Raw genomic sequence first — 72,089 nt, 5'->3', positions numbered from 1 at the left:
ATAAAGATAAAAATAATGAAAAGTATTAAAATTGAAGCACAAATTTTAGGGCCATGTTAGATGAACCTAGATATGAGTAATTATTCATCTTATAACTTGAAGCTTGTTTCTCAGTTCTCTATTTAATAAATGCATAGTTTACAAAGTAATTGCTGAAGAGAGCAATAATCATAGTATCTATTCCTAGTACCTACACTCAGTGAAAAATGTATTTTCTGGCCTATCGGCCTATTGACAGAGTAGTATTTTAAGTAGATTTCCTCAGACCTTCTAGATAATTTTAAAAAGCTACATTTAAAATGTTCACTAAAAAAATTTAACTGTAAAGTAGTATTTCCTACTTCAAGGTTTTATTTCTGAGTACTGTTTGGTTTGGGGGCCTGTACTGGAGCTTAAACTCAGAGCCTGGATGTAGTCTCATAGCATTTTTAGCCAAGACTATTGCTCTACTATTCAAGCCACAGCTCCACTTTCAGTTTTTTGTTGCTTAGTTGGAAATAAAAGTCTCATGGACTTTCCTGTCCAGGTTGGCTTTGAACTGAAATACTGAGATCCCGGGTTCCTGAGTATTTAGGATTACAGACATGAGGAGGTATTAGTCAGCTGAGTAAGACCTAATTGGCTTAAGAACACGAATTCATTCAAGATATCTTGACTGGAATTTAAATATACCTCAAGAATCTAATGTATCCTAATTACATTTCTACTCAGCTCTGTATTCAAACTTTCTTCTTATGAGTATTGCACAGTGAACATACCAACTGAAGTTCATTTTCATTTGCTTTAAGTTATGCATAAAAGAGTGGGTAGTTTTATTTACAAAAGTTAAACAAGAATCTCCTTGATCTTAGAGAGCCTTATTTATTTATTTATTTATTTTTATCTTTTCTTTTCTTTTCTCTTTCTTGGTGCTGGGGTTTGAATTCAGGACATTGCATTTGCCAGGCAAATGTTTTGCCATTGAGCTATGTCCCAGCTGAGAGGGATTTATTTATTCATTTACTTATTTATTTATATTTCCACTCAGGACCTCATGTTCCATTTCAGCTTTCTTGCTCAAGATTTGCATTTTAACAATTGAATCAGATTTACAGACTGATTTTTGATTTTTGCCAGTCCTGGGCCTTGAACTCAGGGCCTGGGCACTGTCCTTGGGCTTTCTCAAGGCTAGAGCTCTACCACTTAAGCAACAGAACCACTTCTAGCTTTTTTCTATGTATGTGGTACTGAGGAATCGAACCCTGGTCTTTGTGCATGCTAGACAAGCATTCTACCACTAGGCTAAAATCCCAGCCTCAACAGACTAATTTTTTGCTGATTAATTGGAAATGGACTCTTGGTCCTTCCTGCAATAGGTGGCTTTCAATCACGATTCCCTTATTGAGGGGTTCTGGGGTAACTAAGATGACAAAAATGGAATCCAGGGACACATGGAAGATAAGTACTTTACCACAGAACTGTGCCTGCACCCCCAAAATACATTCTGTAACAATTTTGATGGCTAGATGAAGCATTAATGGGTTTAGGTCAACAAAGGTCCAATTCTGGAATTGTGATTTTGGTCAATTATAGTATATTGAGTCAATATGGAAGTAATTAGAAATGTGAATACAGACTCACAGACTGAAATAACATATATTTATAAAAGTTGTATCTTTAAACATTCTTATAAACTCCAGTTTAATTAGATATCTTTCAATCCATCACACACTTTTGGTTGGATTTCTCCATTACAAAAAGACTATTTACACTCTAACAAGGTAGAATACCTTAATCCTATAAGGCTGTCCTAAAAAGAGGCTTTGATTGAACATATTAACCATAAGAAATTAGTTGTTAAATCTGAAGCTTGCAAGTTGAATGTCAGCATGCTTGATATTCACTGAGGCCTCTCTCCTAGGGCTGCAAGTGGCTATCTGCTGTTGGGGCCTAGCCTCCATCTCTGAGGCCTGATTCTGGCTCAGCTGCAATTAAAGGGCTTTGTCCAGGCATTTGGTCTTTTGCATACCTCTCTTAAGGCTGTGTACGTGACTCGATTGAACCCCCCGCAGTTTCGCGGGTCTCGCAGCAGCTCAAGTCTCGCGCGCTTTCCTGCACCTGTCCTGCCCACTACCTGAAAGCCCCACCCAGACCCTTAGTGGTAGCACAGAGGCCCTCTTCCTATTGGCTAGCTTCCCAGTGTCCACCTTCTCCTACCCCAACAGTATATAACTAATTGTCTGACGCAATAAAGGGGAAGAGCATCAGAGAGAACGAGAGATCAGCAGAGATCAGCAGAGAGATCTGATGCGCTTTCATGGTTAACACTGCTTCTGACTCAGCGTGGTTTTTTCTTCCCCGGTGATTGGGGGAGGGCTGGGTCTTCGACACTTACCATCTCGCTGGGCTCCCGGGGGACTACAGGCTGGCCCTGTGTGTCCCTCCCCGTTCCCATGTTGCTGCCCCGAGAGGAGCAACAATCTGCTATCTCTGCTCACATTGCCTGTTGCTATCCTCTGTGGACTGAGATGAGAGGGCTAGGATGATTTAGTGTTTGTTTATTTTTTGAGACTGGTATATATATACTCTATGCACCTATGCTTCTCAAACTTTTCAGTGATCCCTTACTTTTCAGTTTCTACCTCCACCTCCTCAGTGCTGGTATTACAGGCCTGAGTCATTATACCATTCACCTTGTATAATTTTTTCCCCAATCCTGTGGTTTGAATTCAGGGCCTGGGCACTGTCTTTGGGCTTCCTCAGGGCCAGAGCTCTTTCACTGGAGCCACAGAACCAATCTGTGTATGTGGTATGAAGGAATCCAATCCAGGGCTTCATGCATGCTGGGTGAACACTCTACCACTAGGACCCTAGAATGTGTTTTAACATTATGTTTAGATAGTTGTACAAAAATGTTGCCACCTAACAAAGCAGTTAATGGATATGTCTTGATCAATGTCATTCTGTTAAGGACATGAATCTCACAGAACCGGGAGCCTACTCATGTGAGCTCATTTAATTTTAAGTATCAAGTCCCCGTATAGATCTCCACTAAGGGTTGGGTGGGAGTACATGTCTTTCCAATATGAAATTAGGGAGAAGTGGAAAAAAATTGAGTCCATAATGTAGGAATTTCATTGTTTTATGTAATGCATTTTTGAATTTATTGTATGTTTTCAAATTAAATGTAGCATGGTGATTAAGACAAATTCAATACCAAAGATCTAACATAAACTACTTTTATGTCTTTATTTCACTCAATACCTCTATGAATGGTTCCAATAATTGTAAAATGTACTTATTAATACCATGTTGGAGTACAGAGGATTAAAAGCCACAAAATCACAAACTGTGACTGAAATATGGAAAATGTTTGTCAAACTCAAGGGACTCACTCTAGATTGGGTGCTCTTGAGTTTGTTCTATCCATGTGAGCATGGTTGGGTGGCCTTGCCTTTTTTTTTTTTGGTACTGGTCCTGGGGCTTGAACTCAGGGCTTGGGCATTGTCCCTGAGCATTTCTTGCTCAAGGTTAGCACACTATCACTTAAGCCACAAATCTATTTGTAGCTATTTTAGTACTTACCTGGAGATAAGAATCTCAGAGGCTTTCCTGTCTGAAGTGGCTTTGTTCTGTGATCCTCAGATCTGAGCCTCTTGAGTTAGCTAGGCTTACAGGCTTGAGCTACCAGTATTAGAATGATTTTTGGTATCTTTTTAGTTACAACTATTTGCAAAAGTTTGATAGGTTAGTAAAGGCAAATTATATTCTTTTATCAATAATAAGCAAAGATTAATATAAATAAGCTCAAGTTTACTATTATATTTTTAGATTATTCAATATAGAGTATATAAAAATATGTTAAATTATCTATAGTATATACACATATATAATCTAAGTTATATACATTCTATTATATGTTTTATAGCTTTTTTTGGCTAGTTCTGGGGCTTGAACTCAGGGTCTGAGCACTTGAGCTTTCTCAGGGCTAGCACTCTACCACCTGAGAAACAGCACTATTTCCTATTCTATATGTTATGTATATATTATATTTGGTTAGTCCTGGAGGTTGAACTTGACCTTTCATTTACTACGCAAACATTCTATTACTCAAGTCATGACCTTATTGTCATTATTATTATTTCATCTTCTACTTTCGCTTTTTTTTTTCTTGAACTCTGGGCCTGGGAGCTTTCCTTGAGCTCTTTGGCTCAAAGTTAGTGCCCAACACCTTGAACCACAGAGCCACTTCTGCCTTTTTCTGTAGTTAATGGAGAGAAGAGTCTCATGGCTGCCTTTGAACCAAGATCCTCAGATCTCAGCCTCCTGAATAGCTAGGATTACAGGTGTAAGCCACCTTGCCCGGCTACTTTTATTTCTATTCTTCCTTTTTTTCCTCCTCCTTTTCATCTTTTTTTTTTACTAAAGAATTTACTAACATTGATTTTTACATCATATTTCAAATGTCATGTTTAACAAACAAGTGTTCAAGAAAGGAATCTCTATATACAATCACTGGGACATAGATTTTAGAACATAATTAAAATTAAGCTGAGGTTTTGTTTGTCATAGATACAAATTAGCATAAGTAATAAAACATGTCTATAGAGTATAAAGTAGATCATGGATTTTTATGTCTATGTAGTTATATTTATATCTCCAAGACCATGCCCATAACCTTGGGTACCCAAATATTGAGTCGTAGCAGATGGACTGTTTGGCTCTCATATCTGTATATTGAGGATACCCTGTGCCTTTTGTTCCTTTGGTCTTGACTTATCTCACTCAACATGATTTGCTCTAATTTCATCCACTTCCCAGTGAATGCCATTATTTTATCTTATCTGTTGGCTATGTAGAATTCCATTTTGTGTGTATGTATATATATATATATATATATCATTTTTTGCACCCATTCATCTGCAGTAGGGCTTCTGGGTTGTTTCCATCTCTTGGCTATTGTGAATATTGCAGAGATGAACATGGCTGAGTAGGTTTCCTTACCATATACTGGGTTAAGATGCTCAGGATAGATGCCAGGGAAGTTCTACTTTCAGTTCTTTGAGAAACGTCCATAGTGCCTTTCAGAGTGGCTGAACTAGTTTACAATCCCACCAGCAGTGCAGTAGGGTTTCTTTTTTCTCCACAACCCTGCCAGTATTTGTCATTGTCCAAGTTCAGAATGTTGGCCATTCTAAATGGGGTAAGGTGGTATCTTAGGTTTTCATTTCCTTTATGACCATGGATGATGAGCATTTTCTCATTTTTTTCTTCTTTTTTAAAATATATTTTTATTGTAATTAATAGAAGGGTTACATTATATTCACCAGATAGAAGGTACATTACTTCACATACATTGATACCCTTTCTCATGTCTTGGTCCCCATTTGACTCCCCTCCCACTCCTCATCTTGTTTCCTCCCCTTCCCTATCCAATTTCAAATAACCAAATACGCACATATCCAATATATCAGATAACAAAGTGAAATACTGTAACAATATGAGATAACCAAGGGACAGCAAAAGAGATGAGAGATAACATAGTACATTAAGGACAACAATCACTCATTTTATGGCTTTTATTTCTATATCCTAGAGTTCCTTTCATTTTCTGGTCATAAAAGAAATGCAAATCAAAACAACTCTAAGATTCCACCTCACTCCAGTTAGAATGGCCAGGATCAAAAAAACTAATAACAACAGATGCTGGAGGGGATGTGGCCAGGAGGCATCACTACTGCACTGTTGGTGGGAGTGCAAACTTGTTCAACTGCTATGGAAAGCAGCATGGCAGTTCCTCAAAAGACTAAACATAGAGCTCCACTATGACCCAGCAACTCCACTACTTGGCATTTACCCATCTAGAAACAAGGGCATAATAAATCCACTAGCACAATGATGTTTATTGCAGCACTATTTACCACAGCAAAGGTATGGAACCAACCCAGATGTCCCTCAGTTGAGTGGATCAACAAGATGTGGTCTTTATACACAATGGCATTCTATGCTGCTGTCAGAAAGAACGACATTGCTCCATTTGTAAGGAAATGGAAAGAGAAAAAAATCATATTAAGTGAGGTAAGCCAGACTCAATGGAACATAGGCTCAATGGTTTCCCTCATTTGTCATTATCAGTAGAAACCTTGGGCTCTCCTAGCATAGATTTGCAATAAAGCAAAACCTAGATACATAAGGCCATACAGTCTCATGTTTTTTCTGCCCTTTTTACCTCTTATTTTGCTAAGTCTCTCTTTAGTTCCCTTGCCCATTTAGTGATTGATTTGCTGAGTTTTGGGGGGATTAGTTTCTTGAGTTCCCTATAGATACTGTACTTTAAGCATTTGTCTGATGTACTATTGGTAAATTTCTTTTCCCAGTTGGTTGGCTTTCTTTCTACTTTAGTAGCTGTGCTTTCATCTGTGCAGAAACTTTTTTATTTTGAGGTAGTCCCATTTGTCAAGTCTCTCTCCAATCCATTGTGACCCTGGGACTCTGCATAGGAAGTTTTTGCCTGTGCCTATGAGTTCCAGTGTCTCTCCTACTCTATCGTGTAGCAGTTTCAGGTCTGATATTGAGAAGCCAGGTGTGGAAACGTGTGATTCAGCAGTACTAGTCTGAGGTCATCTTTGCCTGAGGATTGGTCTTGTATCTGGCAGGCAGTAAATAACTGGAGACCTCATCCCTACAACATGAGGAATTAAACTTGACTAGCAAACAAATGATTGAGAAAGAATTCTTCCCCTAAGCCACTAGTAAGGAAAATAAGTATCTATACTGATGTCATGATTTTAATCCTATAAACAGTGAGGCATTTGATCAATATAGAGCATGAGATAATAAGTTTAAGTTCTTAGTTTGCAAGAATTTCTTGAAGTAGTAGCAGCAAACTAAGATTACTGATTTGCATATTTCTTAATTTTCATGTACATACAGAATTATGGAATTATTGGAGACTCAGGCACATAGAATAGAATATAAAGTAGAAATGTTCACTAAGCAAAATTTTCTTCCCTCAGAAACTATGTCTCATTTAAAATTCTCAAGGAAAGCTCATGTCAAATATGACATTAGAATATCTGCTAAGAACTCTAATTGGGCACAATGTTTGACAGTGCCAGACTTCTCCAAAGGAAGAATAATTTATTATAGCACTTTTCATTATAAATTATTTCTATTGTCATATTACAGCATATTCCATAATTCAATTTTTATATTAATATTAAAAACTCAGGTTTAAAATTTTTTATAATTGTACAAAAGAGTTTTAATTGAACCTGTCAATTTAAGTACAACATATGTTGATCAATGTCAGCCCTTCCATCATGCTCCTGCCATATGTATCTAGTTTGTATGTGGTACCAAGGAATTGAGCCTGGGTCTTCGTGCATGCTAAGCAAACACTCTACCAACTAGGCCAAATTCCCAGCCCCCAACTTTTGGGCTTTTATCATTTTAACCAATATGTTTTCTGAAAATTTCTTTTTCTACAGAAAATAAGTTCAAGTGTATGTATTTCCAAGGTGCCATACATTTTTCATTACAAATGTCTTTCTACATAACAAAGTGAAATGATAGATAACAAAGTGAAGTGAGAGATAGAGTCTGAATTTACTTTGGTAGCAGTAAAATGTTTTTTTTGACTATAACTACAAGCTGAATCACCTTTTCCATTCTTGGTTTCTCTGATCATTTTAAGGGGAGAAATCATAAAATGTGAAAAATCTAGGGGGAATTATTATTTATAAATTCAATGCCCCAAACTTGTTCTGAATTACAGTTATCTATCTGTCTATCTATCTATCTACCTACATATATATAAATTTATAATAACAAAATTGTATAAACCTTTTGTAGGAGGGGGAATTATTTTCTCCTGTTGCATTTCAATGAAATAGCTTTCTCATTGTATAAAAGTTTGTAAGTGAATATATATATATAATATCACATGTATGATAATGATATCACATATGTACATATATGCTATATAGAATTATGCTATAAATCATGTATATGTCACATATATATCTATCTTTTATTGTTTTGATTTATTTTATGAATTCCAAATAAGGCACTATAGTTTAATAAATTGACATTTCAGGGAAAGTATTGTTAAAAAGTAAGCACTACAATGTCTTATCATTTCCTTCAATACTCATTTCAAATTTCTTAATAAATTTCAGGATCATTCTTAGTATTATAAGCTGATTTCAATCACATTCTTAGTCACTTGGCATTTTATATTTTAAAATCACATCATATCAAGATATGACCATTCTCTGTCATGTTGTTCCACACCAATCCTCCTTTAACTATGTTATTTTTTTCTGTTCCATTTTCTCTCTAGAGAGTGATGTCCTATAAACTTCCCCTTCTGATGAGGCAAATCTCCTTTCTGTCTCTTGCATTTGAATGGAATATCTTTCCCATCATATAAGAGCTTGTCAAAGATTGTGTCTAGTGAGTTCCTTCACAGTGATATATACATACATTCTAGAAAATTTTCTTTCTACTTCTTCTCTCCACTGCCTCTTCCTGCATAATAGAGTTAGACCAACTTCAGATAGTACCATTAAAACTCTTTGTTGTTTATAAAGCTACAAAACTGTATACTATCTAAATTTCTGGACAGTAACAAATCACATTATCATGGGTTTAAGGAGTCTAAGTCCATATGTGGCTGGATGATAAGAGTATTAGAACAAGCCAATTGAAATCTAAGTTCCAGTCTGAATTAATTGGTAATAGTGCATTATATATATGTATATATAGATATATAAATGTTGGTACCCATGCATACATACACGTACACACTGACACAACACTCATACAAGACAGGGCATATATGATAGGCCAAGCATTTGGAGGAGATGTCATGATTTACTGTGTTGATCTAATAATTTCAAATTCAGAGAACAACTGATAGTCAATGAGATTAAAATGAGAGACCTTGATTTTCATATGTTAGATTATTATATGAACTTTGATTATGTTTAAGTGAAGCTATTATGTGTAACATGCTTTTGACTCTTCAAAGACATAATCTCGTAGGCTCAGATGACATTCCCTTTATCTCACATGGTAAAGGAAAACTTGCATCCTTAAATGGTCCCTTAGGCAATCCTATGTGGTTCAGAGATCCTGGCAGATGTTGACCCGTGGAATTCACTACTTGCTCTCAATGGAATGACAGGATGTAGGATAAAGATTTAGCAAAATTGGACAGAGCACAATTTTCAGGTTGCTCTGAAAATTAATTTAAATTAATTGATATTTATTTAAATTTGTCCAATTCCCTCTGGTACTGTGCTCAGCCAGTCTTAGTTAACACTTAATAAGCTAAAGTGATGAACTTTATACTGTTAGTCCAATGGGACAGTGGCCTGTCGTCATTTTCCTTTGTTTAGAATATAGTCAGGGATTAGGTTAAACTAATGCTTGCATTAGTTGTCTGGCACACATAGTGAAAACTATTATGATGGGAGAGACTCAGTAAAAAGTACTGGTTTGTTCATGTCATTGCAAGACAGTAAAGAAACAGCACAATCTTGCAAATCGAATATATTATTGTATACTAACTGAAAAGATAAAGGATGCAAAACTGAAAAATCTGTCAATGTTTACATTCACCTCAACTGGAGAATAACTATATATTAATTAAGGTAAGATGGTAGCAATGTCAGATGCAATTATTGACTTGGATGTGTTTTTGTTACTGAAATTACCAGCTAACAAACCAACAAGCAAAAACTTCTAGCTGTAGCTGTTGACCCAGAAAACTCTTCCCTAGAGACCTTCAAATGAAGATAATCGTTATCTGTTTTATTTTACAAAAGAAATATTATTTCACATTACTTCTACTATATAAATTTTTATTTCCTGGCATAAGAAATTTCAAGGGTACCTCGCTTACCTAGCATCATGCTAGGGATGAACCTAAAAAAGAGTAATTGGTGAGGACCTTGATCAATTAGTAAGACAATGTTGTGTCTGGAAGGTAAAACTTAGAAACTTTAGGGGGCTGTCATATATAAATCTTTTAGGAGTCTGAGAGACTGGTACACTTTTGAATATTCATCTTGAAATAAGTCACATTAATGAGTCTGCTACGTCAAACTATGACACAGGAAGGATTTTTTTCCTACGGAAAAAGAAACATGCATCTATTGTTTTGTTTTGCTTCATTTTTGTTTTTTCCTGTGGACTACATTCGTGTTAAGCAGTGAGACTAACAAATTTGGGTGGGGCTTGGGAAAGAAGTAATATTGAATCTGATACATTATGAGATAATAAAGCTTTGTCCTTAGGACTTTACTGACAATCCTATAGCAGAGAAAAATACTGAACTGAAGTTTTGGCAAGCCAAAATTAGAGGACCATAAAACAGCCCAGCATGAGGAATGACTTTTATGTAAGAGCTACTTGGATATTTATACCATCATTCATGGCATATGAAAATTATTAATACAGGAAAATGATGCTGGCTTTTGGCAAAGAAGCATACTCGTCTCTTCAATCTTATACTAAATGATTTTGCAGGACTTATGAGCCCTCAGACCTGATCTTTCCTACTCTGAGCCCATGCCTTCTGTTGCTAGGAGTGGAATTTTATTTGAAAATCAAAGCTAATTCAAATCAAAACCGAATATTGAATATTCAATCAAAGGAAACAAGACAATTACTATGAGATTTAGATTCTATCTTTTCTATATAAGGCATTACAATAATGCTTTTATAATTATAGTATAGTACATTACAGAAGGTGATATAAACAGTGACATTCTGTTGGAAATTAGAAAATGTTATATAAAATTTGGAGTCTAGCATATCCAGGAAAGGACAAGTATAATGCTTGAGTAGATGGATCAGATTTTCATATGATTTCCTACAGCTTTTACTTGAATTATTGACTATATTTAAGTATTTGTTACAATTTCTGGTATTTTATAATCAATGAGATGCATGGGTCTTACAGTATTTCCTACTCAAGGGTGGCCCTGAAAGGCAATGATGGAAAGAAAGCTGTATTTTAAGACTTATTCTGGCATCTGCTTTTGTGAGGGATAGATGAATTAAAGTGTTGGCCTATACTAATGCACTAAAAACTTACCACTGGTTCACTAGGGTTAGTAAAAATGGAAATGGGATAATGCTGACAACAATTTCATGATGACTATACATTGATGACTATACAACTTCCACTATTTTCTGGGAAACAACCTATCTTGCCAACTGGACATGTAGGCCATAATGAGTTTCTGCTTTTGGTACTTATAGGCTACTTCACTAATCCATGTTGAGTTTTCTAACTGTATACCACTTCCTTTCTGCTGGATTCCTAATTGGTTCTTGTATCAATATGTTAAAAACAAAATGAGCACTCAATTAAAAAGCATGGAGATACTTCAAAATGATTTTTGTTCATGAAAATAGAATTCTTTCTTCAAATAAAATATGAGAGTAAAGTGGCAACAAGTTAAAGTTAAAATATCAATAACTTATTTGTGATTCTCTATTTTCAAATTAATTCAGAAGTGATTTCACCACCAATAAACCTGAGAAGGGAACACAGTTATATCTGAGTTTATGTCCATAATTTGATTTCATTTCTCACTGACTTTACACATATTTGTTGATAACCTTTGTAAAGAGGAACTCATTTAAATTATTACAGCTATTGGTTGCCGTTTTTCACATTATGAGACCTGAACTCTGGGCCAGGAAAAGGATATTTTTGTTAGAGTGATCCAAGAGAAGAATCAGCAGGTAATTTGTAGTCAACTTAGAACACTTTCTTCTTCAAGGAATAGTGCTACTAAGCTACAACACCCTGAATTTTATATTTTTTAGAGGATAGAAAGGAAATTATTAAGATTTTGTGCTCTGCTTTTCTCCTTCATCCTAGGAAAGTATTCATTATTATGTTAGTAAATCAAAAGCAGGAGAAGGTTCATTTTAACACTAAAGTGAATGTTATTTTAAGGTTTGTCACCATTAAGATAAAGAGGAGTATCTGGTTTGTTGAGAGGTTAAGAATATCTAATAGGAAGTATATGTTTCTGTGTTGGATTATTGCTACATATATAAGCAATGTAACCATAATGTGTTGATTTTATTATGTTATGAAATATAATTATAATAATTTTATTGTGGCATTTAAAGAAAATAAATTTATGATAAATGTCCTGATTCCATATATTTAATATATTAACCACCAATATTTTGAAGATATATTCCTTACAAATTCAGATAATTGTGGTGCCTTACAGTTAATGTTTCTAGTGGAGGTTGGGAAGCTATGTTTAACTTAATTTGGGATAGGTGGCCCAATAACAGCAACAGCTTCATTTTCTGCTGCTTTTAAAATTAGCTCACTTTATCATTTTTCAATAAGACTTTAAGCATTTTAACTATATTCTGATAGTTGTGAAAACTTGAGCTTATGGAGTTTGAGGCTTAAAGCATGTGGACTCTATGTGAGGCTGATGACAAAAAAAAGCATGAATAAAAATTCCTAAATGATGCAAAATACTCATGTGTGACCAGTCATTGAGTGACTTTGAGGTGCTATTTCAACTGAAAGTGTTTCATCTTTCACTTTTTACAACATTCTTCCCACACTAAGATACTTCCTTCTGTCTTACATGAGCCTATTTTGCATCACATGGACAATATCATTAAACATGCCATTATTCATCATTATTATATACCATCTACAGGATAACAGTACAATTTTAGTTTTATGCTATTTCCCCATATAAAATAGTAACAAGATGTAAATATCACTATGTATATATATATATGTATATATATATGTACATATTTCTTTTTTGTTGTTGTTTTTGCCCATCCTGGGCTTGGAAACAGGACCTGATCACTTTCTTGAGTTCTTTTTCTCAAGGCTAGAGCTCTAGCTCTTGAGCCTCAGCATCATTTCTGGATTTTTTCTATGTATGTGGTACTGAGGAATCAAACCCGGATCTTTGTGCATGCTAGGCAAGCACTAGGCCAAACTCCCAGCCCCAGCCATGTATGTTTTTTTTGAAGATAAAGCAAGCAGGAAAACAAATGTAAAGTGCCTTAGTAAATTTAATGAAATTTCTTTTCCGAAATCAGAATCACCAAAGCAATAAAGTGTGGTTTTAGTTCAAAGAAAACAATTACCTTATTTTTTTCAAAGAAATTAAGGAACTGCCGGGCATGGTGGCTCACATCTGAAACACTAGCTACTCAGGAGGCTGAGACCTGAGGATTGAGATTCAAAGCCAGCCCAGGCACCAAAGACTGTGAGGCTCTTATCTTCAACTAAGCAGTAGAAATCTAGAAGTGGTTTTGTGGCTCAAGGGTGGTAGCCTTGAGCTGAAGAGCTCAGGAACAGTGCTGAGGCCCAGAGTTCAAGCTCCACCACCGACAAAAAAATATTAAGGAGCTGATTCCACCAATCCCTGGAATAGTTGATGTCAATTCATTGTGATGCTGGGTACTCAGTATTTGTAATTTAGTAATATAAAAAAACTTTGCAAAATTGTTAACATTGTACTTGACAATTTTCACTAAGTGTATTTCCTCTATTTTCACTAAGTGTATCAATATGAGTATATGCTATATAACTAAATATATGAGTTTATTATTTGCATATATAATTAGACTAAGATAAGTTTAAACTTAACTATTCCTCATAACTATTCTGGGAGAAATCTTTTCCCATAGGCCTTCTTCATGCTATTTGTAGAGGAGAGCCAATTTCTGGTTAAATTTTTTATAGTTCATTTAACTAATTCTGAGCATATTGAAATTGCCTTAGGTGCTTCAGTTTGTTAGGTAAACAAAAGACACAAAGAAACAACTGGTATTTTAGTTTATACTAAAATGTACAAAAAGAAAGTTTCATTATGACATGTTGAGGCATTTATTCAACGTAAATTAACTATTTTCCTTTCCCCTTGGCCCTCTCTAACACTTCTCCTCTTTGACCTCTCTTATCTTCCTCAAAAGCTAGTTCTAAATAGTTCTACTTCCACGTAATTCTTCTAAATTCTACATATTTTAGGATTTGTTCTTTCAAGTAACTAATAAATACCTTAATGTATATGTGTTAGAGAGAAAGAAAAAGAAAGACATTTTTTTCTATATCCATTCATACACATGTTAATAACTACTCATTCAGTACCTTGGCTACTGTGAACAGTGCTGTGATTAACATGTGTATGTTGATGTCACTCTTGTGTACTGACTTTGATTCTATTAGCTCTATAATTTTAAGAAGACTGGCTGGGCAATATGATAGGAAGAAGCATTTTTATTAGCATATGTTAAATGTACTAAAGTGTTCTTTTGTGATTTTTTTTTTTGCCAATCCTGGGCTTGAGCTCAAGGCTTGAGCACTGTCCGGATTTTCTCAAGGCTAGAGCTCTATCACTTGAGCCTCAGCACAACTTCTGGCTTTTCTTTTTTCTGTGTATGTGGTGCTGAGGAATTGAACCCAGGCCTTCATGCATGTTATCCAAGCACTCTACCACAAGGCCAAACTTCCAGCCCTTCTTGTGATGTTTTATTTTTATTTTTAAATTTTTTAGTGTAATTAATAAAAGGGTTACATGATATTTGCCAGATAGCTGGTGCATTAATCCACATACATTGATACCCTTTCACATGTCTTGGTACCCATTTCCCTCCCCCCACCCCCCCATCCGTCTTGGTTTTCCCCACTTCCCTATCAAATTTCAAATAACCAAATAAAAATAAATTCAATATATCAGATAGCTAAATGAGATACTGTAACAATATGAGATACCCAAGGGACAGCAAAAGAGATCAGAGATAACAAAATACATTAAGGACAACAATCATTCGTTATATGGCTTTTGTTTCAATATCCTGGAGGCCCTGTCAATTAGCTTCATACTATATGGCCTTATGTATCAAGATTTTACTCTATTGCAGATCTCTGCTAGTAGAGCCCAAGGTTTCTACTGATTATGACAAATGAGGGAAATCATTGAGCCTAAGTTCCTTTGAGTCTGGCTTACTTCACTTAATATGATTTTTTCTAAGTCTTTCCATTTCCTAACAAATGGGGCAATGTCATTTTTTCTGACAGCAGCATAGAATTCCATTGTGTACAAATACCACAACTTGTTGATCCACTCATCAACTGAGGGACATCTAGGTTGGTTCCATATCTTTGCTATGGTGAATAGTGCTGCAATGAACATTGTTGTGCTAGTGGATTTAGTATGCCCTTGTTTCTGGATGGTTGGGTAAATGCCAAGTAGTGGAATTGCTGGGTCATAGGGGAGTTCTATGTTTAGTTTTTGAGGCACTGCCACACTGCTTTCCATAGTCGTTGAACGAGTTTGCACTCCCACCAACAGTGTAGTAGTGATCCCTCCTGGCTACATCCCCTCCAGTATCTGTTATTATTCGTTTTTCTGATCCTGGCCTTTCTTACTGAAGTGAGGTGGAATCTTAGAGTTGTTTTGATTTGTATTTCTTTTATGACCAGAGATGTTGAGCATTTCTTCATGTGCCTATAGGCCATTTTTGTTTCTTCTTCAGAGAAGACTCTCTTTAAGTCTTTGGTCCATTTTTTAATGGGATGGTTGTTACTTTGGAGATTAGTTTTGGAGTAATTCAATTTTTTGAGTTGTTGATATATTTTAGATATGAGGCCTTTGTCCGTTGTTTGGTTGGTGAATATCTTCTCCCACTCTGTAGGCTTCCTAATTAATTTACTAGCTATGTCCTTTGCCATACAAAAGCTCCGCAGTTTAATGCAGTCCCACTTATCCAGCCTTTCTCTGATTTGTTGTGATTCTTGGTCCTTATTAAGAAAGTTTCGACCTGTGCCAAGGAGGCCTAGTGTATCTCCTATTCCTTCCTGTAAACTTTTCAGTGTGTCAGCTTTTACCTCCAGGTCTTTGATCCATTTGGAGTTAATTCTAGTGCAGGGTGCCAAAGAAGGATCCAACTTTAGTTTTCTGCAGGTGCTTAACCAGTTCTGCCAGCACAACTTGTTGAAGAGGCTGTCTTTCTTCCATTCTATTTTTTTGTCTCTCTTGTCAAAGATTAGGTGGCTATAGGTCTGTGGTTTAATATCTGGGTCTTCAGTTCTATTCCATTGGTCTTCAGGCCTGTTCTTGTGCCAGTACCAAGCTATTTTGATAATTATAGGCCTGTAATAGAGTCTAAAGTTTGGAATTGAATCATGTGATGTTTTATGTATACATATAACATACTTGAACATATTCACTCCTATTAACTCTTCTTTTTACTCATCATAACCACATGTTATACTTTTTAATGGCTTTAATTATTCTATTTCAAAATATGTATATTCATCATATTTAATCCTGTCATCTACTGCTTTAAAAACAGAAGATAAACAAAGAATCCCCCTTTACAGTCATATCATTATTTGTGAGAGAAAATATACAATATTTTTTTTCTGAGTCTGGCTTATATCACTTAACATGATCTCCAATTCCAGCCATTTTCTACAAAAGATATAATATTAATGTGAGTGTATATGTGCTTCTATTGTGTGCTATATGATTTGGCACTTCATAGGAGAAACCATATTTTTTTTCATCCAGGATCATCTACATATATTCCTCTTAGAGTCTATAAAGTCCTCTTCGTTTTATGTTAACTTAGAAAGCCACGTCTCTTTATCACCGCCTTCTTATTTTTCTTATTCTGCCTTTGGTTGATAGGGAATGTGCTAGACACTGAAGAATTAAATGTAAATAAAATAGCTATTTCCTTTTATGCAAAATGTGGCACATTGTTTCACAAACAGATTCCTAATTAGGAAACATGACACTACAAAGTAGAGCTTATTTCATGTATTCTAGAGGTTGAAGTAATTATTCTTAAAAGCATCAAGGAAAACCACAAAGACATAATATGAGAAAGGTTTTCAATAAATTTTCCAAATGGTAGCAGAGTGGCAATGGAGCGTGTCAGACAAGAAAAACACATTCTAAAAAGTTAAGTACTATCCTCAATCCACTCAATGAGTTACTGCAAATCTTGATTTCAGAACTGGAGGCTTGTCTAAATTATCTCTCACATTCAGGGTTAACAGGACAGGAACTTTTGCTACTCTCTCAATATATCCTTTAGATCATCTTTCTTTTCCTTTCATCTAAAATATTTCCAAAATATATTTTCCTAAATGATCTGGTTATCCATTCTTGTTAAAATAGATGCTTTTATATTTCCTGAGACTATTGTGATAAGAGAAAGAACAAAACTCCGTCTGAGTGCAAATCCATTGAAAAGAAGGGCTAGAGAGTAGATAAGAATTTGGTGCCTTAACACTAATGGATGTAGAATGCAAATTCCTACCCATTTCAAACCCCATCAGTAGCCTTTGTCATGCCAAAAATAGTTGCTTTCTTTGGTAAGTTTCCTATTTTCAGCTTCTGGGAGAAATCTTTTCCCATAGGCCTTCTTCATGCTATTTGTAGAAGAGAGCCCAATTTCCAGGAAACAGAGTGTTCATGGGAGAAAGGCACTTCTTTAAGAACAACGAGATAGACCTGATGTGTTCAACGAAGTATGGGGGCTCGGCCAGAGGGGAAGTAGGAAGGTTCTCTAGTATGTGCTCGTCATCCTGCTGCAGTCAGAAGTCTACGTGTGGAAATGGTGTCCAGAAATAGGGGCCTATCCGCAGTCCTGTGTGTGCGCATCATGGATGCCGACCATCTGCCCTCCTGCTAATGCCCTGGCTTCCCGCAGCTTCGCCTCTGGGCCTCGATCTCTAAAGGAGGCTCTATAGATTTCTGTAGTTTTAATGTTGACAGCAATGCCTTAAATGACTGGGAAATGGTTTTCATTTTCTTCTCAGCTCATTTAATTCTGTCACGCACAGCATCGCTAGGTGAACATTGTCTTCTTACTTGTCAAATTCACTAAGCAACTGGTGGGTCAGTTTCCGTGACCACTGCCTGTGGTCACTGAAGCCTCCCACACTGAGCATGGTCAGAGAAGAAGTTGATGGAGTCCACGATCAGTGGCACCTCAGTCCTGGTGTCGACCCATCGCAGTGTCAGGCAGGTGATCCCATTACCTGTGTGCCTCAGGACCACAATGTGACAAGTGGTGGCATCATCAGAACCCAGAATGGAGACGGAGCCATCCTTTGGGGAGGTCACTGCAAACTCTCTTTGCTGAAAATACAAAAGTCCCTGGGGTCCCATTTGTTGAACAGACTGACCTCTGAGAAGTCTGGCTCTTTCCTCCAGTCACGGATAGGCTCTCACCAGCTCCGCTGCAGTCCACGAGCAGTGGCATCGCCTAGGCGGCAGCCTGGGCAAACACCAGGAGGCGGCAGACTCTGCTGCCTGGAGTCTCCGGGCGCTGCCACTTCACCGCTTCTCCCTATATTTTTAATGGTAAAGTTAAGAATTCTTCTAGCAATGCCTACTAATTACTGCATATAATAATCATAGAATAGTCATCATATTGTATTATGTAAAAAAATCACCTCCTTTCCTAGGTTCTGATTTATTTGAAAAATCTGATATTTTACTTATACTGAACAGTTTCTTAATTCTTGGAGAAATTTCTGAAGAAAAGTTGAAAAAAAATACTCTATGTGTTAACAAGCATTTATGAAGTAGACTGTGGGAATGTTAATTGTATTTATTGCAAAAGAGAAAAAAGGGATATGTATATAAAAAGAAGAGATGAGTTATTTGGGGGGCAACTACTGAAGATAGGAAAAAAATGAAAGTAAACGGTGTGTACATATTAAAAAGCCAGAATGGGATTCATCTGAAAGTTTGTTAGAACTTTAAAAGGATAGCGAGGGAGAAAGGGTAAGAAAAACCAATAGAGGGGAGCACAGAAGCCAACTATGTTCATATATAATATAAAGAAATGCAGCACTGAGAACCCACCTCTTTCTTTTGTTTTTAGTTGGTCATAGGGCTTGAACTCTGGCCATGGTGTTGTCCCTGAGCTGTCCTAATCCCTGAGCCACAGTGCCACTTCCGGCTTTCTGCTGGTTAATTGGAGATAAGAGTCTCTGGGCTGGCTTTGAACCACGATCATCAGATCTCAGCCTCCTGAGTAGCTAAGATTACAGGAGTGAGCCACTGTGTCCAAGGAACCCTCTCTTTTATATGCAAATAAAAATAAGTGTGTAATTAATGAAATGTCTGAGTAGAAGAAAGTTGTAATTAAATGAAGATCTTTCTATATATTTCTATTCCCTGTCACAAAGATTATAGATTAATATTTGTTATTGCTAATTTACTTTCAGTAAAAAGGCTAATAATAGATATAAAAAAGAATAGTTCAGGGCTGGGAGTTTGGCCTAGTGGTTAAAGTGCTTGCCTAGCATGCATGAAGCACCGGGTTCGATTCCTCGGTACCACATACATAGAAAAAAGCCGGAAGTGGTGCTGAGGTTCAAGTGGTAGAGCTCTAGCCTTGAGAAAGTCCAAGGACAGTGCTCAGGCCCTGAGCTCAAGCCCAGGACTGGCAAAAAAAAAAAAAAAAAAAAAAAAGAATAGTTCAATCTATGTGTTCGATTTTCCAAAACTGTATATTTTGTGTGAATATATTCTAAAATCTTATAATTGATGCCTACATTTGCAATAGATTTTTTTCATATAAGATTTATTATAACTAGATTGGTTTTATGACATTCAATGTGCAAAGGAACTCTGTTATTTTTAACTTAAGCTCCTCTATCTACTTATTAGCTCTTTATGTATATGCCTTTATTTCTTTCTCTCTGAACTTTATGCATATTCATGCTTTTACTTATGAGGAATATAACATTTTTACTTTATTTTATTTTTTTAATTACCATATATTTAGTGATCTTTTCCTTATATAGTATGGAGGAATGAAACTCAGGGCCTCATGCACACTTGGCTAACACTCTGCCACTAAGCCACAATCCCATACCCATATTTTTATTTTATATTTCAACTTACATTATTATTATTATTATTATTATTTTCATCATTATTATTACTATTGGGTTTCATCTCAGCCTGAAGCTTCCTATGTGCTTTACAAATTGAAATATGATTTCAATACTTATTTATTTATTCATTTGTTTGTTTGTTTGCCAGTTTTAGCTTGAACTTGGACCTGATGAATGTCTTGTGTCAATAGGCTATTTTTATTCCTTCTTTAGAGAAGTCTCTCCTTAAGTTTTTAGCCCACCTTTATTATTTATTTACTTATTTATTTTTCATATATTTTTATTGTAATTAATAGAAGGGTTACATTATATTCACCAGATAGAGGGTGCATTACTTCACAAACATTGATACCCTTTCTCATGTCTTGGTCCCCATTTCCCTCTACCCACCCCCGCCCCTCGTCTTGTTTTCCCCCTTCTGTATCGAATTTCAAATAACCAAATAAGGATATATACAATATATCAGATAACAAGGTAAAATACTGTAACAATATGAGTTAAGCAAGCGACAGCAAAAGAGATGAGAGATAACATAGTACATAGGAAAACAATCACTCATTATATGTTTAGCCCACCTTTCATTGGGATGGTTGTTTCTTCGAGGATTTGTTTTCGAGAGATTCAAATTTTTGAGCTGTAGATATATTTTAGATTTGAGGCCTTTGTCTGTTGTATGGCTAATGAAGATCTCCCACTCTGTGGGCTTTCCATTTAACTTGCTAGCTATGTCCTTTGCTATACCGAAGTTCTGCAGTTTAATGCAGTCCTATTTGTCCAAATTGTCTTTAATTTGCTGTGTTTCTGGGTCTTTATTAAGAAAGTTTAAACCTAGCCTGGAGCGGTGGCTCACACCTGTAATCCTAGCTACTCAGGAGGCTGAGCTCTGAGGATCAAGGTTCAAAGCCAGCCTGGGCACAAAAGGACCTGAGACTCTTATCTTCAGTTAACCTCTAGAAAATGGGAAGTAGGGCTTGGTTCACCCAGGCTCCGGGATATCACCCAGGCTGAGTTCAAGCCCCATGACCCACAAAAAAAAATAAAAGAAAGAAAGTTTAGATCTAGTGTATCTTCTATTCTTTCTTACAAAGTTTTCAACGTATCTGCTTTTACCTCAATGTCTTTGATCCATTTGGAATTAATTCTGGTGCAGGGTGAGATATAAGGATCCAGCTTTACTTTTCTGCAGGTGCCTGACCAATTCTGCCAGCACCATTTGTTGAAGAGGCTTTACTTTTAAAATATTTTTTTTTGTAAATTTGATGAACGGTGTGTTACCGTTACAAAAGAAAGGCAATGAATACATTTCTTTTTAAGCATTGTTTCCTCCTTCCTCATTTTCTCCCTTTTAACCCAAATTGTTAAATTCATTTCCAATATAGTGTTTAGTGTGTGCTATTGTTTCATTAATTCATCCTTTGTCCTGATTTTTCTATCATTCCCTTTCCCTTCCTTGGAAAAGATAAACTTCTATACAAGACAAAGGGTACAGAAAATTAAAACAAAAAAAGTAGAAATTGCTGAAAAGTGGACATAATAAGAGTCTCTTGTTCCAATCTTGGAGTTCATTTTGATATGCTTCATTACACGTGGTCTATGTACTTAGTGACTGAGTTATTTTGATCCCATGCTAAGAATATCATACACATATTCCAGTTATTACAAATGAAGGAAACCATGCAACTTACATTTCCTTGGGCCTGGCTTTCTTTACTAAAAATAATCTTTCCCAGGTCTTTCCATTTCCTTACAAATGGGGCAATGTCATTCTTTCTGATGGAAGCATAGAAATCCATTGTGCATACATATCATATCTTCTTGATCCATTCCTCTATGCAAGGGTATCTGGGTTGGTTCCATACTTTAGCTATGCTAAATGATGTTACAATGAACATGTTTGTTCTGGTAGCTTTAAATTCAGTGCAATAGCCATCAATATCCCACTGTCATTCTTTAATGAAATAAAAGAAACAATCTCAAAGTTTATATGGAATAATAAAAGAACTAAATAGCAGTCCCCAGCAGAAAAAACACTGCTGGAGGGATATAAATACCAGACTTCAAACTCTATTAAAAGTAGTAATGAAAACAGGTTGGTATTGGCACAAGAATAGTCCTGAAGACCAATGTAATCAAGATGGAAGAAAGAAAGCTTCTTCAACAAATGGTGAGGGAAGTTAGATCCTTATACATCACCTTGCACAACAATCAATTGCAAATGGAATAAAGACCTGGAGGTAAAAGCAGATACCCTGAAAATATTGCAGGAGGGGATAGGGAAAACACTAGGGCTATTTGGCACAGGTTGAAACTTTCTCAAAATCCAGAAACACAATACCTACAGCTTGAAAAACTGAATTTCTCAAAAAAAATCTTTATAGAAACAACTATCCCCAAGAAAAGATGGGCTAGTGACTTTAAGAGAGACTTCTCTGAAGAGGAAATAAAAGTGGGCAATAGACACAGGAAGAAATGCTCAACATCTTTGGCCATAAAAGAAATACAAATCTAAACAACTTTGAGATTCTACCTCACTGCAGTTAGAATGGTCATTATCAAGAAATCTAATAACAGCAGATGCTGGCTGGGATATGACCAGAAGGAATTGTGTTACACTATTGGGTGAGAGTGTAAACTTTTTCAACCACTCTGGAAAGCAGAAGTTCCTCAAAAGACTTTGTTTCCTTAGAAGTTAGGATTGGTTACAGGTATGAGAAATTTATTTTCTTAACTTATTTTTCTTTGAAAACTCTGTTGTATAAACTCATTTAGAATCAAATTGAGGATGTATTTATAAAGTTCAAAATAATCACAAATTGTGTATCTCAGCCTCCTGAGTAGCTAGAATTGGAATTATGAGCTAGAGCACCTGTCTCCAACTATAGTGCTTTAGAAGAGAGGATTCCAGATTATGAATAACTATTTCCTTTTGTCTCAAAGACATAGGTCCATTAAAGTATGTCAAGGGAGAGAGCCAAAGAACAACAGATACATAAGAAAATAATGATGTTGCATTAAATTTCTAAGCAATGAAGAGGTATGTCTTTTAGTTAACCTAAGTAAGTCGAAGACTCCCCATTTATTGACTTGTGCTCTATATTAAGTGCTATTCTATTTACAAGGAAGCTACTAAACCTCTTGCTTAGGTGATATTTCCCACTACCAATGGAGAACTGGTGACTACTAGCCTGTATTTATTGTTGATAGAAGTGCTTCATTGGTGAGGAGGCTAAAAATACCTTAATTTGATATATCTACATATATCTCTCCATATATGTTAGAAACAGACACCATTTGCTCTTTTTTGGCGTATTCATCAGTTTCTGTTCCTTGAGCTATTAAAGGAAGGATGAATGTCCAGATTAAAAACTGGCATATTCTATTAATATAAATTATTATAAAATTCAGGTTAAATCCCATTGCTTTTATCATTTCATTCCAACATGACTTAATTTTGTCTACTTTTATTGATGTTCAATGGAGAAACCTAGTGAGCTATTTATATTTCTGCAGGTACCTTTGGCGGTATGTTAGAGTGTGTTTTGGTCTTTATGATTTATTTACTACCATCTGTCCTTGACTGTCTCTCAAAGAATGCGAGCGATACAGTCCATGTCTTCTATTTTCCATTAGGCTTTTGTCAATGGAAGCATAGAAGAGATCCAGGTGAGAGAAATATAATTTGCATGTTCATTTCCCTAGCTTCACCCATTCCAGACTAATTCATGATCATCATATTATTTTTCTAATGGGTACAATTTCTCTCAAATGTATATTCTGTAAAATTGTACTGAGTTGATTAAAATACAGCTGCCTCCATAAAACTATTCCTAGAATTCTAGATGTAATAAACATTGGAAGCAGATTTTTTATAGATATGGTTAGTTAAGAAAATTTATACTGAAGTAGGATGGGCCCTAAACCAAACATGATTGTTATCCTTATAATTAGAAATGAGACACAGTGAAAAGAAAAGAAAGCAATGAAGGTCACCAAGAAAGGGTAGAAGCAAATATTATAGGGGTTATCAGTAAAGCAAGTACATAAAGTACATAAGAGACTAACCATATCCCTCAAACCAGGATGAACTGTCCTTGAAACTTGGGAGAAAACATTTTGATTTCATATTTCCATCTTCTACAAGAGTTAGATAATATGACCTTGCTATTTTGAGCACCTTTTATGGCTGCTCTAGAAACACACTATTTCTATCAGATCTGGTTAGGTCTCTGACTTACCCCTGTGGGTTTTTTTTTAATCATTGTTATTATTATAAATTATATCTTTACAGAATTATCTTGTTTCATAGATGCCATCTGTTTCTTTAGGGAAATGTAATTGTTAAGTAATTTTCTAGGCAAGGGACTAGAAAATTAGCAATTGAATACATTTCTGACACGTGGTTGATTCAATGAAATGGAAGAATAATTTCCTTACAGAGTGCTACACCTTGTGGTAGATAGCAGGCAGGCAGTGCAGGCAGTCCAGGAGGATTTGGAAAAATCAAAGTTTTGTGTCATTACTAATAGCTATAATTGTAGAGTCACATCATTGCTTTGGTTTGAGTTAAAAATATTATCCTTTGGTTGGCTACTAGTGGCTCATGCCTTTATTCCTAGCTAAATATGTGGCTCAGGCCTGAGGATAAAAATAGGGCAGAACTATTCATGAGACTCCATTTTCTAATCAGCAAAAAATACAGCCATTATTCAAGTAGCATGGTGCCAACTAAGAGATAACAAGTCCCTGTGTTCAAACCCCCATTGTCTCCAAAAATATTATCATGTAATTAAGACTATTTTCCCCAAACTATAAAGGCTGCATAGGATAGTTAATAAACCTGTTTTCTCTTTTATGAGTACCAAACTCAGGATCTGATCAGAAAAGTTACAGATATAGAAGCTCTAATTAAATGATTATATGTCTCTTAAATTAATGTATGAGTTTATTTGAGGGAGCAGTATAGAAATGGTACAGAATACTCACATATGTGAAGCGCAGAACTGTAAACATCAGTGTTTCCCTGAATGTCATTTGCACTTGCAGGTATCTCTTTGAAGGAGTTATATTTCCTATTTAGGCAGAAGCACCTTAATAGGTATAAAACTAGTGCAAACAAATGTTTCTTCTCTAGAATCAGAGCAACATCTCACACTACTACCTAATCTGTTTTTGATGTAAGGCATTCATCTAGGATTTTTGGTATTAATTCATAATTCTGCCTTCTGCTCTAACATTAGTAAGTAATTAAATCTGAAATCAAAGACTGGATGACATGCCAGAGTTCTTTCTCTTACAGTAGAGAAAGCCATCTGAAAAATGTGAGAGAAAGAGAGAAAGCTGATAGGATGCTACAATAGACCTGCATGCCATGGGGTCAATGAGAAAAAGAGAAAAACAGAATGACAGACTGTGATGTATGGCTGCTTCAGAATTATACATGCAGCAAGAGAAATGAACATAACAAACCACAAGGAAAACCTAGAAGATAGTTTTTGGCATAATTAAAAGCCTAAAAGTATAAGATTAAGTTAAGGAGGGTTGTTTTTAGGTCTCAAAACTTAAGAGAAGTCAAAAAAAATTGACAGGTTATCAGAACTACCAGGCATCAGTGACTCATTTTAAATGTCCTTTACTTTCCTTCTGAGCCTGAACAACTACAACTATTATCCTACTAATGTCTTTCCATTGTACTATACAAAGATAGTAAAGAATTGACTACCACCCTATTTTCCCAGGTGCATACAGATACCAGACAATCAACCAGAAAGATGTACAAGATTACCTGACACAGGCAGGGCAATCCTACCTGAGCCAGGCTGTGAACATTCTGTTGTGGGCCTAGCCTATAAGGCTCTGAAGCCAAGCTGTGAGGCCAGGGAAGGATTTAGAGGTTGGAAAACTGAGAACTGTATGGTGCTAGGGTCAAACCATCTAGGCAAAACACATGTAGAGCTGTCTAAATATTAAAAAGCTTGAGACCTTGGATTTTTAAGTATATTTTTATATTACATTAATTTTTAGAATGTATTATTAATAGATGTTTTCTTAAGTGTTTGTTTTCTTTTTAGAGCTATATTTACACATCTAGATTTCAAAAACTGGTTAATTATTATTTTATGAGTGGAACTGATTTAATTTTTAGTGTCCATTTTCGGCAGTGCTGGCTTTTCAAACAAAATGATGACAAAGCCCCTTCATAAGCCATATGATTCGATCTTAGAACACTGCTACTGGGCTGCAGTCCTTCAATGCATTTATTTTTGTGGGGGATTTCAGATCCAAATCATAATTCTTATTTTTGTGTCAATGTGCTAAACATTTGTTCATATCTTTTACATATTTTTAGAATAGGATATGATATGATACAGTACTACATATTAGAACATGGTGATATGATAAATACTCATTGTACATGTATTAAAAATATTAGTATTTGAACAATTCTCTACAATGTTCTCTTGTATAACATCTTTCTCTGTAGTCTTCTGTGTTTCTTTATGGGACTTCCATATTTGCTTTGTGAGCTTTTATCTTGTTGTATGGTGTTGGGAGTTGAACTCAGGGCTTTGCATGTGCTAGTCATATGCACTACACTGACAATATTACTACATATTGCCTTCTAGTTAAGTACTGAAAAGTTAATTTCATAGCATGACCAACTCAGTTTACATACGGAAAAATAAGACATTAAAGGTAATAAAGCAAAATAGAACATAGCAGAGCTAATCCACCGAAGAGCTGAGGCATCAGTGCAAATTATGTATGTCATTATAGCAGTCTTTCTGTTACATCATGCATGTTTATTTATTGAAGACTTGTTGGACTATTACATTTTAGTTTTGTTTAGTAATGAGCATTGTATTATGTAAATTATTGTATTATTGCCCTGGTATTTTGATATGACATTTGTCATAAACGTATATACTCAACCCAACCAAAATACCATGTCTGGCAATCTCTGCTTGTGTACTTTGAATATTTATAGCTCATATCCATTAATAATTGTGCTCCTTTTTATAGAAATCTGTGAAATGGCAAGCTATCAAGTATATTAAAGTCAGATATTTTTTCATAGTTGGGGTTTATTCCATTTCATTTCTTTTTTAATGGATCAGTTTATATCATTTGATTTCCCATTTAATTTTATACTTGTGGGTTTATTTTATGTTTTCTTTGATATGCCAAGACTCCCTGGCTTCAAGTGATAATAAAAATATAAACAACTTTTATAAACTATTTATTTGATTTAAAAATAAAAGTATTCCTGGGCCAGGAGTGTGACCTAGTACTAGAGTCCTTGCTTAGCATGAATAAGGCCCTGGGTTTGATTCCTCAGTTCCACATACACAGAAAAAGCCAGAAGTGGTGCTGTGGCTCAAGTGGTAGAGTTCTAGTCTTGAGGAAAGCCCAAGGACAGTGCTCAGCCCCAAGACTGGCAAAAACAAACAAAGAAACAAACAAACAAAACCAAAACCGTATTCATATACCTTTCTATATTCTATTCCATTTACTATTTTAACCAAACAAATCTAAAAAATTCTGCTTGAGCTTTTTAATCATTTTATGTCATACATGTACCAAGAAATAAAATTTAAATTTATAGATGTATTTTTATTCAAAAATTTTACCTTTTATGATTAGGGCTTGAATCTAGATGCTCAAGATGAGTAAAACCTCATTGGATGTCTTAGATTGCTGTTGTATTATTTTATTGTTAACAAAAGAATAGCAATAAATGGATGAGCCTGCTATTTAACATAGTCTTATTGTGAGAGAAATTGACAGATATTAGTGAGAAAATATAAATATGAGGAAATAGTGCTATTGTTATCTTCTGTGCTGGAACAGAATGTGGAGGAGATGATCATGACCTCAGAGGCACTTGCTCACAAACTGCCACAGACCCTCTTGATTTTTCTTTCTATCTGGACCCCCTATGAGATATTGGCTTATGATAAGCTTAGTGGCTCATACGGTTACTGTGGTTTGTGACTTCATATTAGAAAAACACAGGAAGATTTTAAAGATTCCTGTGATTCTGTGGTTCACTATGGCAGAAAAAAAGTTTCTTAGATAACTTGATGGACTTTCTAGTATGGATTCGAAGAACTAAAATGTAATGTAATTGCAATTTCATAGCTTTTAAAATGTATATAGTTGCTAAATTAGTAATAAAATCAAGATTAATTCAAATGAATGCCATAATGGATTACAGGGATTAAAATATTTTGGCAAGCATTCAAGGTGAGTGATTTGGACTCAAGGCCTTATGATCCTTGCCTAGCTTACTCAGTTGTTGTTCCATCACTTGAATCATGCATCCAGTCCAGTTTTATTTCATTATTTTGGAAATAGAGCCTTTTCAATTTTTTTTGCCTTAACTAATACTGAACTGTGATCTGCCATTTCTCAGTCCTGAGTACCTGTGGGTTATACCCACAGGCACCAGTCAACTTCATATTATATTTTCTCAAGCAAAATTATTAAAAGGATAAAATAAATTAGAAAATAATTTTTTCATATATTTTTATTGTAATTAATAGAAGGGTTACATGATATTTGCCAGATAGATGGTGCATTAATTCACATACATTGATACCCTTTCACATGTCTTCATCCCCATTTCCCTCCCCTCACCCCCACCCCTCATCTTGTTTTCCCCCGTTCCCTATCCAATTTCAAATAACCAAATACAAATATATCCGATATATCAGGTAACAAAGTGAGATACTGTAACAATATAAGATAACCAAGGGACAGCAAAAGAGATGAGAGATAACATAGTACCTTAAGAACAACAATCATTCATTATATGGCTTATGTTTCTATATCCTAGAGATCCTTTCATTTAGCATCCAACTACATGGCCTTTTGTATCAAGGTTTTGCTCTATTGCAAACCTCTGCTAGGAGAGCCCAAGGTTTCTACTGATTATGACAAATGAGGGAAACCATTGAGCCTAAGTTCCTTTGAGTCTGGCTTACTTCACTTAATATGATCTTTTCTAAGTCTTTCCATTTCCTAACAAATGGGGCAATGTCATTCTTTCTGACAGCAGCATAGAATTCCATTGTGTATAATTTTGTATTAGATTGTAGACATTCTACTTGAAACAGTGGTGGTTCAGAGTGAGTCTTTCTGAGCTCACACCAAGATACTAGTTCTAGCATCAGAGGGGAAAGTTCATACCCAAACATCTATCCTAAGTTAGCACATCAGAGATCTCAGAGAGGAATAAGGCAGAAAAGTAGCACAAGAAGACAGCATGGAGTGGCACCAGCTGCTTGTAGCCACCTTGGAGACAAAGCCTCCCTCTGGCACCTGAGCAGACAGTGCTTCTTGGCAGCACAGACCTGCCGGCTCCAGATAGAGCCAGACAGAGCATGCCCCAGCCAGAGCCCTCACCCAGCCATGGGGCGGACCTGCCAGCTTCACCAAAACAGAAAATCCAGCAATTTGTGAGTAACTCCATGGAGAAGTTTCCACTTCTGCTCTCAGAAAGATATTGGGAAGCAATCCCCTCCCCCACCAGCCAAGAGCAGCTCCATCTTGACTGCTAGCAAAAACCCTGCCAAACCAACTGGAGCCTGACAAGTGTTGCTGGCAGCACCATCATTCAAAAGAGTAAAGGTTTTCCCAGAGGCAGCTTAGATGGACATCCACCCCAGGTGCTAGCAGAAGTTCCTCCTCCTGGGCGGGGCCACATTCCTGGTAAACAAAGCCACTCCTGGCTCCACTGCTTTTTGTTTTTGATTTTTTTCCCCTGCCCAATCAAGCAAGCTGATCAGAAAAACTGCAAAGCCAAATTGCAAGAGAAAAATACTTTTTGAAGTGTTTGGATCCCGAATTTAGTGGAGACACAAGTGGAAACTTGTGTTCCCCCAAAAAAAGTGAATTGAAGGATACCCCCTTTTTTCCCACCTTTTTTCATTTGCATTTTCATGTGTTCACATTTTTGCCATTTTACCTCCAATATTTTTTTTAATGTTATGATTCCTTCCATTTTTTTATCCCCACTTTCCTTCTGTCATAATGGTCATTCTTAGAAATATAGTGACAGCACTAGGTACAGACTGGATATAAATGATATTTTCATTGATACAGTCACCTGCTTTTTAATCTGTTAGATTTTTTTCTTATGTATATTTTTTATTGTAATTAATGGAAGGTTTACATTATATTCACCAGATAGAAGGTGCATTACTCACATACATTCTCATGTCCTGGTCCCCATTTTACTCCTCCCACCCTGGCCCCTCATCTTGTTTACCCCCCTTCCCTATTGAATTTCAAATACCCAAATAGGCATATATACAATATATCAGATAACAAGATAAAATACTGTACCAATGTGAGATAACCAAGGGACAAAAAAGAGATGAGAGATAACATAGTACATTAAGGACAACAACAATCACTCATTATATGTCTTTTTTTTCTATATACTGGAGGTCCTTTACTTTAGCATCATCCTATATGGCCATAACCCTAGTATTTTTTGTCTAAGAACAAGGTGTTCTTTTTTCTTATTTTTCTTTTTTGTTTGTTTTTGTTTATTTTCACTTTTTAAAAATTTCTATCATTGAACTCTCCTATATACATATTCTTCTTTTCTTTATATATTCTTATTACTCTTCTTATTTTTGTAAGTTTATCTTATTTTTGTCTAAATTTTGTAATCAACTATTTTACCTTTCAATCCTAACTCTCAATATCAATGGACTTAACTCTCCAATTAAATGGCACAAACTGTCTACTTGGATCAAAAATCAAGATCAATCGGTCTGCTGTCTTCAAGAGACACATCTTGCCCCCCCCCAAAAGGTATTGAAAGTAAGAAGTTAGAATAAAGTTTATCAAGCTAACGGCCCCCATAAACAGTCTGGAGTTGCCATCCTCATATCAGATAAAATTAGGCTTCAAACTAAAATTAGTAAGAAAAGACAAAGAAGGTTATTACATACTAATAAAGGGATCTCTCCTCCAAGAAGACATAACCATCCTAAATACCTACACACCTAATCCCGGAGTACCAAACTTTAACAAGCAAACTTTACTTTCACTAAAATCACACATAAATCAAAACACAGTGATTATTGGTGACTTTAACACTCCATTCTCACTTATGGACAGATCAACTAGACAAAAACTCGACAGAGAAACCTCAAGTTGAACAACTGTATAGACCAACTAGATCTAACAGACATCTGCAAATTATTTCCCCCAGCAACATCCCAATATATGTTTTTTTTCAGCAGCACATGAAACAATTTCCAAAGAAAATAAAGTACCTAGGAATTAACTTAATTAAGATTGTAGAGGAATTTTTTGATGAAAACTTTAAAACCCTGAAAAAGGAAATTAAAGCAGAACTAAAGAAATGGAAAAACCTCCCATGCTCCTGGATTAGAAGAATTAACATTGTGAAAATGGCAGTCTTGCCAAGGGCTGCCTACAAATTCAAGGCAATACCCATCAATATCCCAATGCTATTCTTTAATGAAACAGAAAAGGTAATCCAATATTTGATATGGAATAATAAAAGACCCTGTATAGCAACAACAATTCTTAGCAGAAAGAACAGCGCATGAGGAATTTCAATACCAAACTTGAGAGTCTATTACAGAGCTATAGTGACCAAAACAGCTTAGTACTGGCACTAGAACAGCCTGAAGACCAATGGAATAGAACTGAAGACCCAGATATTAAACCACAGACCTATGGCCACCTAATCTTTGATAAGGGAGCAAAAAAAAAATAGAATGGAAGAAAGACAACCTCTTCAAAAGTTGTGCAGGCAGAACTGGTTAAGCACCTGCAGAAAACTAAAGTTGGATTCTTCTTTGTCACCGTGCACCAGGATTAACTCATAATGGATCAAGAACATGGAAATAAAAGCTGGTACACTGAAAACTTTACAAGAAGGAATAGGAGATACACTAGGTCTCCTTGGCACAGGTAGAAACTTTCTTAATAAGGACCAAGAAGCATAACAAATCAGAGAAAGGCTGGATAAGTGGGACTGCATTAAACTGCAGAGCTTCTGTATGGCAAAGGACATAGCTAGTAAATTAACTAGAAAGCCTACAGAGTGGGAGAATGTCTTCACTAACCATACAATGGACAAAGGCCTAATATCTAAAATATATCAACGGCTCAAAAAACTGAATCACTCCAAAACTAATCTCCAAACAAACAATCATCCCATTCAAAGATGGGTCAAAGACTTAAAGAGAGTCTTCTCTGAAGAAGAAATAAATAAGAATGGCCTATAGACACATGAAGAAATGCTCGACATCTCTGGCCATACAAGAAAAGTAAATCAAAACAGCTCTAAGATTCCACCTCACTCCAGTTAGAATGGCTATGATCAAGAAATCTACTAACAACAGATGCTGGTTGGGATGTGGCCAGGAGGGATCACTACTACACTGTTGGTGGGAATGCAAACTCATTCAGTCACTATGGAAAGCAGTATGGTAGTTCCTCAAAAGACTAAACATAGAGCTCCCCTATGACCCAGCAATTCCACCCCTTGGCATTTACCCAATCGTCCAGAAACAAGGACATACTAAATCCACTAGCACAATGATGTTCATTGCATCACTACTTACCATAGCAAAAATATGGAACCAACCCAGATGCCCCTCAGTTGATGAGTAAATCAACAAGATGTGGTATTTATATAAAATGGAATACTATGCTGCTGTCAGAAAGAATGACGTCGCCCCATTTGTAAGGAAATGGAAAGACTTAGAAAAAATCATATTAAGTGAAGTAAGCCAGACTCAAAGGAACATAGGTTCAATGGTTTCCCTCATTTGTCATAATCAGTAGAAACCTTGGGCTCTCCTAGAAGAAATTTACAATAGAACAAAACCTAGATACATTAGGCCATATAGGATGACACTAAATGAAAAGACCTCCAGGATATAGAAATGAAAGCCATATAATGAGTGATTGTTTTCCTTACTGTACTATGTTATCTCTCATCTCCTTTTCTGTCCCTTGGTTATCTCACATTGTTACAGTATTTCACCTTTTTATCTTATATATTGCATATGTGCGTATTTGGTTATTTGAAATTTGATAGGGAAGGGTGGTAAATAAGATTAGGGGTGGTGGTGGGTTGATGGAAATGGGGACCAAGACATGAGAAAGGGTATCAATGTATGTGCAGTAATACACCTTTTATCTGGTGAATATAATGTAACCCTTTTATTAATTACATTAAGAATTAGGGGAAACATTTCAAAAATGGATAGAAAATATAATAACATAACTTTAAAAATGGAGGAAAAATTTGAAAAAATATTTATTTGGTAAGGAGCTAGCACTGGAAAATATAAAGAACTTTTACTACTAACTAATAAAAAGACAAAACTATTACAACATCTCCAGCCAACGTACATAAATTGCCAGGAAAACTTAAGAAAGACAACTAACATTGTTATGCTCTAGAGAAATGAAATTTTAACCCACAGTGAAATATGCCTTTATTCTTATTAAGATGACTATAATAAAAATAAAAAAGTTGACAAGCACAAAGCAGTGCCAGGAATATGTGGAAATTGAATTCTTTATATATGTGTTTTGTAAGGAAATTTGTGTCCACTTTGGAAATGCTTTGGCATATTTTCAAAATGTTGAAGACTGAGTTATCATATGATCAAGTTTTAAGTATATCTCAAGTTTTAAGCACATCTCAAGAGAAATGAAAACCTACAACCACACCAAATCCCATAGTCAGATATAAGTGGTAGTATTACTGATAATATCCTAAAGTGGAAGCAACCCAAATGTCAACTAGTGAGTCAATAAACATGTTACATTCAAAAAATGATAAATTATTTTTACAACAAAAAAGAATGTTAAAGAATAAATAAGTTTTGTGAACATCTCTTTATATAAAATATTCATAAGAGGCAAACCTATGGGAAAAAGGATTGGCCTAGTGATTGTCTGGAAGTTGTTTAAGAATTCACTCAATGGCTATGAATAAAAGGCTATAAAGCTAAATTTAAAATTTAAAAATGGGGGCTGAGAATGTGGGTTAGTTTAGAATGCTTGCCTAGCATGCATAAAGCTCTGGGTTTAATTCCTCCAAATCACATAAACAGAAAGCTCAGAAATTGAGCTCTTGCTCAAGTGGTAGAGTGCTAGCCTTGAGAAAAAGAAATTCAGTGACAGTGCCCAGGCCCTGATTTCAAAATAAATAAATAAAAATGGAATTATTATCTGAAATAACAATCCCTTTTTTGTATATTTGTCAGAACAAAGTGAAATTATGTACAGGGGTTTGAGCTCAAAGCCTCACACTTGATAAGCAAGCACTCTACTTCTTGATCCATAGCCCCAGTTTTTTGCTTTAGTTAATTTTGATTTAATTTCACATTTGATTTACAGTGTTTTTTTTTCCCCAGAGCTATCCTTTTACCTATGAGCTTGTGTTCTTCTTATCTGTTCCTAAATGATACCTGTGCATACAGGGGTGAACCATGATGCCTAATTTATTTGTTAACAGTCTCACTAATATTTTACCTGGGATGACTGTAAAATCCAGCATTCCAGATCTTTGCCTAATGAATGACTGAGATTGCAAGTATGTAAGAGATTTTTGCCACTTATGTAGCCACTGCAGAAGTAGTCACAAATAGCCAAAATGAGGTTGCTGTTCCATAAAATACTTAATAATATTGATGTAGGCTTAATATTTAATTTAATCAGAATAATTCATTTGTTGCAGTAGAGATATTTAATTTTCTGGAAATTTCTCATATCTAGCAATATGCCAAACAAATAAAACAAGGTAATCTTGCACACTTCTTAGATTATCTCAAGTTCATCATTGCTGGAGAAGATGCAGGAAAAAAAATGGAAGTTTTGGGACTGCTAAGACATCAGGCCAATCCAAAAAAGAATAAAAAGATTACTGTTTTAGTGTAAAGTCCAGCAGTCAAGGTAAAGAATATTTACTGAACTGACTTAAACAATTAGGAGTAAATAAAACTCTTTATTTAAATATTTTTAAAGTTTTATTTATAGTCACACAAAACTGCAAGCTACTTTCAGTAGAACAGGTTTAGGAACATAGCACAATGGAATAGTACTCAGGATAAATGCAAATGAATGCAAAGTCAGGGATACTGTGGGAATTTTAACATGCATTATTGCATAAAGCAAAACTGTCTTAAACTATTGTATCATTTTAGCTAAACTAAAAATGTAAACTTCTGCTGTTCCTTAACTGTCACTCTGCCCTTTTCTTCCAATTCTCTTTTATCTTATTTACACTAAAGAAATACGGCAAAGTGTCTTGTGGTTGTTAAAGTAGATTCTTTCCTTTCTTTTTTTTTGCCTTGCTCTTTTTTAAATTGTAAAGGTGATGTACAGAGGGGTTAGAGTTACATAAGTCAGGTAATGACTACATTTCTTTGGGAACCCCTTCTCTCATTTTCTTCCAGTTTGTCCCCTCCCCACCAAGTTCATTTCCAGCATAGTGTCTAGTGAGTATCACTGCTGAATTAGTTTATTCTCTGTTACAACAATGTTTCCCCTTACCTTCCCACCAACAGACAAATTTACATACAAATAAAGGGTATAGAAATAGAAAACAGTGACAAGGTGTGGGGGGGAAACAGAAAAAAAACTTAAGCAGTTCAATAAAAAAACAAAATAGATTTAAAAATTAAAAAAAACCTGTTTAAATTTCTTGTCGTTCAATTTGATAAGCATCATCTTATATAATCATATTCACATAGTTATCCAGCCCTTGTGAACCTCTGCTAAGAACAACCTCCATGGGTCTTGCTTTAAGAATTCTTAGATGGGTTTAATTAATCATGTCCATGTGTAATTTTTTTGACTTTTACTATCCATTGAGTTTACTTATAGATTTATAGGCACATTCTAATTACTACAAATATAACACAGAATATGAATCTGGAGAGCTAATTACACATAACAAGGTGGAAAACTTGAGGATTTTTTTTTTTTTGGCCAGTCCTGGGCTTGAGCTCAGGGCCTGAGCACTGTCCTTGGACTTTTTCAAGGCTAGAGCTTTAGCACTTGAGCCTCAGCAACACTTCCAGCTTTTTTCTATGTATGTGGTACCGAGGAGTTGAACCCGCGTAGGCAAGCACTCTACCACTAGACCAAACTCCCGGCCCTGAGAATTTTTTTTTTTCTGTGGCGCTTGGAATCTTGGCCCAGGTCCTGTCCCTGAGCTCTTCTGCTCAAGGCTAGCGGTCTACCGCTTTGAACCACTGACATCCTGCTTTGAGGACATTTTTATGTTGAAATTTATAAATTTCCAGACTTGTATACTAATATAAAGGAATAATAAAATATGCACATTTTGGGCCTGCTCTGTCTTCAAAAGAATTTCAAATGCTTCACGTGGCCTGTGAATAATAGCTTCCTCACAAACATAAGTTATATACAGAAGAAAAAAAGTAATATGGCAATGCATGAACTTGCTAGAAACACCTGAGCCAAGTCAGCATGACCAAGTTTACCTGTCATAGTGATGGAATGTTCTCTTCATCTGATGCAAGGAGATTGGTACTCTTTCAACATTAAACAAAGCATGTTATGAATATAATGCATCTTGGTTAATGTCACCTCTTTCAAATTTTCATTCACCCTCTCAACCCTCCTTTCCTCTCCCTTTTTGTAATTTTGTAAGATATACACTAAATCATTGATGGCACAGCCCCCACTCTGGCAGTACAACTCCTCTAGGAAATCACTCTAAATATCCAATCTAGTTAATCATCTCTCATTTTTGGGAATAAAGGAAAAAAAATCATAGTGAAGTGCTGTAAGGCTGAGTATTAGATTGTGTCATTCCTGGGAATATTTTATGTCTTTACTACATACAGTCTCCTTAATGCTGATGTTTTGCATGCCCCACTTGCTGACACACTGAACCCTCACTTTTGTTCTCTCATTTCTTTTAAATTTTTTCTTTTTGCCAGTCCTTTGGCTTTCTCAAGGCTAGAGCTCTACCACTTAATCCACAGCACCACTTCTGGCCTTTTCTGTGTATGTGGTACTGAGGAATTGAATTACAGGGCTTTGTGTATTCTAGGCAAGTGCTCTACCACTAGGCCATGCTCATGGCCTCTCATTTCTTTGTCTGTGTTTCTATGTTCCTATTAACTTTGACATAGTCCAGGTAATTGCAATATTTTGTTGATGCCTTCCAAAGTATATATTGTTGGAGGGCAATGGAGAGGAAAGGACCCTTTACATCTTTGCTATCCAAAGTAGTCTTTGAGACCTTCTGATACTGAAAGCCATGTAATCTAGAGAGAAATTGTTTCATTTAAGCACAAGAGCAAATATAAAAAAAATTCTAGTAAACTTATGGATTTTTGTCTCCATTGTTACCTCTTGGTTACCAAATGAATTCCATATATCTTAAAGTGATTCTAATGTTCTGTTCTTGATTGTAACATAAATGTCTTTGTATCCTTCATGCTATGATCTGAATTTTCCCCTCCTTAATGAAACTAGTCTTTTACGCATCTGTGCCTTTCTTCTCACTGATTAATTTTGCTTGAAATATCCACCCATAGCAACCTTCTCTAAATAATTTATGTTTGAAGAACAGCTTTCTTATCATCTTCTTTAGGCTTCAAGAATAAACAATGTTCTATTGTTGGTTTAAAACTCTTTGCACCATAAAATGATTATAATCACTGACAAGTATCTTTTCTCTTTGTTAGGTTATATTGTCGAGGATGCTTCCTGTCCTCCAGTACCAATGAGCTATGGATATACCATAGACCTTCAGTATCAATGGATATTTATAGTGTTTATTCTACGGACCCATGGGTGACCTTTACTAATGGCTTGTGAGTGTGTACCCTTGACTGAAACATTCTTACAATTTCATGTTGAATTTGTGATTGATCTAAGTTCTAAATTTCCCTTAAGATCATTATTAAGGTTATATCTGTAGGTCAATGAGTCAGAATCTTTTCTTTTTCAAAATGATACAACAGTAAAAACAACATAAATTTTAATACTAATTAGGTTACATATTTACTAAATTAATAAATGCACTTTATTTTTCTGGCAATAAGTGTGATAAAATGAAGCCTGGTGCTGATGGTTCACACCTGTAATCCTAGCCATTTAGGAGGCTAAGATCTAAAGGTCGTGGTTTAAAGCCTGACTTGGACAGCATCCAAAGGAAGCTGAAGCCCACTACTGGCATAATAAAAGAAAAGAAAAAAGAAAGAAAGAAAGCTTCATTAATGAAATAATCTTCAAATACAGCACAATTCCAAACACAATGCAAAGTAATTCAAACTAAGTCCTTATTTTCCAACTCTTTCCTCCTTCTACAAAATATCCCAAATAATAATCTTCTAAACCATAACAACCAGTTATTTTATCATTAAACTATTTTGGCATATATAAATAGATATGTTAACTATGTTTTCATGTTTCCATTTCTAAATATATCTGCAAGAAAAGTATGAACCAACTGTTTGAAGGTTGCAAATGACACTTTCATAAATTACAAGCCATCATATTTGTTTCTTGTTTACTGATGAAATGACAGAGACATCAGAATATTTAAAGGGATATATGTGTGAATCACTATGGTATAGAATTTTTAAGAATTCATAAAACATATAACAGTGGTAATGGATTCGATTTCATGTTTTATTTACATTTTAGCCATCTTATTTTTGGATCATAACTAAATGCTTATTTTTCTAATCCCTTTTGTTTTTCTAACTTGAAGTATATGTTTCCCAATGAGAAACAATGTATTTGAAATTTAGTATTCTCATATCTGCTGAAGATTATTTTTTGTTCTGAGATTTCCTGATAGAATGGTAGCTCTCAGCTATCATAAAATACACAATAGCTTTTTTATCTTCTGAATAAAAATTGTTAAATTATACTAGGTGAATAGTAATTAAAAATAATTTGCTTATCAACTTGGACACAGTAGATTTATTACAGAGACTTTTTGAAATTAAGTAATACAAAACATCTAGCAGGTGTTTAGCCAGTCTAGAAGTCATCAGTTACTTTAATTTGCTTTAGAAAAATATAGGTGAAGACCTTTTATAAACACATTCTCTTGAGGGTTCTAAGCTATATCTCTAGCATTGTGAACAAGTTCATGATATAAAGAAAGCAATAGGGATGTGGGAAATAAAACAAGTGCATGCACAAGGCCTTGGCTGTAGTTCCCAGTACTACTAGAACAAACAAACAACAGGTAGTTACTGAGTGAATTACACCTATCCATCTCCAACTTTTAATTTTTCTGGAGATAAGAAAACACATCTTTAGATATTACTAATATTGTGTGTACCATCCTTATAATGGCCCTATGACCATTGCAATGGTTATTCCATTTTTTCTACTTTATTTTAGAGCAAATATTCTCAGAAAAAATTGTATTTACAATCTTGAATGATCTCCTTTTATTGTTTCCTACACACAGTCTGGTCAGTTTTTTCCATTTTCCCATAACCTTGTTATCTAGTCTTCAGAACTTTCAGCTCATATTGACTTTGAACAAAAATCCCCCAGATTTCAGTCTTCTGAGTGGCTATGATCACAGCTTAGAGCCACTAGGGCCTGATATCATACCATCTTTAAAAGTTTAACATGTTTGTATTATCTTCATGTAGTTGAACAATAGCGTTTCAATTTAACATTCCAGTTTGTGAGTATAATGCCTCTTGATGAATGCCACCCCTTTCATTAACTTTTCCCATCTCTCCCAATATCCTGAATGTGGTATGATCATATCTACAATAAAATTTTATTCATCTATCATGAAGAATGATATGTTGTTTGAAAGGGAAATGTATACAACTGGAAAATGTTATGTTGTATACAGTAAAACAATACCAAGGAAAAATAGATGCATATTTTCTCATACCTGTAGAAGTTGGATCTAAATTATAAATATATATGTAAATATTCCACACAAATATAACATCTAAAGTATGCTATATGCAAATGAGTATCTGAATGATATAACTCCTTTGAATAACTAACTTCAACTTAACAAAATAAATGCCAGGAAGTTGGAACATGGATAGCATGCTGAGAGTAAGGTTAAAGTTGTTGCTGCCTGCGCAAGGACACTTCACTTCGGAGGTGGACTGGGAATGATCACAGACTTAAGTAGCTGTAAGCAGAGATCTTTTTATTTCTCTCTTTATCTCTCTTTCTCTCTGTCTTTTTCTTCTTCTTTCTCTCTCTACCCCCCAGAAATCCTCCACCATTTATATCATACAGCAGCCAATCACAATAAAGGTCATCTGCCCACGCAGCAAGCATACATGGAAAAATCTAGCCATCACAATCTATCCACGAGCATGGAAGAAACAAATAAACCAATGCAAAGAAACTTCCTGGTCAGCAAGTACTGACTCATCCTCTGGCGAGCTGCCAGGCACCATCTTATAATCTTCCTTCCTCAGGAGGCTGAAAGCAATGTCTCCAACAAAAGTAGAGTTGCAAACAGAAGAATGAAGAAAGGAAGGATTGGCAGATAATATTCAATGTACACAACTGAGAATGGAGACAGGTAAACTGAGAAGATGAATTATATTGGGAAAATGGGGAAGAATAACAGACATTTGATATTGATCAAGATGCATTGTACACTGACATATTGAATGGAAAGTCCTTTGTATGACTACATAAAGATAAATAAAGATTTTCATCCCGCCTGAACCAGCAGTCCCTTTTCTGCTTTGCTGATATTTCAATACTCTAAAAGATTTATTTGTACTTTGGTATTTGTATCACCTAACACACATGAGCTAATATTTACTCATGTTGTGTAATATGCATCACTTTCTTAATTTACTAAAACATAAACTAATGATAAAATGATATGTATGTACAGAGACAACTATTTTATTCTTTCATTACAATACTCCAGTGAACTGATTATAATTCAACAAAGAGAAGATTAGAAAATGAATTGTCCACTGATTTTTCATTTTACTTTTAAGATTTAAGTTTTCCAAACAATCAGTCCAAATTACTATTTATTGTATTTTATTGTCTGGATAATGTATAGAGGGGTTACAGTTATATTTGTCAAGTATTGGGTACATTATTTCTCAAAAGTTGATACCTCTTCTTATGTTTTTGTCCCCCTTTGCCTCAGCAGTTGTTCTTTGTATCAGGAATAATCTTCTGCACCTTTATTCCAGCAAACATAGAAACATTTCAAGGCCACCCATGCAAAAAGAAAAGCACAGAAGAATCCTGGACATCACCTCTTTGGGGAGTTTATTGTGTAGTTTCCATGCTGACAGACTTCACAATAAAGTCACAAATTACTTCCTTCTCAAAAAAAACCCAAAAATGATATGTATGTAAATGTAACAAGATTTTTCACATGGAGTTCACTTAATAAGTTATTAAAGAACCATTGCTAAATCAGTAACTGCTTTGAAAAAGTAAGATCATAATTTTTAAAACAGGCAAGTGAGATGAATAGATGTACATTGAAAGCTACTACAAAATAGAGATGTGTCTTATATTACTCAATTGGCCCTTTACTAGAAAATATGTCATTTAATCTTTCTGTCAATTTTTATTGCTCTAGTTAAAAGACTGAAATAATAATATGAAACATCACCTGGTGATTAAATTTTATAATTTATATAATATTGCATGAATATAAAAATATTAGTGTTCCATGCATGTTCATGGCTGCACAGTGGTTCACAATAGCCAACTTATGAAAACAGACTAGATTCCTTAAAACAGATGAGTGGATCTGAAAACTGTGGAACTATTGATAAGGAAATGGAAAGACTTAGAAAAATTTATATTAAATGATGTAAGTCATACCCAGAGCCATAGGTTAGATGGTTTCCCTCATCTGAGTTAGCTAGAATGTACCTATAAAAATCTATAAGTAAAAATATTGCACAATTAAGGGCTTGGAATGTGACTTACTGGTAAAGTGCTTACCTAACATACATGAAGCTCTGGGTTCAATTCTTTAGTACAAGATACACAGAAAAAGCTGAAAGTGATGCTGTGGCTCAAGTAATAGAGCACTAGCTATGAATAAAACAAGTTTAGGGATAGTGCCCAGGCTGTGAGTTCTAGCCCAAGGAACTGGCAAAAAAATTGGTTGGTCAAAAAAAAATCCCCTAGGTTATAATAAATTATACAGATCTCAAGGCATTCACAAACAGTGAGACCAAAGGATATTCTTTTTTATTATGAGGATAATGTATAGTGGGATTACAGTTACATTCATCACTAGTAGGTGCATTACTTCTCACACCCTGATACCCCTTCTCATGTTTTTGTCCCCTTTCCCTCCCCCCACCCACACCCAATCATGTCATTTTCCCCCTTCCCTTTCCTGTTTCCAATAAACAAATACATGTAAATAAAATATGCCAGATAACAAAGTCAGATACAGTAACAATATGCGATTGACCATAAGAGCAAAAAAAACAAGAGAGAAGAGAAATAACATAGTACATTAAGAAAAACAATCACACAAGATAAAGCTCTTCATTTCATTTAGTCTCATTCTATTTGATCTTATGTATCTAGGTTTTGAGCTATTGTAATCTTCTGCTAGTACATATTGCCCAGATATGTACTAATTATTATAAATGAGGGAAACAATTGAGCCTATGTTCCTTTGGGTCTAGCTTACTTCTTTTAATATGATTTTTTTCCAAGTCTTTCCATTTTCTTACCAATGGGGCAATGTCATTCTTTCTGAGGACAGCAGAGAATTCCATTGGGGATAAGTACCACATATTGTTGATCCAATCATCTACTGAGGGGAATCTGGACTTGTTCCATATCTTTGCTATGGTAAATAGTGCTGCAATGAACATTGTTGTTCTGGTGGCTTTAGTATGTCTTGTTTGTGGATGTTTGGGTAAATGTCAAGGAGTAGAACTGCTAGGTCATATGGGAGTTCTATGTTTAGTCTTTTGAAGAATCACCATACTGCTTTCCAGAAGGTTGAATGAGTTTACACTCCCACCAATGGTGTAGTAGCCATCCCTCCTGGCCACATCCCAACCAGCATCTGTTGTTAGTAGATTTCTTGATCCTGGCCATTCTAACTGGAGTGAGGTGGAATCTTAGAGCTGTTTTGATTTACATTTCTTGTATGGCCAGGAATATCGAGCAGTTTGTCATGTGTCTATGGGCCATTTTCAGTTCCTCTTCAGAGAAGTCTCTTGTTAAGTCTTTAGCCCACCTTTTAATGGTCCCAAGGACAGTGCTCAAGCCCTGATTTCAAGCCCCAGGACCAGCAAAAAATAATTGAGTTCAGAAAGGGAGGGAGGAAAGGTGAACAGGTGCAATCATGGTATTCAGTACAAACTAAATGCAAAATGAGCTATGTTACTTGTGGACAGGGACAGGATGAAACGGAAAGAGAAGGAAGAGGTGACATTTTCCACAAAAAGAAATGTACTAACTACCTGGCTTATGAAATGGGAACCCTGCTATACAACACCTTTAAGATGATAATAAAATTATAATAAAATATTAGTGCTCAATATCCTTTCATTGGGACTAGTTTACAAAATGTCATCAATTAATGTAATGAGTTATACAACAAGATACCATCATCCTGAAACAAAGAAAGCGGCTTGTAAGAACCAGAAAGTTGAAAAAGAAACCTCAGAGAACTATTAGAAATATCTCATTTTTAAAATTAGAAGTTGAGAAAAATGGAAAAAGTTAAGTTGTTTTTGATGATTGATCTAAGATTGCAGTCATAATAAAAATGAAAAAAGTTAAGTATGTATTTTGTCACATATATCCCTAATGAAAGCTAGATTTATTTCTCAAGTCTTTCAGATGTGGAGTTGAAGCCATAGCAGTCCTAACACTACCAGGTACTAGAAATCTGACAGTGAGTAATCCAGGGCACTTCTGCTTTTTTCACTTATCTTTAATTTCCCCGATAGTAAAGGAGAGATTCATCTGGCCTCTGGTATCTGGTACCCCTTAAATAAACAAGAGCAACAGCAAAAAACTTCTATGTGAGCACTAGCTAAAAGTAGTTTCCCTTCAAGATTTGCAGCTCTGGGATAATCATAAATCTGGAATACACTGAGCCATGAAGCTGAGAGCAAAGTATTTCCAATTCTTGAGAACTGCATTTGTCTTATAATGAGCATAGCTGTCTTAGCGTCATTTCACTTAAAAGATGGCACTTTGCTGAAAGAAGTCAGGGGAGGTAATGCCAGCCCCAAAGACATGCAATCATCATTGCCCTATAATTGTGAAAGCAGGTTAACTGCTCAAGCGATTCCTTAGGATTTGGCTATTTATAAAATGGAAAGAAACAGAAGGTAACTATAGTCTTATTTCCAACTACTTTGAAAGATACAGTCACGCGTCTCTTTTGTTCTTAGCAGAAACACTATTGGTGTCACTCCAGGGGTGCACAGCCTTATTGTTTAGGTGTAATCAGTATGTTCAGAGGATTGTATGAAATGCACATTCTTTTTGTGAGAAAATAAAAGTATTCCAAAAGCTGTCTCTTTTCAATGGAAAAATACTCCTTTGCAAGTAATGTACATCAATTATTTATAGGTGTATGCATAACTAGATTACTAAGAATGTAAATTATTCACTCTCTTAAAATGTAACTTACAAAGATGAATTATATTTCTACTGAAGTGTATATTTCAGATCCTCTCCACTTCTGTTCTGCAATATCAAAATCAATATAATATTAGAAAGAAAAACTATATAGCAATGACATTCAGCTAGAGTAGATTAGCACTATTCTATTGTGAATTTCAGGGACGTTGATGTAACTAGAAATAATAGAAAGAGACTGCATTGCTCTAAACTTTGGCATAAGTGGGCATGTACTTTCAACTGATGACAAGAAACTACCATACATTTACATAGAGAATATGAGTCTGGAGGGACATTCATTTTTTACTTTGCTATAGTGAGTATAATCTGCTCCATATCTGGTTTAATGTATGGAATAGTTCATCTTTTAACAGAGAAAAGAAAGGAGAAAACAGGTTTATATTACTTCAATCTACAAAAATGCATTTTTAAAGTGTTGGTATTACATCTGTGTATATAATAACTAATGAGACAGGGTGGTATTTATCAAAATTTTATAGAAGTTGGACATAGTTATTGTAAATGTGGACAATGAATACAAATAATAGGTGATTGGACAACTCTTTTCTTTTTTTCTTTTTTTTTTATGGGTCATGGGGCTTGAACTCGGCCTGAGCGCTGTTCTTGAGCGCTTCAGCTCAAGGCTACCACCTACCCCTGGGCCTGGGCATTGCCCCTGAGCTCTTCAGCTCAAGGCTATTGCCCTACCCTTGGGCCAAGCCCCACTTCCCATTTTCTAGAGGTTAATTGGAGATAAAAGTCTCAAGTCCTTTTGTGCCTGGGCTGGCTTTGAACCTTGATCTTCAGATCTCAGCATCCTAAGTACCTAGGATTACAGGTTTGAGCCACTACGCCCGGCTTAGACAATGCTTTTCAAGAAGTAGATTGCTTTGGATCTGACTTATTCTTATTCTGCTTTCCATAGACCTTTTCTAATTTCTGTGATATGCTTATGAGATCTGTTGAATTCTTAGGGACTTAAATGCTTCATGTGTAAGTGAACTTTTCTGAAATGCCCTGTTTAATAAACCATTATAAGTCCTTGTTTTGAATATTGAATATTTTACATTACACCAAGTGGACACTAGGTGGCAGGAGGCAGATCGGGAGTATGGGGAGGTAACAAAGTGAAGCATAGATAATGATTTGGAATTTATTTCACAACCATTTGATGATTACCTTTTAGATGCTTCTACATATGATTTTTAATACACTACGTTTGTCCTAGTAGTAGAGTGCTTGCCTAGCATGCACGAAGACCCAGGTTTGATTCCTCAGTACCACATACATAGAAAAAAGCCCGAAGTGGTGCTGAGGCTCTAAGCTCAAGCCCAGGACTGGCAAAACAAAACAAAACACTCTGTTCATTGCCTCTTCAAGGAATTTTCAGTTTCATTACCCATCAAAGTGGTCTATTTCAAAAATGAATAGTAACTCTGATATATTTTTGTGATGTATGCTTGATTTAATTATTCTTAGTTTATAAGCTGAAAATGGGGAAACTTAAGTCACACAGGTAAAATAAAATGATTCCTCAAAAAACATGTAAAAGTTTCCTGAATTTTGTATGATATATAGTATTCAGGTAGCAGCTTTGCTTCGATTACAACAGAGTACAGATTATATATTATATCTTGAATCTCTTCCCTATGTAAACAAAGAAAGAAGCATGACTCCATTCACTCTTAGAATTTCTTGAAAGTGGATAAAAGAAACTTTTACTTCTGGGATCCTGATGGATAAAATACTAACAATAAAAATTTAAGGAAATACTCAAAGTATTTTAACCAAGTATATATCTAAGAGATCGGCTGTATGAGTTGGCATTTTTCTGAGTAAGGAATTGAAAGAAAGATGCAATCCCAATCTAAACATTCCCTTGGTTAGTGAAGACTTTTCAAGTAGCTAGTATTATCTTATTCTTCAGAAAAACAAATTTTGTCTTAAATTAGTTTGAATTTGAACCAGGAAATACACACAACACACACACACACACATACACATACATACATATATATGATATATATATGTATGAAAAGTGAAAGACGTAGGAGGCAAATTATTCTAACTACAAAATTGTCTCTGTACCTCTCTCAAAAACAGAATTCCTCCCGCATTTATGGTAGAGCAATACCAATGAATGATGACTTCCATCATTAAGGTATTCTTTATAGTTAAAAGATTTATTTTAACACATACAATTCTTTCTTTTTTCTTTTTTGGCCAGTCCTAGGGCTTGGATTCAGGACCTGGGCACTGTCCTTGAGCTTCATTTGCTCAAGGCTACCAGTCTATCACTTGAGCCACAGAACCACCTTCACCTTCTGTTTATGTGATACTAAGGAATCAAACCCAAGGCTTCATAAAGACTAGGTAAGCCCTCTATCACTAAGCCACATTCCAAGCTAGCAATACAATTCTTCAGGCATTTTCAATCTAACACAATACTACTGTAACACCATCATATTTTGGTTTTTAATAAGAAATACTACTGGGAACTAAGAGGAAAAGAAAACTTCACAGATGTTTACCAACAGATGCAAAGATTATGTTATGCAAGATGTATAAATTCTGAAGACAGAAGACAGCACATAGACTATAGTTAACAGTCAGTTACTGTATACTTGAAGTGGGTTAATAGAGTCAAGCTTAGCAATTCCACCACTCCCACAAACAAAGGTAACTCTGTAAAGTGTTGGATATGTGAATTAGTTTGCCATGGTCATTGTGTAATATATCAAAACATCAGGCTATATGCTTTAAGTAAATATATTTCTGTCAACTACTGTCATGAACTTGAAAAGAAAAAAAGTGGTCCCTTGTAGGTTTGTTTTAGCAGAGCACAGAATAGATCATCACCTAGAAGAAATGACCAAGAAACAATCCTCTTGGGCATTTCTAAGACCAGTAGTTTATTTCCAGCCCTGCTTTTATTGCATTACTAACTTCCAAGGCTAGACCTTTACCACTGGAACCATACCACCACTTCCAGCTTTTTCTATTTATGTGGTACCAAGGAATCGAACCTGGGTCTTCCTGGATACTAGGCATGGACTCTACCACTAGGCCAAACTCCCAGCCCCAGAATGAACTTTTAACTTAGCTAGGATGACAGGTTTATATTTGTTAAACTTATTGTGTAGTTCTCTAAGAAAAATAATTCTTGGGAAGTACATTGTTATAAGCAGAATTTTAATCCATATAAATACCTACATTTTATTAAAATTTTAATTTAAGAAAGTTTTTAGCTTCTAGATATATTTTGTTTTGCAACCATAATCTCAACAAGTTGTTTTGTTTTAATACATTGAATTTCTACAAAATGCCAGAGAAATTGAGAAATCAGTTCATCTTAACCTTGTCCCTTTGTGAATTAAATCTTCATATATTTATGAATTATAGTTTATATGTTATTCTTCATCTTTTAAATGTGCATTAATTTACTAATTGTGAGAAAACAGATTTGATTACCTTTTTGGTGCATTTCTCTTATCTTTTATTAGAACAAGTCTGCTTTGGAAATCAGAGTAACTGGCATCAAAAAAAGATTTTGAAGAATTTAAAAAATGGAAGCCTGGCATTGTAATCCTAGCTACTCTGGAGGCTGAGATCTGAGGATCTCAGTTCAAAGCCAGCCGGGGCACTAAAGTCCAAGAGACTGTTATCTCCAATTAAGGATTAGTGGGGCTGTGGCTCAAGGAGTAGGATGGTAGCCTTGAGCTGAAGGGCTCAGGGACAGAGTCAGGCCCAAGTTCAAGCCCCATTACTGACAAAAACCAAAGGAAACATCAAAGGTACATTAATTTAAAACCAATATTTTTAACTTCTAACGTTTTTTAAATCATTGTGTTGTTAGTCACTGACTTTTTTTTTTGCCAGTCCTGGGTTTGAGCTCAGGGCCTGAGCACTGTCCGTGGGCTTTCCTCAAGGCTCGTGCTCTACTCTGAGCCACCGCACTATTTCTGGCTTTTTCTTTGTATGTAGTACTGAGGAATCGAACTCGGGTCTTCGTGCATGCTAGGCAGGCACTCTACCACTAGGCCAAACTCCCAGCTCCAGTCACTGACTTTTTAATTCTGTATTACTCTACATTTCTGTTGTTGTCTGGTAAGAAATCAGAGAAGCCTCATTTTGAGAGGTTGAATTTTGGAGTGTTTATTAAAAGACTGGTGACTGGGGCCGGGAGTTTGGCCTAGTGGTAGAGTGCTTGCCGAGCATGCACGAAGACCCAGGTTCAACTCCTCGGTACCACATGCATAGAAAAAGCTGGAAATGGTGCTGAGGCTCAAGTGGTAGAGCTCTAGCCTCGAGAAAGTCCAAGGACAGTGCTCAGGCCCTAAGCTCAAGCTCAGGACTGACAAAAAAAAAAAAAGACTGGTGACTGCATGGTGGACTCCTCCTGTCTTAAAACTAGCAGCCAGCAAATACACTTAACACTGTTAGGAAACTGAACCATGAATGCCGGAGACAAAAAGGAAGAACAGCAACAAGACCGACAAACCACTTCGGCTGAATAGAGAGCTGGACTGGGATGCCATGTGGACCAGAGAACAGCCAGGAGCCAGGAGACAGGACACAAACATGGAGACTCATGGCATGGCATTGTCGTGCCTGAGCTGGTGTGGCCTAAATAGGGTTAGGTCAGGGAACAGGGTCACAGGAAACTCCAAGACTCAGGCATTGGACTGACAGGTTTAGTAACCTTTTCAGCCAAGTGCAGCCCATGCCTCTAGGGAATGAGACACATGCATCACCTGGGGGGATGGGGCAAGGCTGCATCTTCCCCAACCATGAAGACAAGATTCTGGACCTTAATATCCACTATGTGGCTAGGATGGTTCTTGCTAGTTCCAAACTCCCTATTTCACTACTAAAGTGAAATCAATGTATTTTTAAAATTCAGGTATGATTTTCCCACTTATTTATTTTTACTTTACAAAACATAATAATCTCTGTTTCACTTAATAGAAATAGAGACATTCAAATGGGTCCTCTTCCCAAATGATGTATAGTTTTTGAAAATATTATTCATAGCAAAAAGTTAAATAGGACATCTATTTGATATTTTATTGATCTCTAATTGACAATAATTCAAAGAATTCTAAGTTAGAAGAGATTCTTAAAATGCAGTAGTCAGTGGGTAGTAGCTTCCTCTTTGCCCATTTAAATGCTGCTGATGATTGTGGGAATTAGTGGAGACTTTATTTACTCATTGATTCATTGAATATATTTGAGTTCTCATGTTTCAGAAATTACTTAGATCAAGGTAAACATAACTATCAGACAAAATTTTCTCGGTTTCAATGAACTTTATTTTAGATAAAAGGAAAAAAGCAGATCAATGGATGACTCTAAAAATTTAGGACTCGGCTCTAGGGAAAAAGGATTCCCTGGAAATTTGTTAGTAGCCACCATTACCAGTCATTGCTATAATAGTTTGATTTTTCCTGAAATCACTACTGACATTGTGAGAAGTGGTGAGGTGATCAAAAAAAAAGGAAAAAAAACCACATATGGAGGGAGAAATAATAGACTTCTTGATCAAAGAAAGGAGAATAGAGTCTTAGGGACCCTCTTTATTACTGTCAATGGTGACATAAAAGCCAGGGAAAGACATGCTTATGTTTGATACATACTGTACATGCTGGAAATACAGATTTCCCTCTTGAACACTGAATGAAAGCAAGAAGAATTGGAAAGGGGGTTTTATCACTACTCTGCCAATTATACTCAGTAGTGTGCATAGATTCATTGACATCTCACTGAGGAAGATTAACTCTGATATAATTGTTAAATTCAGACCTTTAGAAGGCAGATTAAGGAATCAGTCCCTCTCCTTACTATATCATTTAAATTAAACTGTAACTTTTCTATAGTTAAACTTTACATTGTCCTTTCTACCCATGGTACAGAGCTATCTTCCTCATTTATATTAGTTCTGCCATTCCTTCCATCATTTTAAACTTTGAGACAAATTTTTATCATTCAAAAAGAATTATAATATCCCATTCTGCAAATCAGAGACCTTCACTGCCATAGTGCGGATGCTTCAATTTTCTTCTCACATATGTCTCTCATTTCCCGTTGTATCTACCTGCAATTGTTGCCAGTTTTACTACAGATGACAATTCCTTGCCTGTCTCCAGAAAAATAATATATAATGCTCTGGAAGATGTAACATGGTATATTTTAATCTTAATACTGGGAGAATGTTTATTATGAAACTGTTTACAAAAGTGTAGGATAAGAACTGTAACCTAGAATTTAGAAGTTAGAAGTATACATACTTAAGTATACATATTTAATCTCAGAACAAAAATGGGAGTAGAAGATATTGTAACTTGTCAATATAGAGCTGTTTACATGTGTAGTAACCTTCAATAACAGAAGAAAGTCATCTTAAAATAGTAGCCCACTCTGATTACATGATCAAATCCAAGAAAGAAATAATTGTCTGTTGGAACCTACCTGTTGCACTTCATGTACTACACAAGAAAATACATTCACCAGGTCAATACATCTGTACAATATACTAGTGAACTAATCCCACTGTCATTCTTCCCTTGTTCATCCAGTGTTGGCAGTGGGTAGGCCAATAGGCTAACTGGAAATATGATGGGTGACCACTGCTTGTATATTAGCATAATGTGATCTCAATGACTCTCATTCCTCACAAGAGAGAGTGTTTTCAGAGCTTCTACTTATCCTCGTCCACTAACTTAATGCTATATGTATGTCAAGAAACCAGTGTGAGTTTTCTTTTTCAACTACAAAAATAATGCTAAAATTAAGCACTGAATGGCTAGGAAAACACCAAGAAGCAGTTCTTGGGTTTCTTTTTCTAACAGTCCTTAAACTTATTAACTATTTATTTGTCTTTCTCCACAATATGATTATCAGATTAAACAATTTTTTGAAAGTGTCAGAAGAATCACCGTGAGATACAATTACAAGATACTTCCTGTAGCATAGCTTCATTTTCAGTTAGTCAGTCCCAAGTCCAAGAAATGACCCATAACAAGAAACTGGGCAAAGCATCACTGTTGAAATGAGTGGACTCAACTTCAATATTATGAATGCTTGATTTCTTTCTGTTGTGCAAATTAGGCAAAGTACATTTGCATTTCCCTTCTAACTTTCCCTGAGAACACTGCTTTATTATACATCTATAAGCTTTCTTTAGTTCAAAGACTCATTACTGCCATGCAGCCTTGTACAAGTTTAACTCTCTGCAGGTAAAAAGGAAAAATACAAATAAACATATGAAAAAATTGACTCTTTCAAATATTTATTCTATATCACAGCAAACCAAACTACTTGAAAAATTGAGTGTACTTAAGGGACATGTTATTTTATCTTACAGGACCTTCAATTAAACATACACTCAAATAAGCCTAGTAAAAGTTTCCATTAGTAATTCTCATTTGGCACAAACCTCCATGTGACATTAAATCTTTGATATAACTTAAGTGTTCATAAATCTTCCCAAGCCTTTCCCGGAAATCTATTGGCTCAATTAGATGGTGAATTAACTACATTGACAGACTCCATCCTTTAAAATTAGATGTAAAATTGAAACTTAGATCTAAAAAGAAAACAAACTAGTACCATCCCTATTGCATGTTTTAATACTTTATCCAGAATATGTAAATGTTCTGGATATATATTTCCATCGATGTTATATATTTATATTTATATATCTATATATGTAAAAACTGGTCCTAAGAGCAGAATTTTTCTCCTTAAACTGTAAGACAATAATAATTACAAGTGATATCACATAATTATAAATTCAAACTGGCAAACAAAATATATAAATAATTAAATAGGTTGAAAAATAACACTTTAAGTTAGGAAAGTACCTGTTTTATGACTTTTGCATATGTTATCTGAAAGACATTTTGTATCTTTGTAGATAATTTGCTTTGTGATCTTCAAAAAGTCCTGAATCACTCTGAGACTGTTTCAACATTTGAAAAAAAAGGTACTTTATTTTTGTTGATTTGTGATGTTTTTCTTGAGAAAGCAGCAATTTGACAAAGTATGTCCTTATTTGACTATTAGACAAGACAACAAAATGTTTGATCCAGGTTTCAATTATTTTTTTCTTTAACTCATTGTATTTCCCTAAGATTCAGACTCATCAACTTGATCATAGTAATAAGAGTATAAAGATAGCCAGGCAGTGGCTCACACCTGTAACTCTGGCTACTCAGGAGGTTGGGATCAAAGGATTGTAATTTGAAGCCAGTCCAGGCAAAAAAATTTCATAGCACTCATCTTTAATTAACTAGCAAAATGCAATAAGTAGAAGTATGGCTCAAGTGGTTGAGGACCAGGTTTCGGTGAAAAAGCTAAGGGCCCGGGCCCTGAGTCCAAATCCCTTTACTAGCATACACACATACACATACATACACACACACACACACACACACACACACACACATACACACACACACTACTATAATAATGTGTTAGCCATTTTCTTAATGCATGAAACATGGCATGTAAGAAGAAACTTCTATTTACTGCAGTAGAGAGGAAACTTGAGGTCAACCACAAAGCTCATATCCTGGCTCTTTTTTTATATAATTGGTGTGACTTTAGCAAATAAAATCACAACAAACCACATTCTCAGTATACTGTTTTCTTGGAGTAATATATCAAAGATAAAACATAGCACCTAGGAAGCCAGAAGCTCTTTATTGATGCTAGTTATCACATCTGATAATTCATATGTTCCATTCTGTAACAGGTAAATATTCTTATGTAGAGAGCCAGAGATCTTTTTGAATATGAGGCCATTCATTTTCACCTATTTTAGGAAGCTAAAATGAACTGTGGATCTGATGGATTGTTTACAGGTAGTAACAGATGAAAGATCAAAAGTCAAGCAGTCATCTGGCAGGTGATTCCATGGATTTCCTTTTTGTACCTGTGTTCACAGCGCAGGTATGGCATCCCAAAGGTGTGTGCACCTGTGAGCTCTGCACCCACAGTGAGACTATCACTCCAAGATCAAGCCGCTCATCATCTTCAGATACTACTCTTCTGAAATTCCTCTCTGTGACTATGAGGAAATTGAAGACACTGTCATTGGGTCATAGGTGTTCTCCGAGAGAATCCAGACCTTGGAAGCCTCCCTTTGAGGTCTTCTGCTGTTATTGATAGAGCAGTACTCAGTGTAGGTCACATTTGTTGGAAACAAGGAGCAGGAAAGACATGAAGTGGTGTAGAGTGTCTTTCAGAGGGGAAGGAAAACACTCAGGATAAACAATATGCTCTTTTTAAATTCTGCGTAAATATTTTTTCCTGCTACTCTGGAAAAGTTAGCATGCCCTGTTGCAGTTTTGGTATGCATGGCTCGAATAAACATGATATATGTGGTAGTTAGGAAACCTACATATTGAACTTCAATTCTTTTAAACAGTAGATTTGTCATGGGAAGATGGCTGAGATGGAAGCTGTGTCATCAGTTGAAGCAATGGTACCTACAGCTTCATTTAGCCAGGCAACTTCACAGGTGCAGAGGAAACATAGTCTGAAGGATTTGTCACAGAAAGAGAGCGGGTAGATTTGTAATCACAGAGACCTAGGTTTTGGTCAGAAAACAGTTAACCTTGAACAAATTCTTTTAACATTCAGTTCCTCATCTATGGAATGGAGAAATTAATGGCAATTAACTACTGTATAGGAGAAAACCCAGTTTCTCTCCTTGCAGTGGGATCGTGGATATATTAGACCACAAAGTAATTATTCTGGTCAATGAATGAACCCCAAGAGAATATCTTGTCAGATGTATATCCACCCACAGAAGACATTATTATAACGTTTAGTTGTTATGTGAAGACATTGAGGGCTAAGGATGATAAAATGTGGCCATGTAATTGCAGGTACATAATAAAGTGGCCTGCCATTTAAAGTTATTTACTTTCCATTTCTTAATGTCATTTTTATGACATATATGATATGCCTTTGTGCTACTAGCAAGTACTTGCCACAGTACCAGCTAAAAGTCCACTAGATTGCTGAAACTGAGTGTTTTTCTTTTTTAATTGTTGGGCTGATATATAAAAGGCTTACAGTTACATTTGTCAAGTCGTGGACATTGATGCCCCTTCCTGGGTTTTTCTGCCATTTTTCTTCCCCCATCCCTTCACAATCATTTTATTTTCCCCTCCTTTCCCCTATTTCAAATAAACAAATTACTGTATGTACAATATGCTAGGTAATGATAATTTATTGTAAAGAAGCAAAGCTAAATATTTTCAATTGAAATTCTGGTTTGAATCACATTGTTTTCTTTATCTAGCACAATGTTCTGACTACATAAAAAATGACTTCATGCAAACTATTAAATAGCCCTATCATTGAACTTCAGAAAAAGAGTGAGAGATGGAGGTAATTTATGTACATTGAGGTTTGCAAACATCTTTTTATTCTATAAACCTGCAGTTATGTAAGCTTTCACACACCAAGAGCCTTTGTATTGTGTTAGTAGATTACCTGTGGTACTTCTATCATCTGACAATAATGATGCTACCAGATTAGTAGTAACATTTTGAATGTTACTGTTGTTACTCAGATTTTTATTACTTTCCATTATTGATTAGACTTTTATAGTAAACTTTAGAGAACCAAATATTACAAAACCTTTTCTTGGTCTGAAATCATGATGAAACTTCTCAAATTCTTTTTTTTACTGTTATTGTGAAGGTGAAGTACAGATGAGTTACAATTACATAGATCAGGTAATGAGTGCATTTCTTTTTGAACAGTGTCATCTCTGCCTTAAAATTCTTTTATTTGCCTCAAAATAAATGATTTTGTATTTCAGCCACTTGCTCTTCCTTTCTGAAACTCTGTGATCACTTTCAGTTTTCCAAAAAGTTTCATAATAAAATATGTTGTGATTATTATTATATATGCTTGCTTAACTTTGTTCACATGTGCTAGGCTGAATAGTTCAGTCGCATTTATAGAGCATTTAGAGAAATCTCCTCTAGGTTTGCCATTGACTGCTCTATTGTCTGTCTGTTTTGGGTGGGAGATGCTATTCCTGGATTTGACATTTTTCTTGAGTTACTGGTTTTGCCCATTTGAAAATGGGATCAAGACTAATATCACACAGAATTATAATTTTAATATATTACCTATAAAGAGTTATAAAGCTGCCCAGACTATATAAGTTCACAATTTTAGACTAGTATTATCCCTCTTTTTCTCCTTTTGTGCAATTACAGGCAAATCTAACACCACCACTGAACATAGCCATATGACCAAAATACAATCTCTATGATATTCAAGTCACTCCAGACCTACAGTACAATTGAACACATACATACACAGTTGTGATCAACAACAATCAACTGTAGATCCTTGCATTATAAAAATTGAAGAAGGAATAAAGAGCCAGAGATAGAAAGAGAGTATGAAAGACAAGAGGGGAAATAGGAAAAGAGTAATGTAGGAGTATAAGAGTAATATAGTAATGAGGTAAAGGGACAGAGTGAAGATTATTGACCTGATGTGATAGAAAGGGAAAATAAATGCATAAAATTTAAAGAAAAAAAGAAATATTTTATTGCTTTTTTCATATATTTTATTGTAACTAATAGATGGGTTACATTATATTCACCAGATATAAGGTGCATTTTTTCACATGCATGGATACCCTTTCTCATGTCATGAGAAATTTATACAAAATAAAAAGGGTAATAAAAAGAGTATATAAAGAAGAGAGGAAAGTATATATGAAAGCAATCAGTGACAAAAATATTAAAAAACAAGACACCTCACTATTATGAATTCTTAAACAAGAAGCATTAAGACTAAGAAACAAGATATTAAAAAAGCATGGGACTGACTCAATAAAAGTATAATTTGTAACAGGTCTGTACACAATGCTGTCACTATGTATCTAGGAATGCCCATAATGACAGAGGGAAAGAAAAGAAAAATTAAAAATGATTTTAAAAAGGAGGGGAATAAAAGTATAGAGGTAAAATGGCAATAAAAAGAGTGGCTGGGAATTTGGCCTATTTGTAAGAGAACTTGCCAAGAACCAGGTTTGATTCTTCAGTACCACATATATAGAATAAAAAGCTAAAACTGTATCCTTCTATGTCACTCTGTACCAGGATTAATTCCAAATGGATCAAAGACCTCAAGGTAAAAGCAGATACACTGAATACTTTACAAGGAGGAATAGTAGATACACTAGTTCTCCTTGGCATAGGTTGAAACTTTCTTAATAAAGATGCAAAACCACAACAAATTAAATAGGACTATATTAAATTGGAAATCTTCTGTATGGCAAAGGACATAGCTAGCAAGCTAAATAGAAAGCCCACAGAGTGGGAAAAGATCTTCACTAATCATCCAACAGACAAAGGCTTCAAATCTAAAATATATCAGCATCTAAAAAAATTGAATCTCCTCAAAACAAATCTTCAAAGAAAAAACCATCCATTAAAAGATGGGCCAAAGACTTAGAGACTCCTCTGAAGAATGGCTTATAGACACATGAAGAAATGCTTGACATCTCTGGTCATGAAAAAATGTTAAGCAAAACAACTCTGAGATTCCACCTCATCCAGTTAGAATGGCCATGGTCAAGAAATCCAATAACATGTTGGTGAGGATGTGGACCAGAGGGATCAATACTACACTTTTGGTGGGAGTGTAAACTTATTCAACCTCTATGGAAAGCAGTGTGGTGTTTCTTCCCCTGTGACCCAGCAATTCCACTACTTCCAATTTACCCAATAGTTCAGAAACAAGGACATACTAAAGCCACTAATGCAAAGATGTTCATTGGAGCACTATCTACTATAGCAAAGTTATGGAATCAATCCAGATGCCCCTCAGTTGATGATTGGATCAATATGATATGGTATTTATAAACAATGGAATTCTATGCTGCCATCAGAAAGAATAACATCGCCCCATTTGTAAGGAAATGGAAAGACTTGGAAAAACTCATATTAAGTGAAGTAAGCCAGACCCAATGGAACACAAGCTCAATGGTTTCTCCCATTTGTAATAATTAGTACACTTCCAGGACTCTTCTAACAGAAGATTACAATAGCTCAAAACCTAGATACATAAGGCCATATAGGATGAGGCCAAATTAATGGACCTCCAGGGCATGGAACGAAGAGCTTAATTATGAGTGACTGTTGTTCTTAATGTACTACGTTATTTTTTTCTTTTCTCTTATATTGCCCTTTGGTTAATCTCATATTGTTATAGTATCTGACTTTGTTACCGGGTATATTATCTATATGTTTGTTCATTTGAAATAGGAGGGGAAAAAAGATTAGGGGAGGGGGTAAGGGAGGGAAATGGGCACAAAAGCATGAGAAGGGCTATTAATGTGTGAGAAATAATGCACCTTTTATCTTGCAAAATAGAACTGTAACCCCTCTATATATTAAAATTAAAAGAAAAGAAAATTTGACAAACTAAAATGAAATTCATTTTGATCTCAAAGATTATACTTTTTCTTCATGCCTCTTGGTGAACAAAAACAAAAGTCAAGTCTAACTTATAAAATCAAATTAAAAAGAATAGAAAGTGTTTCAAGTACAGCTTGTAAGTTTAATCTTACAATACTAATCAAACATACTAATTTAGGGTAAGTACAAGTTTGTTTCCCGATAACACAAAACAACACCACATCATTGGAATAGAATTATGATGATACTTAAATGATTATACTATATTTTAAAGGCTTTAAGATTCTGATTTTGCCTTTGGAGGAATATATTGTACAGAGTCACCTCAGCTTCCAACTTATTTATTTATTAATTTTTGTGAGCGATTGGGCTTGAACTCTGGGCCTGGGCACTGTCCCTCTCGGCTTCCAGCTTACTAAACTTATTTTAAAAATTTAGCAATTATAATCACTGTATTTGATATTACAATAAGTAGCTATATCTTGCTAAGATGTCTGGACTGGATATAATTGGAACTGGATACTCAATACTAGATCAGATAGAAGTAGTCCTAGTAAGATTGACTTCTTACATTCTGTTTTAAATTATTTTTCTAGTTTGTTAAGGAAAAACAAAACTCTAAAACCTCCTTATGTTCTTGACATTGTTTCATGAAAATGGAATTGAGACTTCTGTTTCATGTAGCAGGTCTTATGGGCAAAAAAAAAGATTGTGTTTCTTAAGCATCTTTCAGTAAGGGAGAGGCAGAATATAGCCAACTATGTTCTCATTGTGAATACATGTATTCTTGTATTACTTGGTGTATGTGTGCATGCGCATGCACACAAATGCACATGCACATAGACGTGTACCACTCCTGGAGTTTCAACTAAGGGTCAAGGCACTGTCCCATATTTTGGTCAAGGCTAGTGTTCTGTCACTTAAGCCACAGCTCCTCTTATTCCTTCCCCCCCCTGGTAGTTAATTAGAGGGAAGAATCTCTTAGATATTTTTGCCCAGGCTGGTTTCAAAAACAGTGATCCTAAGATCTGTGTCCTGAGTAACTAGGATTACAGGCATGAGCTAACAGTGCCTAACTTTCTGTTACCTAATTTGATAGTTCTTTACATCATCAGATGACTCTAGATTCTTATAGGTTGAGACTTTACTGGGATCAATACTTTAGAATCATAGCACTGTAATTAATTACTTATCAAACCATCCAAGCACTATTACATACACAGCAATACAATTACTTATACAGCTTCTGTTTATTGACATTGACAAAATTTTGCATCTATATAATATATATGATAGTAGATTATAAATACTATATAACTTCTACATAATATATAAGTATGCATTTATAAGTAATTAATATATGAATCATACTGAATACATATACTACACTGTATATAAGTGTGTATGTTATGTATCACAGATACGTATATATGTACATGTATATATGCCCTATGTGAAATGGGCATTTTTGATCCAAACTGTGCATGCTCCAAAAACAACTATGAATATTCCTTAGTAACATAAACATTTAAAAGCATGAAATCAGGATTATACTTAATACCAGATGTAATATTCTCCTCTATCTAGAGACTCTCTGCTTACTCTTCTAATTACTACTTGTCTCCCACAATTGCGTTCCATGTGGAAATCATTGACCACTGACTCTTCCTTCTCTGACTAGAGTAGCTTCCTCCTTGGTATTATGAGAACACTCTATGATTCTTCTTATGAAAAATGTTCATTTAGTTGGTATATCATGTATCAACTTGCTCTTATATTTGTTTTCTGTGCGTTGCTTAGAAAAAAAAGACTAGAACTTTCATTTATATAGTTATATTAAACTACCTAACAAGTCATTAGTGTTTGGTAAATCATACTCATTAATTTTATTTATGGCTGGCTGAATAAATAAACCTGTCAAACACAGGTAGGTAAGATTAGTACAGGCCTCATAAACAAGTCAATACTAGAATTATAATTCAAATAACTTGCCCTATCAGATGGTACCAAAAATGACTGTTAGAAAAAGTTAGCTAAATATTAATTAATTTATTTTAATAACTTTATCTGGATTACCATCTGGAATAATCAGGATGAGGGAAGGAGATGCATGAATCATAATTTTGGCCTTCAATTTTGCAACAGTTTGAATTACTTTGCAGTATAATGTGGCCAAATTTTCTTTTGTGGGATTTACCATTGTAAAAAAAAATGTTCTCAGCATGTGTTCTACTGAGAGGTTACATTCATAAGCACAACTACAAAAGGTAAACAGAAAAACTCTGGGCCACAAGTTAGCAACTGCGCTTTTGAAAACCTATGAGAACATGATAATAATAACAAGGAAGGACTGAAGAATGATTACTAAATTGATAATAAAGTATACTATCTTTAGAACATGACGCCAATCATGAATAGCAGTGGAAATGGGGACCACGACATGAGAAGGAATCAATGTTTGTGAAGTAATGCACCTTCTATCTGGTGAATATAATGTAACCCTTCTATTAACTACAATAAAATATATGAAAAAAAGAAACTATGGTTTATTATACTATGAATATTTATATCTAGAATAGGTAAAACCCTTTCAATTGAAAGTGTTAATAGAGGAATTTATGATACAAAACTCCACTGATTATATATATATATATGCACACACATATATAGTTATTTATTTATTTATTGCGAAGGTGTTGTACAGAAGGGGTTACAGTTACACAAGTTAAGGAATGAGTATATTTCTTTATGAACAATGTCACTCTTTTCTTAGTTTTCTCTCAGTTTTTTCTGACCTGACTACTACCTTCTCCACAAGTTATACAATTCATTTCCAATATAGTCTGGCCAGTATCACTGCTGCATTGACAAAGAGACTAGATGAGCTGTCTGAAATTAGGCACAACTCACTCAAAAGGAAAGAACTATATAATATATTCTGAATATGTGAAATTATATACCTATATATATATATGTAATTAAATGCATGCATATATTTTGTGTTTTTACCTGTGCATGCACATGCACAAACAAAAATTTATGCAGTATATGTGTATATGTCCATACAGCTTTACATTTTTGGACTTTTTTCTATTACAGTAACATTTGTTTCTAGTTTAGCATTTCAGGTAGGGCATATGCAAAATTAAAATATTTTCTATTTTCCTCCAACATATTACATCCTTCTTAGAAGAGTATATAAATTTTTTTTATTGATCATGGGGCTTGAACTTGGCCTGGGTGCTATCCCTGAGCTCTTCAGCTCTAGGCTACTGGCCTACCCTTGCGCCAAGTATCACTTCCAATTTTCTAGAAGTTAATTGGAGATAAGTGTCTCAGGTTCTTTTGTGCCCAGGCTGGATTTGAACCTTGATCCTCATATCTCAGCCTCCTGAGCAGTTAAGATTACAGGCATGAGCCACCGTGCCTGGCAATATTTTTTTTGGTCGGTGGTGGGACTTGAACACTGGGCCTGGACTCTGTTCCTGATCTCTTCAGCTGAAGGCCACCTTCTTACCTCTTGAGCCACAGTTCCACTTCCAGTTTTCTGTGGTTAATTGGAGATAAGAGTCTCATGGACTTTAGTGCCTTGGCTGGCTTTGAACCAAGATCCTCAGATCTCAACCTCTTGAGTAGATAGGATTACAGGCCACCGCGCCTGGCAAATTTGTTGGCTTCTGGGCATGGGCACTCTCCCTGAGCTCTTCAGTTCAAGGATAGCGCTCTATCCCTGAGCCACAGTGGCACTTAACTGATTTATTTGGTATTAATTTTTGCAATGGATAAAATAATAAACCTAACTGGTGTTTTATTTATCAGTATGATTTTATCGATTGGACAGTATTTGTTAGTTTTTAATGATGCAGCGGAAAGATTGCACAGACATAGTAGCTAATGCTTCTTATTATTTTCATCTCCTTTCCCTGTGGTTTTTATATTTTTGTGCCTCTAGTAGTTATATTTTAACAATTACATTACCTAGTCTCTAATTTAGTGAGTAATTTTAAAAGTTTCTCTTGATTCCATGAGTAGGCAATATGTGGACATTGACTCACATACTGCTTCTCTCCTCTGCCTCTCATTTCATTCAATTAAAATATAACACTAGAACTTTTCTGCTTGCATGATTCCAAATAGTCGTATTTTATAAGTAAAATGAAAGCATATTTTATTATTTATTATAATGATAATATACTAAAACATATACTGATTAAATATGTGTTTATATAAACAATCAGGTGAGTTAAGAAAGTATATTCAATTCTGTATCAAATTTTCTAGGTTAATGACTTGTCTATCTTCAATAATTACTTGAAAATGAGGTATATTTTGCTTTACTTTGTATTAAAATATGTTATTGTATTTTTAAAGAAATTATACATTTTCCATACTCATATTTGTTTTATGGTATTTTCATCATTGATGACCCATGTTACTCTTTCTGTAGCTCTTCCTCCTTCTCATTCTATTTTGCTGCTACTGGAGATCATATTTGGTCTTTCCACTGTAGCACTTGTCATACCTCACTTCCATTTTTATGCTAGATAGGGTGTTCTGAGTCTCATGGACTTTTCTCCTATACTTGGCTTTGAACTGTGATACTCAAATCTCAGCTTTGTGAATAACTAGGATCATATGCTACTCAGGCTTGGCTCTCATGCTCTACTTGAAGATAAGCTATTAATTGCCTTTTCTTCTGGTTTGAATCCAGAGGTCTAGACTTGCTGTATCTCATTTTTCTGATGATTTCTAACTGCTTTGGATTTCACTAGATTGCTAACTTTGATGTTTTTACCATTGCGTTTGAATACATCTTCTAGAAATCTTTATTTCTTTAAAAAATATTGTTAAAGTGATGTATAGAGGGATTACAGTTGCATATGTAATATAATGAGTATAAGTCTTGTCAAACGTACACTCTCTCTCATTTTTCTACCATTTTCCCTCCCCTCCACCACCACCTTCTCCAAGTTTTATAGTTAATTCCAAACATGTTGTCTTGAGAACATCATTGTTGCATTGGCTTGCTCTTTGTTCTTTGTTTCAACATTTTATTGGTCACCTTTCTTTCCATAATTCAGATAAATATATGCACAATAGAAATCTTTTTGACAGTTGCACGTATGGGACATGAAATGAGAATCTATTCTGTTTTGTAGTTGAATTTGGACTTTTTGTTTAGAAAGTTGAATTGAATGTGGAATCACAAGCTCAATTTTATTTGAGAACTTTGGGCATCACCTTATTATTACTAAACATTTGGTATTAATAATAGACATCACAATGTTACTAAGATATGATTATACTTCTGAAAGCCACTTGCTTATTTTTTGCTTTCTGAAAGCTTAGAATAATTATTACTCAAATACTTCCCAAATATTTCTAAGTTTAGAAATATTTCAAGTATTTATAAGTATTTAGATTATTGTCTCCTGATCACTCTAATCATAGAATAAGTCAGTGAAGTAATTTCTGCTTCTCTGGAGTCTAGTTTTTATTTTGGGAGCCATAGTAAAGATATCATTCATTCTGGAGTCATGGAAGTCATCCAATGTAACATAAGTACAATCTACATATATTCTACAGGTGTTTAAAATATGTATATTTAATGAACTAATACTAGTTAATTTTACTATATTAATAATTATACAGATGCAACACACATTACAAATAGAAACTCCATGATATTCAGGAAATATGATTTGTTATATCTCTTCCCCCTATTAAGAGCGTTTAAAAACAAAACAACTTCCTATAAAGAGATCAAATGAGAGATTTTTTTTATGAGGGGTTAATTGACTATTCCTGGTTGCAAAGAATCAATAGTACTGGCTAATTATAATATAGATTCAGTCTTCTGTGGAAGTTGTTTTCAAACTGCCTGGGAGTCAGAGATATTTGGCTACAGATGCTTCTGACTACATCCCCCAACTTGACTCAATCATTTTGACCTTAGAGTCAGTGGAGGTTGTTTTGTATAAGAAAAGCTGAGGAAGAATACAACAAAAAAACTTGTCTGATGATGCCAACAGATGGAATTTTCTTATCCTTGGTTCTGTAAAGTATGGTTAAGTAATTGAAGTAGCCTGATAAACACAAACAAAATATAGCCAGGTGCTGGTGATTAACAGCTGTCTTCTTAGCTACTCAGGAGGCTGAGATGTGAGGATCTTTATTCTAAGTTTACCAGGGCAGAAAAGATTTAGAAATTCTTATTTCTAACACCAGCCAAAAGCTGTATGTAAAGGTATATTTCAAATGGTAAAGGGGCCAGCCTAAGTATAAAAAAATGAGAATGAGATGCCCTAAACTTGAGCCCTAGTACCAGCATAAAAATAAGCAAACCCTTTCCATTTCCTAACAAATGGGGCGATGTCATTCTTTCTGACAGCCGCATAGAATTCCATTGTGTACAAATACCACAACTTGTTGATACACTCATTAACTGAGGGACATCTGGGTTGGTTCCATATCTTTGCTATGGTAAATAGTGTTGCAATGAACATTGTTGTGCTAGTGGATTTAGTATGTCCTTGTTTCTGGACATTAAGTGAAGTAAGCCAGACTCAAAGGAACACAGGCTCAATGGTTTCCCTCATTTGTCATAATCAGTAGAAACCTTGGGCTCTCCTAGCAGAGATTTGCAGTAGAGCAAAACCTAGATACATAAGGCCATATAGTATGACACTAAATGAAAGGACTTCTAGGATATAGAAACAAAAGCCATATAATGAGTGATTGTTGTCCTTAATGTACTATATTATCTCTCATCTCTTTTGGGTCCCTTGGTTATCTCATATTGTTACAGTATCTCTGTTATCTGATATATTGTATATATTTGTATTTGGTTGTTTGAAATTGGATAGGGAAGGGGGGAAAACAAGATGAGGGGTGGGGGTGCGGGGGAGGGAAATGGGGACCAAGACATGAGAAAGGGTATCAATGTAGGTGAATTAATGCACCTTCTATCTGGCAAATATAATGTAACCCTTCTATTAATTACAATAAAATATATGAAAAAATAAGAAAACTCACCTCTCACTTCTTAAAAAAATTTCAATAGGTTTCATTGTTCTATTTTCATATATACAATTTGACTAAATGGACTATATTCATCCTCTTTAACCCTCATCATTAGCTGGTTTGTGCCAGCTAATGCCCATACATGTCTGTTTTACTTTCTTGTTATGCATTTTTTTCAGTGCATATCAATTTCATCAAGCTCTTACTATGTTATTTTGGATGGGCTCTTCATTCCCTCTTTACTCTGCCATTTTATCCTTCCTCAATAAAGTATCTACTGGGCATAATAAATTGTATTACTTTGGACAAGCCCCTTGTTTAGTACATGAGGCATTCATTGTGAAACTAGGCAACCATTTTCTAAAATGAACAACCCCTGTGAGGATGTTCTTTTACATGTATATTTTTAATGTGTCTCCTTTATGAGTGTGTATGGGTGACAAAGAGTGCAAAACAAACATTGTATTTTCATGTTTTCCCTGACAAGAAAAGTGAACTCCGGACACAGTAAGGATGCCTGAGAACTCCAAAGGAGACTGATACTTAGCTTTGGTTTAAAAAAAAAAAGAAAAGAAAAAGAAAAAGAAAAAAAAGGAAAGTATGGTTTCTTCGCTGATTTTCTTTTTTGTGTCAGCAAAATAAGAAAAAACGATTTGGAAGAACCTGCTTTGTATGGAATTCTTGTCTTTAATTGCTGGAAATAGAACATCTGTTGTTAACTATTACATTTTAAAAATGTCACTATCAATCAGACAGTAGATTTATATCCAGTAAAAGCTTATCTATGGACAGACTAGTTCACAAAGGCAGCATCTGTCTTGTAATATAATGTTTTCCAGGAGGTCACTAAATCTTCAGATGTAAGAGTCACATTCTTTCAAATAACAGTGCTGTTATCAGTATTGTCTAATTGGCAGATAATTTTTACTAAGACAGTAATGATAATCAAAGCTGCTGTCTACTGAAGTTTCCTTTGGTGACTAGAATTGGGGGAATATTATAAAACAGCATGATATTTAGTCCTCACGTTCTTCTCAGAGCAGATATTTTATTTTCCGCTTCTGGGTATAAGATTAGACAGCCAGTAATTGATGGAGCTGGGGTTTGAATTTACAATCATTTTCTGGTGCTTCCAATCTGATTGCACTATAAGGTTTCTTACTAAGCTTGAGCAAAGTAATTGTACGTGTTTGTCTAAAAGGCACCATATTTTTGGAGTTAATTACAACTGAGTCCTCTGTGTGGAAGAAGTGCTGTGTCAGCAAACTCATCTTGAATTATCATTTTGGAAAAAGATGTAAAATCTTCCAATAACGTGGTAAATTTTGAAGAGTAATCTGAGAATAGACAGGGTATGTATGCACCAATAATAGTGGGAAAAACACTTCATTTTGAATGAGACATACAGTGATAAGAGAATCAAGGATATCCTAGAAATATTAAAATTTACGAAACAATTCAACAGAGTACAGTTCTTCCTTAAATCTATACTAAATTTCTTTTTTTTTTTTTTGAGAAGCAGAAGATGGCGGCGGTTCAGTGTGAGACGTACTGAGCTCCCAGCAAGATTCAAGTTCTGGCAGCATAGGGGACAGTTCTTTACCAGAAATTGATAATAAGTAAGCTTTCACACCAAAAGATCTCAGTCAGAGAGGAAAAAGGCAGAATACCAGTGTGAAAGACAGTGTGGAGACCTGCCAGCCCCAGAGTAGACGGCGCTTCATGGCGGCGCAGACCCGTCAGCTGCAGACAGAGCCACAAAGAGCCTGTGCGAACCCAGAGCCAACACCCAGCCATGCACGGACCTGCCAGCTTCATAGAATGGGAAAATCCAGCAATTTGTGAGTATCTCCAAGGAGAAGTTTTCACTTCTGTTCACGGAATGGCATTGGGAGAGAGTCCCCTACCCCACAAGCTGAGAGCAGCGCCATCTTGACTACTGGCAAAGACCCAGCCAAAGCCATTGGAACCTGAGAGGTGATGCTGGAAATGCTATCTTTCTAACTGGTAAAAGATTTCCCAGAGACCGATAGCCAGAAATCCGCACCAGTGCTGCTGTGGTCCATCCCCTGTGCTGGCCACAGACCCAGTAAACAAAGCCACCTGCGGATTTTTCAGCTTTGTTTTACCAATCAAGCAATCTGATCTGAAAAACCACAAACCAAATCACAAGAGAAAAAGACTTTGTGAAGTGTTTGGATCCCGAAGAATAGCCTTTTTCTTTTTTTTTTTCTGGTTTATCCTTCTAAAACTTTTTATTTGCATTTTCAGGTGTTCTTATTTTTCTCTTTGCCATTTTATCTACACCTTTTTTCTAATGTTATGATTCATTCCTTTTTTTCTCCTCTCTTTCCCCGCATTCCTTCTGCCACTCTGGTCATTCCTAGAAACACAGTGACAGCTCCGGGTACAGTCTGAATAAAAATGGTATCTATATTGATACATTCACCTACTTTTTAAACTCCTGGTTCTCAACCCTAGTATCTCTTGGGTAAGAACTCACAATAGTGAGGAATCTTCCCCCAATCTTTTCTTTCTTTCCGTGTGTGTGTGTATGTGTGTGTGTGTGTGTGTGTGTGTGTGTGTGTGTGTTCTGTTTTCTTTTATTTTGTTGTTGTTTTGTTTCTTTTTTCTTTTTAAAATTTGTATCATTGAAATCTTCTATATCTACCTCCTCTTTTCTCTATATATTCTTCTTATTACTCTTCTTATTTTCAGAAGTTTTATCTAAGTTCATCTAAATTTTCTACTCAAATATTTTACCTGTCTATAACCATAGGTCAGTTATCCTTGCACGATACCTTTTCTTCATTACTATAACAATCTTACAATCCTGCATTATGCTTTCCTACCTCCCGTGTTGTCTTTCATATTATTTTTCTATCTCTGGTCCTCTGTTCATCCTTCAACTCTTATAATGCATGGATCTACATTTGATGGTTGTTGAGCAATGCTGTGTATCTAGGTGTTCAATTATACTCTAGGTCCAGAGGAACTTAAATACAATAGAGATTGGATTGAGGGGCTTATTGTTTTGGTCATAAATCAGTAATCTGTGGTTGTATTAGATTTGTATGTAAGTGCACAAAAAGAAAGAGAGAGTATTATTACCAATCTAAAAGTGCAAACATCTATTGTCAGCCAACTAAAAAGGTCTAGGTTGGTTATATCTGAAAAATTATAATCTTGTTTAGTATTAATCTTGCTCCCATTTTCAATGGGCAGAACAAGAAATTCAAGAAAAATGGCAAATCAAGGAATAGCATCTCCCACCCAACATAAACAGGCAATGGAGCAGTCAGTAGCAATTCTAGAGGAGAATCTTCCGAGTGCTATACAAATGTAATTGATAAACATCATTAATGAAAAGTGTAAAAACATAAAGAAAGTGATAAGGGAGGAAGCCACAGCTAAACAAGAGGAAACCATAAACAAGATGATATGTGAAAAAGGGGAAGCCATAAAGGAGGCCATAATAAAGGTTTTTCAAAGAAAAATTCATAGAATCCACAAAGAGAAAGGTGACTGAACTCCAACAAATGTCCAAAGAGAATAATGATGCTGAGCTAACCACTCAAATGGAAAACAAGGAGTTAAAGAAATGCATACATGATCTAAAAGAAGAGATGCAAGGCATCAAAAATGAGAAATTAGAAGCAAGGGAGATGAAGCATAAAGTAGAAAGCTTTGATAGCAGTATACACAATGCAGAAGAGAGAATTTCCGGGATTGAAGATAATTTAGTTGTTATAGAGAAAGAACAAAAAATGAGACTATTCAATTCTAGGAAATATGAGAAAACGCTAGAGGAGGTCCAAGATACAATTAGGAAGCCTAATTTAAGGCTAATTGGTATTGAGGAGGGCCTGGAGAAAGAGGTCAATGGTATTGGAAATATATTTCAGAGAATCATCTCAGAGAACTTCCCAAATATCCAGAAGGGCAGGCCCATCCAGATACAAGAAGCTTTTAGAACCCCAAAGAGACCTGACCAGAAAAGGACATCCCACCGCCACATTATAATCTGAACTAAATCAACAGAGACCAAAGAAAGGATCCTAAAAGCAGCCAGGGGGAGGAGAACAATCATCTATAAAGGCAAACCAATCAGAATAACCCCAGATTTTTCAGCAAAGACCATGCAAGCAAGAAGAGATTGGAAGGATATATGTCATGCCCTGAAGTCAAATAACTACCAATGAAGAATACTGCACCCAGCTAAGCTCTCATTCATAACTGAGGGAACAATAAACACATTCAATTCCAGGGAAAAACTGCAACATTATCTAGCAACCAAACCAACATTACAGAAAATTCTCAAAGATGTTGTACTCATAGAAAACCAACACAATTGTAATGCAGAGAAAGAAATGCACCTAAAACTCATAACATCTAAATATCACAAGAACTATCAAGACACAGGTCTTAATGAAAGCTTGTAAAAATGGCAGGAACTAATAAATATTTCTGAATCCTGACTCTCAATATCAATGGACTTAACTCTCCAATTAAATGACATAGACAATCTAGTTGGATCAAAAACAAGATCCATTGCTCTGCTGTCTTCAAGGGACACATCTTATCCAAAAAAACAAAAGTTTTTTGAAAGTGAGAGGTTGGAGTAAACTTTATCAAGCTAACGGCCCCCATAAACAGGCTGGAGTTGCCATCCTCATATCAGATAAAATAGACTTCAAACTGAAATTAGTGAGAAAAGACAAAGACAAATAAGGGTACTACATACTACTAAAGGGATCTTTCCTCCAGGAGGACATAACCATCCTAAACATCTGCACGTCTAATCCCGGAGATCTGAACTTCATCAAGCAAACTTTACTTTCACTGAAACCACACATAGATCAAAACACAGTGATTGTTGGTGACTTTAACACACCACTCTCATCTATGGACAGATCAACCAGACATAAACTCAACAGAGAAACCTTAGAATTGAATAACCATTTAGACCAACTAGATATAACAGACATCTGCAGATTATTCCACCCAGCAACAACACAATATATGTTTTTTTCAGTAGCACATGAAACATTTTCCAAAATAGACCACATTTTAGGGCATAAAACAAACCTGGGCAGATTCAGAAACACTGGAATTATCATGCGCTATCCCTGTCCCGCAAGGAAGACAGGCGACACAATGCTAGCTTAAGCAGGATCCTTTATTCTTCTTCTCCTCCCCCTTCCTCTCTCCAGGCCGCTATATACAGGCAGTGGGCCAATCAACTCATGCTAGCTCTCTCAGGCCCTCCAATCACGGCTTCACACGCTCCAGTCATGCACTCTTCATGAATCCGGCCATGCAGAGACCAGGCTTCTGCTAACAATGGCAGCACTCCCCAAAATGGATGCCGTCCATCATCTGGTCATGCGGCAGGTATCCCTGAGTCACACAGCCACCAGCACCACAGGCGGCCCCACAGTGAAAGGGGGACGCACACCTCCAGGTCCCCCCACCACGTGAAAGGGGCCGGGCTCCTCACAGAAATTGTTCCCGGCACTCTCTCAGACCAAAAGGACATCAAATTAGAACTGAACCCCCATCTCTACCAATGAAAACCGTGTAACTCACGAAGATTGAAGAACACATTATTGAATCACCAATGGGTCATTGAAGAGATCAGAACAGAAATCCAACAGTTTATGAAATTTAACAAAAAGGAGCACACAAAATACCAGCCCCTTTGGGACACGGCAAAGGCAGTACTCAGTGGAAAATTTATAGCTCTAAGTGCCTACAATAACAAATTGGAAGAATCACAAACCACCAATTTAATGTGTCACCTTAAGCTCATGGAAAAAGAGCAACAAACCAACCTTAATCCCAGTAGAAGGAAGCAAATTATTAAAATTAAAGCAGAATCAAATGAATTGGAATCCAAAAACACCATAGAAAGAATCAACAAATCAAGGAACTGGTTCTTTAAAAAATGAACAAAATTGACAGACCGTTAGCAAATCTTACCAAAAAAAAGAAGGGAGCATACAGAAATAAGCAAAAACACAAACGAAAATGGTAATATCACAAAAGAAATTACCAAGATCCAGAGTATCATGAGGGAATACTTCTCAAAACTTTATGCTAACAAATTTGAGAATATAGAAGAAAACGATTAATTCCTAGACAATATTAACATACCAACAGTGAACGAAGAAGAACTAACCCAACTAAACAGGCCTATTTCAAGCACTGAAATAGAAATGGCAATAGGAGAACTTCCACCTAAGAAATGTCCAGGTCTTCAAAGCAAAGATCACACCAATAATCCTCAAGCTTTTCAACGAAATTGAAAATGAAGGCTTTTACCAAACTGTTTCTATGAATTCAGTATAGCCCTCATCCCCAAACCAGACAAAAATTCATCAAAGAAAAAGAACTATAGACCTGTTTCTTTGTTGAACATCGATGCAAAACTTCTCAACAAAATACTGGCCAACTGTCTACAACAACTCATCAAAAAATTATACACTATGATCAAGCAGGATTCATCAAAGGGAGGCAAAGCTGGTTCAACATACGCAAATCAATTAATATAATTCAACACATCAACAGGAGCAAGGACAAAAATCACATGATTGTCTCAATAGATGCAGAAAAGGCATTTAACAAGATCCAACACCCGTTTTTGTTAAAAGCTGTGGAGAAACTAGGAATCCATGGAATATTCCTTATTTTAATAAAGGCTGTGTATGACAAACCCACAGCTAGTATTACACTTAATGGCGAAAAGCTAAAGCCATTCCCTCTAAAGTCAGGAATGAGACAAGGATACCCACTCTCTCCACTCCTCTTTAACATAGTATTAGAATTCCTAAACAAGGCAATAAGGCAAGAAGCAAGCATAAAGGGGATCCAAATAGGGAAAGAGAAAGTAAAACTTTCCCTCTTTGCAGATGACATGATTTTGTATTTAAAGAATCCGATAGACTCCATTCCCAAGCTTCTTCAGCTGATTCAAAACTTTGGAAGTGTATCAGGTTATAAAATTAACCCTCAAAAATTAACTGCCTTCCTCTACA

General features: G+C 35.5%; 1 pseudogene; it reads right to left on the bottom strand.

Moving 5' to 3' along the window:
• Positions 1–17,398: 17,398 nt before the first annotated feature.
• LOC150056629 (protein N-terminal asparagine amidohydrolase pseudogene) lies at positions 17,399–66,983 on the bottom strand (annotated as a pseudogene).
• Positions 66,984–72,089: the final 5,106 nt, after the last annotated feature.

Source organism: Megascapheus bottae, chromosome 12, assembly GCF_031878675.1.
Source record: "Megascapheus bottae isolate mThoBot1 chromosome 12, mThoBot2.hap1, whole genome shotgun sequence".
Classification (NCBI taxonomy): domain Eukaryota; kingdom Metazoa; phylum Chordata; class Mammalia; order Rodentia; family Geomyidae; genus Megascapheus; species Megascapheus bottae.
The sequence above is the reverse complement of the archived record's forward strand: the minus strand, read 5'-3'. Positions and strand labels throughout refer to the sequence as shown.